Raw genomic sequence first — 72,089 nt, forward strand, 5'->3', positions numbered from 1 at the left:
CGAGGCATTGCCTGAGCAGCCGGTTGAGGTGGTGCAGAAGAAGAAGATGATATAGCACCCGGTTTACTTTGTTAGCTCCCTCTTGCTGGGGGGCTAGGTCGAGGTACTCCGGTGTGCAAAAATTACTCTTCGGCCTCCTTATGGCCTCGAGGAAGCTGCGTCATTACTTCCAAGCCCACGAGATCACTGTCGTCACTCGCCTCCCATTGCAACAGATACTGCATAACCCAGATGCAACCGGAAGGATTGTGGAATGGGCCTTGGAGTTGTCATGTTTTGGTTTGAAGTTTGAAACTACCTCGACAATCCAGAGCAGAGTCTTGGCGGAGTTCATTGCAGAATGGACCTCAACGCCCGACGAAGAAATCCAGGAGACCGCTCTCCTCGGCAAAGAAGCAGACCGCGACTGGATCATGTACTTTGATAGGGCTTTCTCGCTGCAAGGCGCCGGTGCCGGTGTGCTGCTTGTCGCACCCACTAGTGAGCACCTCAAGTATATGGTCCAGATGCACTTTCCCAGGGAGATGTCCACCAACAACACCGCGGAGTACGAGGGGCTGCTCGCCGATCTCAGGATCGCGGCAGACCTCAGGGTTAAGAAGCTCATCGTCAGGGGTGACTCGCAGCTTGTTGTCAGACAGGTCAACAAGGATCACCAGAGCCCATTGATGGAGGCTTACGTAGATGAGGTGAGGAAACTAGAGGAGCGCTTCGACGATATCCAAGCGGAGCACGTCCCCCGGACAGAGAACAACGTCGTCGATTACCTGTCGAAGCGCCCTGCATTCAAGCTACCTATGGAACCGGGAACCTTCTTGCTCCGGTTAACTCAACCATCCGTCGAACCATCAACAGGGCAGAACAAGCGGAGGAAGTCAGGTCCCGGGAAGTACTTTCCTACCGAGCCCCCTGGGGCTGCCGACAAGGGTGCTGCCGTGGATGCTGAGCCTGCCAAAGGGCAACTGGCTCCGGCAGGGCGTCAAGCCCTGGCCGTGGAGACAGCCGCGCCCATGGCTGAGGAAATGCCTTTGGTCCTTGCCGTCGAGCCTCAGGCTCCGGCATGGTTGCAGCATACTGTCCAATTCCTCCAAACCGGGGAACTTCCTGAGGAGCAGGAAGAAGTGGAAAAAGTAGCCCCCCGGTCCGCCCTGTACCAGTTCGTCGACGACGTCCTGTACAGCAGAAGGCCGAACGGCGTGAAATTGAAGTGCATCCCCCGAGAGGAAGGACTGGAGCTGTTGGCAGAGATACATGGAGGCATATGTGGCTCCCACATAGGGTCGAGGGCCCTCTGCCGGAAAGGCGTTCCGGCAAGGTTTCTTCTGGCCCACCGCCCTCCAGGATGCGACGACACTAGTAACCAGTGTGAAAGTGTGTCAGTTCCATTCAAAGAAGCTTCATCAACCAGCTCAAGCCCTTCAAACGATCCCTCTCTCCTGGCCATTCTCGGTCTGGGGGCTCGACATACTGGGCCCTTTCCCCCATGCTGTCGGGGGCTTTGAGTACTTGTACGTTGCAATCGACAAGTTCAGAAAGTGGCCAGAGGTAGAACCAGTGAGGAAGGTGACAGCACAGTCAGCCGTCAAGTTCTTCAAGGGACTAGTCTGCCATTTTATTTCAAAACAAATCCTTGTTCAAAACCACTTTTAACAAATCTCGAGGACGAGATTTTTCTTCAGAGGGGTAGTGTTGTGACACCCAAAATTTTGGCCTTGTTTTTATTTATTAAAATGTTGCCAGGAAATAAAACTTTTCCAATTGTCAGGAGTTACCTTTTGTGATTTTTGGATTTTTTTGCCTCTAGTGGTAAAACTCTCAAATGGTATTGTTGGACTTGATTTCTCTCTATAATAAAACAATTATCTATCAGTGGATTCAAATATTGCAAGATTTATTTTCTCAAAACTTTATCCCTTTCAAATGATCCCTTTTGCATTTGGGGCATGTTTTGCACTACAACCATTTGATATATGTTTCTAAAATTTCCACAAAAATTTGGGGATGTCATGTGATGGTTCCACATCACTTTTATGCAAAAATACCTTCTGGCCATTGGAGATTTTGAGCCTTTCACCAACTTTTCCAATCTGGTCCAGTAGGCACTTTTGCACTGCAACCCATTTAAATATTCTTCTAAAAATTCTTCCAAGTGTTTGGAGATGTCAGTGGATGCATACCATTCATCTTCAAGCAAAAACCCAGTGATGTTCCTTGGAAAATTTGAGTGGATCAACCTCTTTTGCATTCTGGTCCAATTTGATGATTTGTACTGCAACCATGTTTTTCTTTGCTCTAATAACCCTGAGCTTTCTCCTACTTGTAGCCCTCCCTACCAAACTCTTAAGTCCAGGAGATCGGGCTCATTGGAGGTTTTGAAGTGCATGCTTTAAACCCTTTTTCTTTCTGTCCAAAACTGGAGTTTTGCAAAACTTGCACTATCAACTTTCTGTTTTTGCCAAACTAATCTTACCACCATCTCCTGCATCTAAGGAGACACTGATCTGGAGATTTTGGCCACTCCAAGAGTTGCCTAAGTGCATCTGGCTTTCTGTGGAACACCTGGTGTGCACAGTCTGTTTTGGCATGAGTTCCTTGTTTGCACTGTGGACTTGCTCCTATGACCCAACAATCATGTCCACTGATCTCCTAGCCACCCCTACCCTTGTTCTGTTCTTTGGCAGCCCCAACCAAGCTCTCTAGAGCGCACTGGCATTCCGTCGAGCACCTGCCGTGCGTGCTCTGGGCGCGCCCAGAGCGCACGTTTTGCACGCGCGCGCACTACGCCGACACGCCGCACTGCCGCACTCGACGCGACCCGACCCTGGCCCCTCTGCATCGCTGAACCGCGCACTAGCCGCCCCCTGCTCCACGATCTCTCTGGCGCCCTGCTGCGCCGCTGGCCACGCCCTTGGCGGCACGCCGGCGTCGGCAGCGGATTCCGCCGCGGACGGCGCCGCCCAAACCACCAGCGCGGGCCAGCTGCCTCAGAGCACAGGCCGTGCTTATCCTCCCGCTCGTCGGCACGCGTTCGTCGCCGCCGCGATGCCCTGCAACTACAGCAACGGCTGTCGCCGGCGATCTTATCTTCTGCCGCCACGGAGCCAGCCCCGTGCGCCTATATAAAGGGTCCCCGAGCTCGTTCGAGGCCTCACGCGATATCAGACCCACCCCGTAGAGCTCCCCTAGCAGTGGATTGACCGGAGAGGGCCGTCCTCCCCAACTCCGGCCAGCTCGACCGCCGCTAAGCTCCGGTGCGATTCGTCGCAGCCGGCCACCCTTTCGCTAATCCAGCGCCACCAAGAAGCTCCCCGTAGTCTTGCGGAGCTGCCCAGCTGCTCAACTTCGATCGGAGACCACCGGAGCACAAATAGCACTTCACCACCGTAGCTTTCCTCCGCCGCGGAGCTCGCCGCCGGCGATTCCTTCCACCTCCGACGACCCTACAACCACCCAGAGGACCGCCTCGGTCTAGCCGTTCCATCCCCACCCTTGGATGCCCTTGAGGTGCAGCCGTTCATTGACGGCGATCGCCGGAGCCCCGCCACCGTTCTGGCGCAGAGAAAGGAGGGAGAGGGAGACCAGTCAAACCTGACTAGTGGGCCCTCTGGACCCACTGTCAGCGACCCGCACGTCCGCCCTCTCTCTGTTTAAGTGAAGGCGCAAAACCCCGCGTACGTTTCTCTGCTGCGAAAGCGTATTTCCCTCGAAGCGTTTTCCTTTTTCTGGTTTTATTTAAAAACAGAGTTGACCAAACTTTGACTGGCTACAACTTTTAAAATAAAACTCCAAATGAGTTGATTCTTTTTCCTACCTCTCTCAAATTTCATCTAGTTTATTTTAAGATTTATTTCAAAAATATTTGAGACAGGTTTTGGTACTGTGTTTTAAATATTTGTATTTGTGTATTTTGCAAAATAGGAATTTTGGAGGAAAAGGAAAGCTTCCAATAAGTGCATCCTTTGCATACTCTTGAAGGCAAGCATTTCTGAACTCTGGCATAATATTTTGTTGTGGTCTTTGGATGCGATCACAACACCTTTTGACTCAGAGTATGTGATAGCTTTATGTATCGATATGGTCTCGTGCATGAGTGCACTTTGGAGTTGTTTGTGGCCAGCAATGGATACACTAATGATTTGGATCATCCTCGTGAGCTTCTCTTGCACACCGGTAGGGAGCCAGGAAAGTCGTGGTCTTGGGTGGACATGAGCTTGTCCCTAACCCCTCGTCGAGACGAGTATGCCCGGCATAGCATGGTGAGGCTCGAGGAGTGGTGATTTGTTTCACTAGTGGTAATATTGTTGGTGGATTCTTGGACCACCTGAGTCGGTTGTAGACCGAGTCTTGATCGATAGCTTCTTTCTTTGTCGGTACCACCACTTGTCCCTGCAGGGGACAGGGTATGGTTCAGTAGGTTGTCAACCCCTTTCCAAAGCACACACCGTACAGAGAGGCCGGGATGAGGGTCCCATGGCCATGGATTAAAGCCAGTCATCCGGTCCGGGGGCATGGGTGTTTCGGTTGTAGCCGAAGGGGGTAGCTTCCCCAGTTTGCGCGCGGTATAAATTTTGTGATCCCATGCTACGTCGAGGTTGTAGCCTCCCCACTTAGAGTTTTGCTTGGCAGGTGTCGTGGGTGATTCCAGGCACTGGTGAGTTAAGCTGGTGTGTGCAGGTCAGGCGTGTTTTCAATCAAAAGACCGTAGACGGAATTAGTCCCGAGGGCCTAAGTAATCCCGTTACTCGTGGAAAATGGTACTACCTCTGCAGAGGATATACCCTGTTAGATAGTCATGTTCTTGAGTAGAGACCAGTCTGAGTTGAGTCTCATTAACGGTATTCGGATGGAGAACGATTTAACTAGAACTCTGTAACGGCATTCGGATGGAGATACGACTTGATTATATTATCGGTTTTCGGATGGAGAAACGACTGTACTTAATTTTGTTTAAGATTTTGGCAGATGGATTATGATCCTTATTATTTTGGACTGACCATTTATATTGCGTATATTATTGAGTATCCCTGGGACGGTTCAACCTCCTGGATATTCACTATGATTATTCCCTTGTAAGCCCTCTCTGTGGCGTCGCTCAGACGCCCGACTGCGGCATACTTGTCGTTCATTTATCTTTTATAAGCCCTTTATGTGGTGTCGCTCAGACGCCCGACTGCGGCATTATTATTCCGCATTTTCCGCTCGAGGAGTCTTTCAGACACTCGTTTGGCACCTGTATTATTATTCCGCATTTTCCGCTCGAGGAGTCTTTCGGACACTCGTTTGGCACCAGTATTACTATCCTGCAAATTTTCGCTCGAGGCGTCATTCAGACCCTCGCTTGGCACCCAGTATTTTACTTTGAATTATTTTAACCACACGTGTGTGTCATGGTTTTTCGTATCTTTTCGTGACAGTCGTGTGATCACATATTAATCTGGAGCATGTTGATATATATTATACCCGTGTTCTTGATGTTTGCGAGTACATTCCAACGTACTCACTGGCTTGTCCCTGGCTATTGTCTTGGCCAGATTCCCCGCTTGGAGACGAGCGCCGTGGTGACAACCTCGGAACCTACGCGTTGACGTTGCAGCCTCGCGAAGATAGGAGTTATCCTGGTCAGCTGTTCTTGTGGGAAATGGAGTCCCATAGACGCAGATGTACCCAATCGCTTCCGCCCTCAACCCCTAGCAAACCAAATGTTGTACTCCTAGGCCTAAATGGTCTTGTACTACATATTTTTGTACTTGCTTGGAATTCTTGTATCAAATTGGTGCCTCATCAGCTAGCAGTAATCCTGGGACTGATGAGCGCACAGGCCGTTTTTCTGGGAATTTATATCCCAAAAATCTGGTCGTGACAGACTTGGTATCAGAGCCAGGCTGACCATTGGCTAATCCTATCTTAGCCAGGTCAATAAACCTAGGTTAACCAAACCACCAGACCTTAGCTCAACCCCGGTCAAGCTTCCCGCGTAAGATAGCTCCACAGTGACGCGACGTCCTTTTCGGCGGACGGTGCCCAACCTATCAGCCTAGCCCGTCGATCACGCGCCAGTGACCGACACCCAACCCGTCCCTATCGCAAGCGTGCGGAGGAAGACTCCGTCCCCTTTCCTATAAAAAGAGCACGCTAGCCACGACACAACACAGCCTCTTTCCCCCAAATCGAGCCACGATGCCTGGCCCCATTGTTCACAATGAGACCACAGCGACCAACCTTGGAGGTTTTGTGACCATGCTCGCAAACCTCACCCGCCGTGTCTATGCGTTAGAAGAGCCTCCTGAGTATGTTGTGTAATAAGGACCCATGTACGGTGAAAGCCGTCAGTATTGGGCCACTGTGCACATCTACGGTAGGGGTCTGTCGCCAGAACGCCCCTACAGGTTCACTGGAAGGACAACTCCCTTCGAGCCACAAGCCATCCAACTGGCAGCCCGAGAAGCTATAGTTCAACTCCGGCACTTGTCGCCCAGAGTTAACTGTCGCTCGTTCTACTACTACCCCAGTCGTGACGGGTATGGTAGGCCGCCCCAAGTTGCCAACGGAGACCACGAGACGGATCCTGCGCTGTTGCATCTGGTGCGCTATGTAAGCGCACTAGAGCAACTGTTCGACCAGGTCACTCTTGATCTGATCGCAGCTCGTGGAGAGCTAGTTCGCCGAGCCCCGGCGAGAAGAGAAGCAGAGCCCGACACCGACAACCCAGTCGTGTTGTTCGGACACCCGATCGATCCCTTGAGGTCTGCGCCAGCCATCAACCAGAGCACTTTGGTGACCCCAGAAGCGCTTCGTCGCCTGTTGGAAACCCATTCCAACGGGATTTGGGCCAACAACCCCCGGGATGGTCATCACCATCTCCCCGACCCTGCAGCACCTCAGCCTCAACCAGCAAATCCCAACCGTGAGAACCATGGAGAAGCATCGGCGTCCGCAAGGCCAGCCCACTTAGACATTAACGAAGTAGACTAAGTCGCTCAGAGTTGTATCGAGCCTTAGTTTTCCCTACGCTTGTAATGTGTGGCCTTGTATCGCTTTGTTGCATGCTGCCTGTTTGAGCGCTCTTATTTTTGGAGTAGTAGCTATGCATGTGTACATTGGTGTACAGTTGCTTTTTCCAGGCGCAGCTACCCAGACCAACCCCGTCGGCTCCCACAGTAATGTGTCCCATTTATGAGACGTGTATATCTGTGGCTTTGACCCGAGTACAGGATCGTCAGCCAGTTACCTTTCACCCCGGTAGATATCCCAGCCCCGGTGCTATATAAAGGCCACTCCGTGACCTTGCCGAGCACCCCTCACCTTTGTGCGCAGCGCTCACAGCCATTCCTTGCCATGTCGACCCCCAGTATTTATCTGAGAACCCCAGACGCAACCCCGGGTAGCTTTGTCAAATTATTGTGGGACTTCACCTGCAGTACTATGAGCGCCACCCGTCCACCCCAGTACGAGTTGCTCAAATCGAGGATCACTCCGTCCACCTCGAAATATTGGGCAATGGTGCACATCCCTCCCGCCTACCCAAATCAAGATCCAACGGAAGTCTCCTTCGTGGGGAAATCCATGCCGACTCCGCATATGGCCATAGAAGCTGCTGCGTACGAGGCGCTCGCTCGTCTTCGATTCACAGCGCCCTACGCCAGTGAGCGAGGGTACTATTATTTTCCGAGTCGTGCAGCACCCGGAGAAGTTGCATCTTTTCCCGGTGGGCGCATTGAGAGAGATCCAGTACTGGCCAACCTTGCCCAGTACGTCATTGCCCAGGAGCGTTTAACTCAGCGAGTAATGGGTTATCTCCAGAGCCTCGCTGATTTAAATCCTCGGATCGCTATTGGCAGACCACTGAGGCCTGACCAAGAAGGGCGCATTCATCGTCTCGTCAACCCGCTTCCCCCGATAGAAGAGGAGTGTGCCCCGGTGCCAGAGGCGTTTTCTCAGGACCCTGTCGCTTTACCGTTTTCTTTGTAAACGCCTCCGATGTATTTTTTTTGTCCAGTACTTGTATTTATGTGTTGCAGTATGTTCGTAAAATTTTTTGTGCGACGGATCCGAATTTCTTTAGTCTCTGTTTTGGGAGCAGTTTTACTGCTGTTAGTTTGGTTCTAATTATTTTTCTCTCGCAACATGTTTTCGAGGAGATTTCTATTCCCCGAGTTATTGCTGCGTATATGCATTTTCTCGACACAGGTTTTTTATTCGCGCTACATCGTTGCAGCAAACTCTCAGCAGCCACCACTCGACCTCGAGCACTGTTACAAATCCCTGAGCACATTTTTGCGCCTATCTAACCACACTCGAGGACACCACAGTCTCCGTAAGAGGGATTTATGTGTGTCCATTCGAGCGCGAGCTGCCCCAGCACTCCGACAGCAGTCAGCCCCGATGCCGCGCCTAATCCACGTGATCGCCGCCACCGCGAAGAGCCAACACTCGTGCGGCAGCATCACGACGATCATCCAGGATCATCGCGCACAGGAGCACGGAGAACCCCAGCAGCACCGCCAGGCCTCCACACACCAGGACCACATACCAGTCCGGCATTGCCTCCGCCATTAGAGCCTCGGCTCGAGCTCCTGCCAGCAGCTATGGAGGAGAAGGATGGAGAAGTGGAAGCGAGGCCGGGTGTGAGGGAGAAGAGAGGAGCACCGCGAGGGTTTTATAGCCCGAGATCGGTGTACGGTGGGCGAGGTCCACCAGCGCCACCCGTCGTTCGGCCGCCGGTGTTCGGAGGCAAGTCCGCGAGCAGTGCCGACAGCGCCCTGGCCCGCGAGGTGAGTGCACGCTGCACCAGCAGCTAGCACGCCGCGCACTACCCCGGTACGGCCTCGAAGCCCTACGAGCTAGGCATCGCCGGTGGAGGAGGCGCGGGAGAACGTGAGAGAGAGAGCCAGAGGTAGGAGAAGAGGCCGACAGTGGGCCCTGGGCCCACCTGTCAGCCAGAGAGAGCACTGTGCTCTCGGGTGCGACCAGCGTATTTTAGTAATTTAGAATTTATTCTAAATTACTGTATCCGCGTAGAAATATCTCGTTTTCCCTAACCGTGGATTTTTTTCACGCTACGCCAATGTACCACACTGTGGTTTTACACCACTTATTGCCCTCTAACTGTAGCCGTTTGTTTTTATGCAATTGGAGGATTTCTTGGACAAAAACAATTTTATTTCAAAACAAATCCTTGTTCAAAACCACTTTTAACAAATCTCGAGGACGAGATTTTTCTTAAGGGGGGTAGTGTTGTGACACCCAAAATTTTGGCCTTGTTTTTATTTATTAAAATGTTGCCAGGAAATAAAACTTTTCCAATTGTCAGGAGTTACCTTTTGTGATTTTTGGATTTTTTTGCCTCTAGTGGTAAAACTCTCAAATGGTATTGTTGGACTTGATTTCTCTCTATAATAAAACAATTATCTATCAGTGGATTCAAATATTGCAAGATTTATTTTCTCAAAACTTTATCCCTTTCAAATGATCCCTTTTGCATTTGGGGCCTGTTTTGCACTACAACCATTTGATATATGTTTCTAAAATTTCCACAAAAATTTGGGGATGTCATGTGATGGTTCCACATCACTTTTATGCAAAAATACCTTCTGGCCATTGGAGATTTTGAGCCTTTCACAACCTTTTCCAATCTGGTCCAGTAGGCACTTTTGCACTGCAACCCATTTAAAAATTCTTCTAAAAATTCTTCCAAGTGTTTGGAGATGTCAGTGGATGCATACCATTCATATTCAAGCAAAAACCCAGTGATGTTCCTTGGAAAATTTGAGTGGATCAACCTCTTTTGCATTCTGGTCCAATTTGATGATTTGTACTGCAACCATGTTTTTCTTTGCTCTAATAACCCTGAGCTTTCTCCTACTTGTAGCCCTCCCTACCAAACTCTTAAGTCCAGGAGATCGGGCTCATTGGAGGTTTTGAAGTGCATGCTTTAAACCCTTTTTCTTTCTGTCCAAAACTGGAGTTTTGCAAAACTTGCACTATCAACTTTCTGTTTTTGCCAAACTAATCTTACCACCATCTCCTGCATCTAAGGAGACACTGATCTGGAGATTTTGGCCACTCCAAGAGTTGCCTAAGTGCATCTGGCTTTCTCTCGAACACCTGGTGTGCACAGTCTGTTTTGGCATGAGTTCCTTGTTTGCACTATGGACTTGCTCCTATGACCCAACAATCATGTCCACTGATCTCCTAGCCACCCCTACCCTTGTTCTGTTCTTTGCCAGCCCCAACCAAGCTCTCTAGAGCACACTGGTATTCCGTCGAGCACCTACCGTGCGTGCTCTGGGCGCGCCCAGAGCACACGTTTTGCACGCGCGCGCACTACGCCGACACGCCGCACTGCCGCACTCGACGCGACCCGACCCTGGCCCCTCTGCATCGCTGAACCGCGCACTAGCCGCCCCCTGCTCCACGATCTCTCTGGCGCCCTGCTGCGCCGCTGGCCACGCCCTTGGCGGCACGCCGGCGTCGGCAGCGGATTCCGCCGCGGACGGCGCCGCCCAAACCACCAGCGCGTGCCAGCTGCCTCAGAGCACAGGCCGTGCTTATCCTCCCGCTCGTCGGCACGCGTTCGTCACCGCCGCGATGCCCTGCAACTACAGCAACGGCTGTCGCCGGCGATCTTATCTTCTGCCGCCGTGGAGCCAGCCCCGTGCGCCTATATAAAGGGTCCCCGAGCTCGTTCGAGGCCTCACGCGACATCAGACCCACCCCGTAGAGCTCCCCTAGCAGTGGATTGACCGGAGAGGGCCGTCCTCCCCAACTCCGGCCAGCTCGACCGCCGCTAAGCTCCGGTGTGATTCGTCGCAGCCGGCCACCCTTTTGCCAATCCAGCGCCACCAAGAAGCTCCCCGTAGTCTTGCGGAGCTGCCCAGCTGCTCAACTTCGATCGGAGACCACCGGAGCACAAATAGCACTTCACCACCGTAGCTTTCCTCCGCCGCGGAGCTCGCCGCCGGCGATTCCTTCCACCTCCGACGACCCTACAACCACCCAGAGGACCGCCTCGGTCTAGCCGTTCCATCCCCGCCCTTGGATGCCCTTGAGGTGCAGCCGTTCATTGACGGCGATCGCCGGAGCCCCGCCACCGTTCTGGCGCAGAGAAAGGAGGGAGAGGGAGACCAGTCAAACCTGACTAGTGGGCCCTCTGGACCCACTGTCAGCGACCCGCACGTCCGCCCTCTCTCTGTTTAAGTGAAGGCGCAAAACCCCGCGTACGTTTCTCTGCTGCGAAAGCGTATTTCCCTCGAAGCGTTTTCCTTTTTCTGGTTTTATTTAAAAACAGAGTTGACCAAACTTTGACTGGCTACAACTTTTAAAATAAAACTCCAAATGAGTTGATTCTTTTTCCTACCTCTCTCAAATTTCATCTAGTTTATTTTAAGATTTATTTCAAAAATATTTGAGACAGGTTTTGGTACTGTGTTTTAAATATTTGTATTTGTGTATTTTGCAAAATAGGAATTTTGGAGGAAAAGGAAAGCTTCCAATAAGTGCATCCTTTGCATACTCTTGAAGGCAAGCATTTCTGAACTCTGGCATAATATTTTGTTGTGGTCTTTGGATGCGATCACAACACCTTTTGACTCAGAGTATGTGATAGCTTTATGTATCGATATGGTCTCGTGCATGAGTGCACTTTGGAGTTGTTTGTGGCCAGCAATGGATACACTAATGATTTGGATCATCCTCGTGAGCTTCTCTTGCACACCGGTAGGGAGCCAGGAAAGTCGTGGTCTTGGGTGGACATGAGCTTGTCCCTAACCCCTCGTCGAGACGAGTATGCCCGGCATAGCATGGTGAGGCTCGAGGAGTGGTGATTTGTTTCACTAGTGGTAATATTGTTGGTGGATTCTTGGACCACCTGAGTCGGTTGTAGACCGAGTCTTGATCGATAGCTTCTTTCTTTGTCGGTACCACCACTTGTCCCTGCAGGGGACAGGGTATGGTTCAGTAGGTTGTCAACCCCTTTCCAAAGCACACACCGTACAGAGAGGCCGGGATGAGGGTCCCATGGCCATGGATTAAAGCCAGTCATCCGGTCCGGGGGCATGGGTGTTTCAGTTGTAGCCGAAGGGGATAGCTTCCCCAGTTTGCGCGCGGTATAAATTTTGTGATCCCATGCTACGTCGAGGTTGTAGCCTCCCCACTTAGAGTTTTGCTTGGCAGGTGTCGTGGGTGATTCCAGGCACTGGTGAGTTAAGCTGGTGTGTGCAGGTCAGGCGTGTTTTCAATCAAAAGACCGTAGACGGAATTAGTCCCGAGGGCCTAAGTAATCCCGTTACTCGTGGAAAATGGTACTACCTCTGCAGAGGATATACCCTGTTAGATAGTCATGTTCTTGAGTAGAGACCAGTCTGAGTTGAGTCTCATTAACGGTATTCGGATGGAGAACGATTTAACTAGAACTCTGTAACGGCATTCGGATGGAGATACGACTTGATTATATTATCGGTTTTCGGATGGAGAAACGACTGTACTTAATTTTGTTTAAGATTTTGGCAGATGGATTATGATCCTTATTATTTTGGACTGACCATTTATATTGCGTATATTATTGAGTATCCCTGGGACGGTTCAACCTCCTGGATATTCACTATGATTATTCCCTTGTAAGCCCTCTCTGTGGCGTCGCTCAGACGCTCGACTGCGGCATATTTGTCGTTCATTTATCTTTTATAAGCCCTTTATGTGGTGTCGCTCAGACGCCCGACTGCAGCATTATTATTCCGCATTTTCCGCTCGAGGAGTCTTTCAGACACTCGTTTGGCACCTGTATTATTATTCCGCATTTTCCGCTCGAGGAGTCTTTCAGACACTCGTTCGGCACCAGTATTACTATCCTGCAAATTTCCGCTCGAGGCGTCATTCAGACCCTCGCTTGGCACCCAGTATTTTACTTTGAATTATTTTAACCACACGTGTGCGTCATGGTTTTTCGTATCTTTTCGTGACAGTCGTGTGATCACATATTAATCTGGAGCATGTTGATATATATTATACCCGTGTTCTTGATGTTTGCGAGTACATTCCAACGTACTCACTGGCTTGTCCCTGGCTATTGTCTTGGCCAGATTCCCCGCTTGGAGACGAGCGCCGTGGTGACAACCTCGGAACCTACGCGTTGACGTTGCAGCCTCGCGAAGATAGGAGTTATTCTGGTCAGCTGTTCTTGTGGGAAATGGAGTCCCATAGACGCAGATGTACCCAATCGCTTCCGCCCTCAACCCCTAGCAAACCAAATGTTGTACTCCTAGGCCTAAATGGTCTTGTACTACATATTTTTGTACTTGCTTGGAATTCTTGTATCAAATTGGTGCCTCATCAGCTAGCAGTAATCCTGGGACTGATGAGCGCACAGGCCGTTTTTCTGGGAATTTATATCCCAAAAATCCGGTCGTGACACTGCATAAGACCGAAAGGCGCTGGATTGATGAGTTGCCAGTGGTTCTTTGGTCGATCAGAACGATGCCAAATCGAGCCACCGGCCAGACACCCTTCTCCCTAGTATATGGGGCGGAGGAAGTTCTCCCCACGGAACTCATATACGGGTTACCTCGAGTGCTCGCTTATGATGAGCTTGAGCAAGAGCAGTCGCGGCAAGATGACGCGCCGCTCCTTGAGGAAGATCATCTTCGGGCGGCTGTGAGAGCAGCACGCTACCAGCAAGCCTTGCGCCGCTATCATAGCCGCAAGGTTCATGCCCGAAGCTTTGAGGGAGGCGACCTTGTTCTACGGCGCATTCAGTCGGCCAAGAATTCCAACAAGTTGACGCCAAAGTGGGAAGGCCCTTATCGGGTAATACGAGTCACCAGGCCCGACGCAGTCTGCCTAGAGACCGAAGATGTTGTCCCAGTGAGCAACTCCTGGAACATCGAGCATCTTCGCAAGTTTTACCCATAAGGCGCGGCTTGCCAGGCCTCCCAGCAAGCCACCTTTTGTACAAGCTTTGCCGCCAAGGCATGTAACCCTTTGTACAAAGCCAGGCACAGATCCTAAGCATAAATAAATGAAGTGCTGGCGCCCTAAGTTATAGCATGCATGCTAGGTCGAGTCACTTCCTTGGTTAGGGTTGATAGTGCTTAGCGGCGACTAACCCCTAGCCTAGAGGTCGAGTGTGCGTCTCTCTATTTCTTTTCTATCTTCCTTTCGTTCGCAGGGCACATGAGCACTTCTGCTGAGCTACTTGGAAGAAAGGGCACGGACCGGCATCCCAACCCTAGCAAACCAAAGTTGCCAGGGGCTGCAAGTACAAGGATCCAACCGCGGCGAGATGAGATCGTCGGGGGCTGAAGATCCAGGTAAGTCTTTTATCCTCTGTCATGCATTTCGTTATGAAACTGGGATATGGGAAACCTCGTTTTATTCCTAGGCCACTGTGCTCCCGTTTTCTATACCCGAGGATTATCTCCTGGGCCCGGATTTGGTTCTAGTCGCGGCGGCAAGGAAATAGAACGAGGAGCCTAAACCCGCTTCAACCCTGCCTCCGCCAAGGGCGCGAGAATGGTCGAGCGAAGCGGGGGGACGGCAAGGCCTTTTGCCGGGCGGAAAACGTTTATCTTAAATACTAACAAGGATTCGTTCCTTGTCGTGGGTTCCATCCACGAACGAAAACCCCCGGCAAACACCCCTTTTTCATTAAAAAAACACCCCGTACAGGTACAGTTCATATGAAATGAAAAACATGAACAAGGGGGATTACAAGTTTTAAATTTAACAAGGCCCGAAGGCTATAGATTAAAAAAAAGATGAGATGCCCGTAATCCCTTTCTTGTCCCTCTCCTCAGGAGGCAGGTCAAGGAGGTGAAAGGGCAAAAGGGGCGCCTAGGCGAGCTACGAGCAGCAGAAAACACCAAGAGAACACCTTGGTGGCCGCCCACGGATGGGCCGGTGATGACAGTGCTAGGAAAGGAGCTGGAAGACGAGGCGGCAGGACCAGCAATATGCGATGAAGGCGTTGGTGCCCGCGTACTCCGAGTTGACGGCCTTGCCGCCCGCCCTCTTCCTCTTCTGCAGCCTGCCGACGCCAGCCACCCAAGGAGATGGCCCCGAGAAGTTCAAGGGGCTGGCCCCTCCCCCGGCAAAACTCTTTCGGGGGAACGGCCGGGTGCAGATGCTGCTGCTACCGCACCCGCCCAGGCGCGGAGCGTCCGACGCCTAGTCGGACTCGTCCCCGTCATCTGCCCCGTTGTCCTCCTCATCACTTTCGCTCGTGGAAGAGCTTCCATTGTCGGAATCTCCGTCGGAGGAGCTCTCCATGTAGCACTTCAGGCGAGTCCCGAAGTCTCTGAAGACCTTGACGGAGAGCAGGCCGACCTCCATTTATTTTAAGTAGAGGATGAGCCCCACCGTCAGGCTGTGGATGCGAGCGAACGTCTTCCATCCACGACGGAGGTACATGACCCGAGGAGCCGGGAAGTTGACGTCGACCCGCGTGCCCCCATTCCCACAGCCCCTCATATGCAATCTGAGGGATTGGGGCGGGTCACGCTCCATCTCCCGGGCAAACGGGGCGGGAAGATGAAGACGGCGACGCGGAGGCCGGCGCAGCCTGATGAAGAACTCGCGGGGCTGGTCTCCAACATGGCCTTCCATCGGAAAAGGCATCATTGGCAGGGGCGAAGCCGGCGCGTCGCCCCGTCCTCCTCTTCCCCGAGCACCACGACCTCTGCCCCGGCCTCGCCCACGAACTCGCCCCCTCCCCCTTCCCCTCGCGGCCGGCTCCACCACCGCAGGCTCGGGAGGAGGAGGGATGCTCTGTCGAGCGGTGACCCTCGCCTCCACCGTCGAGGGACCGGGATTCCCTTTCTCCATGGCGAGTGAAAGGAAGAAGCAGAAGCAGGAGGAGATTGATGGCAGAAGAATCCGGGATGCCATCCCCCTTCCCCCTCCTTATAAAGGGGCGGGGTCAGAGCTCAGCCGCCCCGCTCGGCCAATCCAGCTACCAGAGGCACAGGGAATCGAGACCGACCCGCTGCCCCAATCAGCGACGGCCCGGTTTCCCGCCTCCACCGCTTGCCACCCCAAGCGCATGGAGGACGCGTGGCGAATGTGCAAAATCGAGGGGACGGGTGAAGCGACCTCTCCCCACCCCGTTATCGTGGGGTGTGGATGCCTTGAAGACCACGACCCGGCCCCGCGCAGTAAATGAGTCGCGCCTCCATGCCTCCCTCTTTTTATGGGGAAGGCGCGAGCCGCCTCTTTACTACGATGTGATGCATGCGTGCGGGACCTGCCCCACGCATGCCGCCCACGTCTCGCGCACCCCTCCACGCCACGCGCGGGTCGTGGGAAGCGCAGCGCATGAAAAGTTTTACCGCGGTAAAAACCGCCCCGCCTGCCCGCGCACCATTTTTGGGCCTGGCCCAAGAACGTGTCGTGCTTATGTGTGGCCCAGGCCCAGGGGGTCCTGTCGGTGTACAAAAGAAGGGGCGCACCTTTGTATCCCTTTACCTGTGCACGGGCAGTCCCACGGTCACACCAAGCAGAACAGGGGAGGTGAACCGAGGTGAAACCGAAGCCCAAGACAGCCAGAGCAACGCCAAGACCAAGACCACAGAGTAGAGGGGCGGAGCAGTTTTCCCCCAGCAAGACCCTTGCCGGGGACAGCCTCAGCAGCCCCGGCAAGACCCTTGCCGGGGCAGCACGCCCAAACACCAACAGAGCGAGCCAACCATGAGCCCACGTCCCCCAACACCATCAACCACGTTGGGCCAGGGCTCGGGAGGCACCCGTGTGGTCGCATGCAGATCTTTGTGAAGACAAGGAATATTCAAGATCAGATGGGGATTAGAAGACGACGATCCTCGGCAAGATCCTTGCCGAGGAAGGCCGCCAGACCACCGGCAAGATCCTTGCCGGGGACGACAGCGCGCCACGGCAAGACCCTTGCCGAGCCACCCGGCAAGGCCCTCGCCAAGGACGCCAGCAGGCCCACTGCCAGGCCCGCACCAACCAAGTCTCCGCCGCCGTTCGCATGCAGCTGCCAGCTCAACCAGCTGAGCAGGCACTTGCGTGGCAACATGCTTCTCCCGGGCCAACTCATCAAGCGCCCGCACGGCGGCATGCAGATCTTCGTAGTGGCTCCGCCACTGCGCCACCTCAGTTGCCTACTGCCTACATGGCGCCGCACGCATCGCTGGCCAGCGCACGTGTCGAAGCAAGGAAGAGCGGCGAGGGACGGGACGGGCCTCGCCCCCGTCCCTGATAAAGCCAGGGGACACCTCAGTGGCGCATTAAATGCGTCTTGTCTTGTAATACGAGCGATAAGCTCGCAATACTGTATGCCTTTCCACCTCCTGTATGCCACTGTGGCAGCCCCTTTCGACTATAAAAGGACGCCCATGGCATACTGGAAGAGGATTCGGCTCTTTGGGACCACGCACCCCACCATAGCTAGTTTGAGAGCTCAAGTACTCTCTGAAATACACCCACCAAATCAGGACTAGGGTTTTACGCATCCTCGCGGCCCGAACCTGGGTAAACGATCCTTGTGCTGATTACTAATCCTGCTCTTCTCGCAACCCTGCGCCCCGACGAGGCGGCAGGACCGGCAATACGCGATGAAGGCGTCGGCGCCCGCGTACTCCGAGTTGACGGGCTTGCCACCCGGCCTCTTCCTCTTCCGCAGCCTCCCGACGCCAGCCGCCCAAGGAGACGGCCCCGAGAACTTCAAGGAGCTGGCCCCTCCCCCGGCAAAACTCTGTCGGGGGAACGGCCAGGTGCAGATGCTGCTGCTGCCGCACCCGCCCAGGCAACGGGCGTCCGATGCCTAGTCGGATTCGTCCCCGTCATCTGCCCCGCCATCCTCCTCATCACTTTCGCTTGAGGAAGAGCTTCCATCGTCGGAATCTTCGTCGGAGGAGCTCTCCACGCAGCACTTCAGGCGGGTCCCGAAGTCTCTGAAGACCTTGACGGAGAGCAAGCAGTCCTCCATTAATTTGAAGTAGAGGACGAGCCCCACCGTCAGGGTGTGGATGCGAGCGAACGTCTTCCATCCATGACGGAGGTACATGACCCGAGGAGCCGGGAAGTCGACTTTGACCCGCGTGCCCCCATTCCCACAGCCCCTCATCTGCAATCTGAGGGATTGGGGCGGGTCACGCTCCATCTCCCGGGCAAACGGGGCGGGAAGATGAAGACGGCGACGCGGAGGCTGGCGCAGCCTGATGAAGAACTCAAGGGGCTGCGCTCCAACATGGCCTTCCATCGGAAAAGGCATCATTGGCAGGGGCGAAGCCGGCGCGCCGCCCCGTCCTCCTCTTCCCCGAGCACCACGACCTCTGCCCCGGCCTCGCCCCCTCCCCCTTTGTTGGAGTAAATAGCCACGGGTAGCCTAACCGACTGCCCCTGGTCTTCAGAAAATTATCAGGCCATTTGGGCCTTCAAGCGTTTCAAGCATTGGGCCGCCTTCCCTGGCCGGCTGCCTCTGAAGCCGACTCTCGGAAGGCGACCCAGCCTCAGCAACCTCCCCCCAGGATAACCACGGGGTGGCCGACTCCAGGAAGCCGGCCATAGAGGATGCCGACTTCCCAGAGCCGGCCACGAAGAACGCCGACTCCAAGAAGCCGGCCAAGACCGCAACCACCAAAACTACACCCACATAACGGTGACAAGACGGGGTGTGGCCACAGTGCGGCCCCCTACCCCCGAAGCCCGAGGCAGGCATGGCCACAGGATGCCATACGGGACGGCCATCTCCCCTCCGGCTCGGCACTGTAGCCATGCTGGCCTCAACGTCACCCACGACAGACGCCAGTACGGCCCACGGGTGGCGGGCCCCTTTAGCCAGAGAGAAAGGCGAAGGCGGCCCGGCCTCCCCTAGTCGGCCAAGGGCGTAGCCGGCCCCCAGAAGCCGGCTACCCCCTCCCTCTAACCATGCGCCACATTAAGGACACAAGACGAGGTAAGGCTACAGTGAGAGCCCTCGAGGCGGCGCACTGTAGCCACGCTTACCTCGACGAAGCCCTCGTCATCAGGGATGAGGCTACAGCAAGCAGCCGCCGACAAGACCCTAGGCGGTGGGGCCGGCCTGTCGACCAAGAGGCCGACAGCCGGCAGGACCCACTAGTCGGCGGGCCCCAATGGCCGGCGGAGAAGCCGGCGAGCGTAGACACTGACGGCTGGGACCAGCGCCCAGCCGGATTACAATTGTACCCCCGGGGGGTAGGCCTATATAAACCCCCCGGGGCACCCATGCAAAGGGTTGGCTTCTGAGCATTACACACACACCATAGAGAGAGAGCAGCAAGAGCTAGCCTTGTTCTTCTTCTCCCTTGAACCCTACAGCTCTAGGAGCATTTGTAGCTACTCTTTCTGATCTAGTGATCACCCGAAGACCCCGCAGAGCAGGACTAGGGGTGTTATCTCCTCGGAGAGCCCCGAACCTGGGTAAGATTCGCCGGCATGCATGTCTTCGCCTCATCCCATTTCCAGGCACCGGCGACGTCTTACTGGCACCCACTATGATAAGCCACCCGCTGGCATATGTCGCACCTACCACCCGACATTTGGCGCCCACCGTGGGGCCAGGTGCACCGTCGTCCGGAGACCTGTTCTGGACGGGAACCCTCTTCCTCCCCTGCGAGCGCAGCCAGCCTGCTGCACCCGATGGCGTTTGCCTCGACGCGCTGCAAGGCGTCGACGACGCCTGCGCGGCGAGCTGCCTCGCCGATCTTCTCGGCGAGACTCGCATCTCCGACGAGCCTGCGTCCGACGCAGGCACGGACTACCCTGAGAGCCGCCTCGTCAGCCTCCTCGACCAGCTTCACGTCTCTAGCGGGCTTGCTGCAGATGTGGAGTCGGTCGGCTCCACCGACCCGATGCTCGTCGACTCCGACACGGCATCGCTCGACGCATACCCCTCCGACGTGGTGGTCTTCGACGATCCTCTCCCTCGAGCTGACAGCGGCAGCAGCGCTGTCACCGAAGTGTTGGTCATCGGCCACGTCGACAACTCGGGCGAGGACGCCCACGACGCCCTGCAAGCGGCGATGCACGACCTCTCCGTACCCATCCCGGCCGACGCCGACACCGAGACCCTGGAGGCACGTCGCCTCGCCCTCATCGCGGGGGGCCAGAAGATAGCCTCCATGAGAATCCTCACCGAGGCCCACCAGCACGAAGTCGACCGCGCCGCCTTCGATACGCCGCCGCCTAGCGGCCCGAGCCGAGCCGGCTTCGTCCAAAAGCGCGGCGCGGCTATCGCCAGCATGCTGGGGGCAGATCGCCCCGTCTACGCCACCCCGCTCGAGAATCTACGGGCCGCTCAAGCGGCCGCAAAAGAGCTCAATGGGCTGGGAGCCGATGAGCTCCCCTACATGACAAGACGGATCCAGCAGCTGTTCGACGCGGCTGCAGAACGGCACGAAGCCGGCGCCCGTGCTGATAGTCATCCCCCGTGCCGAGAGCACGCCGCGACGTCCCGCTCGCCGACTGCGAGCGGCGCCCGCCAGAAGAAAGACAAGGAGCCGGCTGCTAGCCGCAGCCGGACTCATATCACCATCGAGCGCGACGCGGAAGGCCGCCCTCGAGCGGTCGAGTGCCACGGAAATCTGCCTCCTCCCCCGCCTCGAAGAGAAAGACGTCTCACCCCGCCGCCTATCATGCACCCGACTCTTGGCGACCGACTAGGCCACCGAGAAGGAGTCGGCGAGACGGACGCACGCCACCGGATCGACCGCCTTGCTCGATCCTTGGCGTTAGAAGAAGAAGACGATGTCGGCCCGCCATGCTTTGGCCCCCGCATCCGCGACGAGCCCTTCCCCAAAGGGTTCTCGCTCCCCAGAGACACGCCCAAGTACAACGGCTCAGTGAAGCCGGAAGATTGGCTCATCGACTACTCCACTGCTGTCAGCATAGCCAACGGCAATCGGCGCGTCGCTGTGAAGTACGTCCCCCTCATGCTGCAAGGCACAGCACGCACATGGCTCAATAGCCTCAAGCCCTACAGCATCAACAGCTGGCTGGACTTCACGGAAGTCTTCGTCCGCAACTTCACCAGCATGTACAAGCGGCCTCCCAAGCCTCGCCAGCTCTCCCTCTGCGTCCAAGGGCCCAACGAGTCGACCCACGACTACCTCACGCAGTGGGCCGAGCTCCGCAACTCCTGTGAGGGGGTGCAAGAGGTTCAGGCCATCGAGTACTTCACCGCCGGGTGCCGAGAGGGCACCCTCCTCAAGCACCGACTCCTCTGCGACGAGCCGGCTACCCTTGACGAATTGTTGATCATCACGGACAAGTATGCCACGGCCGACTCCTCGATGAAGACCGAGCTCCGAGTGGACACCTCTGGGAAGGTGATCGCTCCGGCTCCCAAGACGCCGGCTGGCGACTCCAATCGGCGCCCCTACCAGAACGATCACAAGCGCAAGGCCCCCATGCCGACTTCCACCAGTCGGCAGGTGGCCACAGTTGAAGATGAGCAGCCCGAAGAGCGGCCCGCTCCCAAGAAGAAGGGTGGCAGGCCGGCTTGGCAGCCGGCTTTCTCTTACGAGCAGACTCTCGACGCCCCCTGCAAGTTCCACAGCGGCGCGAAGCCGTCCAACCACACCACCCGAAAATGCCACTGGCTCACGCGAATCTCCAAGGGCGAAGGGTTGTTGCCGCCTCCGCCTCCCGGCCCGCCGCCTCCAGCCCCCCAGCAGCCGGCGGCTCGGCCGGCAGTCGGAGCCATCCAAGACGAGTTCCCTGAAGAGCACGCCGCTTACGTCGTCTTCACCAGCCAAGCCGATGACAAGCGTAGTCGGCGCCGTCAGCATCAAGAGGTCAACGCAGTCGCCTCTAGCACTCCCAAGTTCATGCACTGGTCAGAGAAGCCAATCAGCTGGAGCCAGGCCGACCACCCAGAGGTGATGCCATCCCCTGGCTCCTATGCACTGGTCTTGGATGTCACCCTCGCGACGGAGAGGCGAGCTGCCCGATTCTCCCGCGTCCTGATAGATGGCGGAAGCAGTATCAATATACTGTACCGCAATACCATGGAGAAGCTGAACATCAAGGTGAAGCAGCTTATGCCAAGCCGAACCGTGTTCCATGGTATCGTCTCCGGCTTGTCTTGCTCCCCAATCGGCAAGATTAAAATGGATGTTCTCTTCGGAGACAAAGACCATTTTCGCCGAGAAGCGATCTGGTTCGAGGTAGTGGAACTGGAGAGCCCCTATCATGCTTTGCTTGGCCGACCTGCTCTGTCCAAGTTTATGGCTTTGCCCCACTATGCCTACCTGAAGATGAAGATGCCGAGCTCGAAGGGGATCATCACGGTAGCCGGTGATTACAAGAAGTCCATCGAGTGTGCCATGGCCAGTAGCCAGCTGGCCGAGTCCCTCGTGGTGGCAGAAGAGAAGAAGATGCTGGAGCGGGTTGTGGCCATGGCCGGCAAGCAGCCGGCCCTGTCCCCCAACCCCAAAGATTGTGATGCGCAGGGCTCCTTCCAGCCTGCCAAAGAAACGAAGAAGATACCTCTGGACCCGGAGAATCCGAAGAGGTTCGCTGTCATTGGGACGAACTTGGACAGTAAATAGGAAGGCGTGCTCGTCGACTTCCTCCGTGAGAATCGAGACATTTTTACATGGTCCCCAAAGGACATGCCGGGTGTCCCGAAGGATTTCGCCGAGCACAAATTACATGTCCGAGCCGATGCGAAGCCGGTCAAGCAACCCCTCCGCCGACTGTCAGAAGAGAAGCGAAGAATCGTAGGAGAAGAGATAGCCCGGCTCCTCGCCGCTGGCTTTATTATGGAAGTGTTTTTTCCAGAGTGGCTTGCCAACCCAGTTCTGGTACTGAAGAAGAATAACAAGTGGCGTATGTGTATAGACCACACCAGCCTGAACAAGGCCTGCCCCAAGGATCCGTTTGCCTTGCCACGAATTGACCAAGTGATAGACTCCACAGCCGGATGCGAGCTGTTGAGTTTTTTGGATGCCTACTCAGGGTACCATCAGATCAAGTTGGACCCAGCTGACCGCCCGAAGACTGCCTTCATCACACCATTTGGATCTTTCTGCTACCTGACTATGACATTCGGCTTGAGGAACGCCGGTGCCACTTTTCAGCGTTGCATGCAGAAATGCCTCCTGAAACAACTCGGCAGAAATGCCCACGTCTATGTAGACGACATTGTGGTGAAGACATAGAAGCGCGGTACCCTACTGGAAGATCTCAAAGAAACATTCGCCAACTTGCGCCGATTCCAAATCAAGCTCAACCCCGAGAAGTGCGTGTTCGGAGTACCAGCCGGCCAGCTGCTAGGCTTCCTGGTCTCCAAACGCGGCATCGAGTGCAACCCTATAAACATCAAGGCCATCGAGAGGATGGAGATTCCCACCAAACTGCGAGATGTGCAGAAGTTCACCGGGTGCTTGGCCTCCCTGAATCGCTTTATCAGCCGACTAGGAGAGAAGGCTCTACCCCTGTACCGACTCATGAAGAAGTCCACTCACTTCGAGTGGAATGACCAAGCCGACCAAGCCTTCCATGAGTTGAAGAAAATGCTGACCACTCCGCCTGTCCTGGCAGCGCCGACTGAAAAGGAGCCCATGCTCCTCTACATCGCCGCGACTAGCCGAGTGGTCAGCACTGTTGTTGTGGTCCAGCGCCCGGAAGAAGGCCGAGCCCAGCTAGTCCAAAGGCCGGTGTACTACCTAAGCGAAGTGCTGTCCAGCTCAAAACAGAACTACTTGCACTACCAGAAGATGTGCTATGGGGTGTACTTCGCCGCCAAGAAACTGAAGCCCTACTTCCAAGAGCAACCCATCACGGCGTGTGCACCGCCCCGCTCGCCGAGATCATAGGCAGCCGGGATGCATCCGGCCGGGTGGCTAAATGGGCCATTGCACTGGCGCCCTACACGATCTTCTACCAACCCCGCACCGCCATCAAGTCCCAAGCATTGGCCGACTTCCTCGTCGACTGGGCCGAGACCCAGTACCTACCGCCGGCTCCCGACTCTACCCATTGGCGGATGCACTTTGACAGGTCCAAGATGCGCACCGGCTTGGGAGCCGGCATCGTCCTCACCTCTCCCAAAGGCGACAAGCTCAAGTACATGCTGCAGATCCACTTCGCCGCCTCCAACAACGTGGCCGAGTACGAGGCGCTTGTACATGGGCTCCGGCTAGCCAAAGAGCTTGGCATACGCCGGATCCTATGTTACGGCGACTCAGACTTGGTGGTCCAGCAGTCGTCTGGCGATTGGGACGCCAAGGACGCGAACATGGCGAGCTATCGATTCCTGGTCCAGCGGATCAGCGGGTACTTCGAAGGGTGCGAGTTCCTTCACGTGCCAAGGGCCGACAACGACCAAGCAGATGCCCTAGCACGGATCGGCTCCACCCAACAAGCCATACCGACTGGCGTCTCCCTCCAGCGCCTCCTCAAGCCGTCCATCAAGCCGTCTCTAGAGTCGGACTCAATCTTCATACCGCCTATGCCAGATGCAGCCGGATCCGACTGGAGGAACCCCGCAGGCGGCACGGTGACACCGACAACTGGCCCGGGGACTGCCGTAGTCGCACCCGGCCCGGGGACTTCAGAACCCGGCCTGGGGACTGCAGCAGTCGGCTCGGGGACTGCAGCAACGCAAGAAGCGGTGGCCGACTCCAACTCCACGCCACCCAACCCACCCACCCGAGTCATGGTGGCTACACTAACAGAAGAAGAAGTTACAGCTCCATCTTGGGCCCAGCCCATCCTCAGATTCCTAGTCAGCAGAGAGCTGCCGGCTGATGAGATCTCAGCAAGACTAGTGCAACGACGAGCCGGAGCATATGCAATAATGAACAGAGAGCTTGTGAAGCGCAGCGTCACTGGAGTCTTCCAGCGTTGTGTCGAGCCAGAAAAAGGAGTGCCAATCCTCAAGGATATCCACCAAGGCGAATGCGGCCACCACGCAGCCTCAAGATCACTTGTGGCCAAGGCTTTCCGCCATGGTTTCTTTTGGCCGACTGCCTTGGAAGATGCCAAAGAGATAGTCAAGAGCTGCAGAGGATGCCAAGTTTTCAGTTCCAAGCAACACCTGCCGGCTTCTGCACTCCAGACCATTCCCCTCACCTGGCCCTTTGCCGTCTGGGGACTGGACATGGTGGGCCCTTTCAAGACAGCCCGCGGCGGCCTGACACATCTACTTGTCGCCGTGGACAAGTTCACAAAGTGGATCGAAGCGAAGCCGATCAAGAAGCTGAACGGGCCGACTGCCGTGACATTCATCACTGACATCACTATTCGGTACGGCGTGCCGCACAGCATCATCACCGACAATGGCACGAACTTTGCCAAAGGAGCACTGGCACGTTTCTGCGCGACGCGGGGCATCCGACTGGACTTAGCGTCCGTTGCCCACCCGCAGTCAAACGGCCAGGTCGAGCGAGCAAATGGACTCATCCTCTCCGGCATCAAGCCCCGACTGGTTGTGCCACTGGAGCGCTCGGCCGGCTGCTGGCTTGATGAGCTGCCGGCTGTCCTCTGGAGTCTGCGCACTACACCAAACAAGTCAACCGGCTTCACTCCGTTCTTCCTTGTATATGGTGCCGAGGCTGTGATCCCAACCGACATCGAGTTCGACTCGCCTTGGGTCACCATGTACACGGAGGCGGAGGCCAAGGAAGCAAGAATAGACGGCGTCGACCTACTAGAAGAAGGCCGGCTGTTAGCACTCAGCCGGTCCGCCATCTACCAGCAAGGGCTGCGCCGCTACCACAACCGCAAGGTCAAGCCAAGATTCTTCCAAGAGGGCGACCTTGTGCTCCGGCTGATCCAGCGAACAGCCATCCAGCACAAGCTCTCGGCCCCTTGGGAAGGCCCCTTCGTCATCAGCAAGGCACTAGGCAACGACTCCTACTACTTGATCGACGCGCAAAAACCAAGAGCACGCAAGAGAGATGACTCCGGCAAGGAGTCGGAGCGACCATGGAACGCGAACCTCCTGAGAAGATTTTACAGTTGAAAGCAGTATGTATCATGCTACCCTTTTGTATTAAGTACAAACCAACAGGCCCCCCGAACAGTACTCGGGGACTGCCCTTATTTATCTATGAATGACGAGTGTCATATCCACGAATGTATCATTCCATTTGATTTCTTGTCTGGCAACGGGTTCGACTAGTCGGCCCGGGGACTGGCCGCCTTGAGCTATATTAAAAGTTCTACCTGAAGTCAGACAAGTAGTGCGCCGGCTCCCGAGTCTTCTCTTATTGAAAGTCGCAGCTCGAAGAACCGACTGTCCGACTAGCAAGAGATAAGGCAGAAAGGATGCCCACACGAAAAACGGCGAAGGACCAACAAACTTATATAGCAAAAAGACGGCCTCCAACCACGCTTGCCAGCTGTCAGAACAGCCGGCTGGCCGGCTTCCTAAACACTTAGCTCTAATCCAACAAAGCTAGAGTACTTGCCCTCCCAATTGGCCAAGCACTTCTCCAGCAACAGATTGCAGCGCAACTGTCTGTCTGGGGAGGCGGCAACCAAGGGAGGGCGGCAAAGGAAACAGCAGAAGGATGAAAAGCAAAGAACAAGGAAAAGCCAAATGCATGCATAAGTTATATATACATATAAAGCCCCCAACAGGCCGGCAATCGACATAGTTCGAATACACCCCCAGTGGGTGGAATTGTGCAGACTTAACAGAATATTGTTCCAAAAGTGACAAGACAGGAAAACAAAAGATAGCAGACTAAGGCGCGGTGCGGGAGCTAGGCTGGTCGGTGGAGATGGCGTCGCCGGCTGAAGGAGTGGCCGGCTGGCGGGTCTCGGCTTGGTCACCACCAGTGGCACGCGGCGCACCCGCGCGTGACGTGGTGCTGGAGGCGCGGTCAGGCTGGGGCTGGTCGGCCGCTCCACCAGCCGGCTCGGCGTCTTCACCCTCCTCCTCCTCCTCTTCGCCCTCGTCGCTGGAGTCGATCTCCTCCGCCGAGTCTTCACCGTCTGCCGGGTTCAGCCCGAACCACTCCTCCGGCTGGGCGACACCATTGTCATCTACCTCAGGGGCGAAGACGCTGGTGTCGGTGTAGTCGGCGATCGCCGAAGCCCGCCGGATGATAGCCAGCCGCGCCGGCTCCAGCTCCGTGTCGGCTTGCTTCCGCCAGGTAGCCAGCTGGTCCAGACTCAGGCCGGGGTACCAGGCCTTGACGAACTCCAGCGCCCGCCTGGCGCCGGACCGAGCTGCCGAGGCCTTCCAGGCTTCAAAGCGACCGACCGCCACCTCCAGCCAGTCGGCAGTCCGACTGGGGGTGCGGGGAACCACTTCGCCGGGCCAGAGGGCGGCCAATACTTGCGCCCCAGCACGCTGAAGCCGGCGAAGCAGTCGGTGAGCCGGCTAGAGACGGGCCTGGATCGCCAAGAGCTGCTCCTCCAGCGAACGGCCAGCGCTTCGTGCAATCTCGACGCCAGCCTGCCTTCGCGCTTGGCGGCGGGCCTCGATGATCTAGTTGGCGGCAGTAGAATAGCCAAGGAAGTACTCTACGCAAGAAAGAAAGAGAATGAAGAGAAAACACCAAGTCAGAAAACGAGCCAAAAGCGGCAGACGGCAAGAAAGGACGAAGAACTAGGCGGCTTACCGTCAACCAGATCTTCGATCTGACCACAACCATTGATCAAAGTCTGCCTTGCTTCAGCCCAGCCAGCCGCTTTTGTCTCGTACTCGGCCTGGAGGGCGGCTTCGCGGTCCTGCACCGCCTTCAGAGCCGCCTTGTGGCCCTCCTCCTGGTCGGCCAACCTCTTGGCCAGGCGCTCGCGTTCCTGCACCAAGGCGGCAAGCTCGGCCTCCTTGGCACGAAGGGCACTCGGAGACTCTCCCAGCTGTGCCCTCAGACCGGCGTTGGCCGCTGCAGGGACGGCAGAAAAAGAAGAAACAATAAGAGGAAGTCGTCAAGGAAGATCCGACCCGACTGCTCAGCAGTCGGCCCGAATCTCAGGGACTACACCCAGTGGGTGCGCTGACGCGCCCCCACGTGAGATAAAGAACAAAGCACATACCCCGGCTCTCAGTTAGGTCGGCGGTCTTCTAGGTCAGCTCCCGAGCCTGGGAGTTGAAGGCGGCCGCGCGAAGATTGTGGTAGTCCTGCAAGACAGGCAGAAGATCGAAGTAAGAGCAAGAACAGCAAAGCTAAATCCACTAAGAAGTTCCAAGCTGCCTGCTCAGCAGCCGACTCGGAACTCGGGGACTACACCCAGTGGGTGCGCTGACGCGCCCCCACGGAAGAAACCAAGATCAAGAAGAAGCAAGATAAGAAGACTAACCCGGATGGCCACCCGCGTCGCAAGGAATTCGTCGGTGTACTGCCTCAGCGCCGTAGCCTGGGCCTGGAGCCGGGTCCGGACGTCCTGAGCGGCCACGTTAATCACGGCCGTCCCTCCGACCGGCGTCCACCCCGAGGTGGCGCTGGCCACCTCCACATCCTGGGCCGACGAGCTGGAGCCCGCGGCCGGCTGCAGCTCTGACGCAGCCTTCTATGGCTCTGACGCAGCCTTCCCCGCACGCCGGCTCGGCGGCATCCGGACCGCCAGCTCAGTCCTCGCGGCCGGCTCGCCCCCCGCCGACTGCGCAGGCGGCAGATCAGGCCGGCCGCCTTGAGCCGTCCCAGTCGGCGGGGTCGGCACCGGCGCCCTCTCCAGGATGGCGACGTCGTCATCCTTCTCCAGCCCTGGCTGGTCGCTGCCGGCTTCTTTTCGCGGGGGCTCCGGGGCCCCAGGCGCTGCGACGCGCAGTAGGGTGACCAACAAGGCCCCCTCCGCCGTCGCCGCAGCTGCAGCCTCCGCTTGGGCCTTGGCTGCGGCGTCGGCGCACGCCTTCGCCGCCTCCTCCTCCTGCGCTGCCTGGGCGGCCGCTGCCTTCCATGCCTCCGCCTCCCGCGCGTTCCGTTCCGTCGCTGCCTGAAGGTCGGCACGGGGGTCCACGCGGCGAGTGGTGCTCCCAGACCCCCTCGGCGACTCAACGACGGAGGCGGCAGCCGCCCGCTCGAGCGAAAATGGAGCTCTGGTTGTTTGGAGAAAAAGACAAGGATTCAGGAACCACCAGAGAAAAGAAAGAAAAAAGAGTACATGAAGGAGTTTGAACTTACGCCGACACCGTCTGCGGTTGCTTCACCGTCTTGCAGAAGCGAGCCGCCTTCGCGGCCGCCTCCTCCCGCCTGGTCGCCACCGCCCCGCCCCTGGGCTTCTTCATCCGACTGCCGAACAAACCCTGTGCGGCGCGACGCTTTTGCCCGCTGCCCCGAGCAGGCGGTGCAGCGGAGGAACCCGCGCCGCGGCCAGATGCCGGCTGACGGCGCGGGACGACTTCGGCCTCGTCGTCGTCCGGCCAGTCGTCGAAGGTGACTCCATGCCCGGAGCCGCCTGCTTCGCCGTCGGCTTGGCCACCACCCGGCTTGGTGTTGTCGTCCATAGCGGCCGCCCCCAAGTCGGGGACCTCCAGATCGTGTTGCGTCCGGTCAGGGAGGAATCGGCGCTCCGCGTCCGACCCGCCGGCAGGCCGAACAAGAGGGATCTGTCGAGAACAAGCCGACTGTCAAAATCGGCCAAAAGGAACTCGGCGACAAAACTGAGAAAAGAGAAAGAGACAAGGAGAACATACCGTGGGCGGCGGATTGGCTCGGCTATATGGCTCCTTGCCGAACTGCCACTCTTCAGAGAGTTTGCAGTTCGCGAGGTAGTTCACCATATAGGCCACCTCGTCGTGCGGCATGTCCTTGGTACACATCCGGCTCGGATCAAGCTGGCCGCTCATCTGACAGATCAGATGAGGGCGGCTCTGGAGCGGGAGTACCCGGCGCGTGACGAAGGCGGCCAGCAGGTCGGGCCCCGACAAGCCCTCCGACTGGGTCATCGCTCGCACTCGGGCGACGGCTGCGGATCCAGCCGGCGTCAGCGTCACGGCCCGGTAGGACCACTGGGGCCGCCTGCCCGCCGGTGGGCCGGCTACGTAAGCCGGCAGGTTGACGTAGTCGCCCTGCGGGGCGACGTTCCTGACGTAGAAGTACGACTTTTGCCATAACTTCACCGACTGGATCAGCGTGATGACGGGGAAGGGGTTGTCGGCAGCCACCCTCCGCATTGCGATGAAGGCGCCAGTCTGAGCCGGCACGCCTTGCATGCGCGTGCCTAGCTTGGACTGGAAGAACTCCCCCCAGAGCTCGAGGGTAGGGAGGACGCCGAGGTAGCCTTCGCACAGGGTGACGAATGCAGATAGCAGCACCAACGCGTTCGGGGTGAGGTGGTGCGGCTGGAGCTGGTAGAACTCGAGCCAAGAGAGGAAGAAGGCGCTCATGGGCAGGCCGATGCCGCAAAGAAATGCGAGCGGAAGACCACCCGCTCGCCCTCCCGCGGCTCTGGCGAAAGCTCCTTTGCCGGCACGAGACGGACCTCCACCTTGTCCGCGTCGGGTAGCCGCCGCGTCTTGCGGAGGAATTCGACGTGATCCTCGTGGACGTTGGAGCCGTCCCAATCCCCGCCGTACTGCTCCATGGCGGGAGGCATGGTGAAAACGAACGCGGCGGCGGAGGAATGAGTGGTGGAAGAGCGCGGCGGCGAGGCGCTGTTGCAAGAAAGGGCAGGAGGAAGAAGATGGTGGAAAGAGGAGGAGCGTGCGAGAGCCTGCCGCTCTCCCCCTCCCCCTACTTATAGCTTCGCAGGGTGAAGCCGGGGAGGCCGGACGTGGGGTGAGACGTGGGATTAACTGCACCCACTCCCCCCACGCCTCGCGGTTATTACGCCCTAAAGGCGTGCCGAAACTGCCGCAGGGAGACGTGCGGGCGGTTTCGGGCTGCAGAGAATCCACGCCTGGGCCCAGGCGTGGGCGTGGCGGGCCCCCGCCCTGCGGCGACGTCCCGTCGCGCGTGTGGGCTGGCAGGCTTTTTAGCCTAGAGAGGCCACGTGGTTCGCAGGCGGCAAGTGGCCGGCCCGCGGCACGGTGCACGCGCGGGCGAGCTCCCGCCCTCCGACTCCGAAATTTTTGGCCAAGACGACGCGCCTAACCAAAGCCGGCTCCCAGCTGCCGGCTTGTCAAGATAGGAAGCTGACCGAGCTTCTCGACTCCTACCCAATCTCGAATCCCAATCAGCTTCGGGGACTACTGTCGAAGTAAATAGCCACGGGTAGCCTAACCGACTGCCCCTGGCTCTTCAGAAAATTATCAGGCCATTTGGGCCTTCAAGCGTTTCAAGCATTGGGCCGCCTTCCCTGGCCGGCTGCCTCTGAAGCCGACTCTCGGAAGGCGACCCAACCTCAGCAACCTCCCCCCAGGATAACCACGGGGTGGCCGACTCCAGGAAGCCGGCCATAGAGGATGCCGACTTCCCAGAGCCGGCCACGAAGAACGCCGACTCCAAGAAGCCGGCCAAGACCGCAACCACCAAAACTACACCCACATAACGATGACAAGACGGGGTGTGGCCACAGCGCGGCCCCCTACCCCCGAAGCCCGAGGCAGGCATGGCCACAGGATGCCGTACGGGACGGCCATCTCCCGTCCGGCTCGGCACTGTAGCCATGCTGGCCTCAACGTCACCCACGACAGACGCCAGTACGGCCCACGGGCGGCGGGCCCCTTTAGCCAGAGAGAAAGGCGAAGGCGGCCCGGCCTCCCCCAGTCGGCCAAGGGCGTAGCCGGCCCCCAGAAGCCGGCTACCCCCTCCCTCGAACCATGCGCCACATTAAGGAGACAAGACGAGGTAAGGCTACAGTGAGAGCCCTCGAGGCGGCGCACTCTAGCCACGCTTACCTCGACGAAACCCTCGTCATCAGGGATGAGGCTACAATAAGCAGCCGCCGAGAAGACCCTAGGCGGTGGGGCCGGCCTGTCGACCAAGAGGCCGACAGCCGGCGGGACCCACTAGTCGGTGGGCCCCAACGGCCGGCGGAGAAGCCGGCGAGCGTAGACACTGACGGCTGGGACCAGCGCCCAGCCGGATTACAATTGTACCCCCGGGGGGTAGGCCTATATAAACCCCCCGGGGCACCCATGAAAAGGGTTGGCTTCTGAGCATTACACACATACCATAGAGAGATAGCAGCAAGAGCTAGCCTTGTTCTTCTTCTCCCTTGAACCCTACAGCTCTAGGAGCATTTGTAGCTACTCTTTCTGATCTAGTGATCATGCGGAGACCCCGCAGAGCAGGACTAGGGGTGTTATCTCCTCGGAGAGCCCCGAACCTGGGTAAGATTCGCCGGCGTGCATGTCTTCGCCTCATCCCGTTTCCAGGCACCGGCGACGTCTTACTGGCACCCACTATGATAAGCTACCCGCTGGCATATGTCGCACCTACCACCCAACACCCTTCCCCTCACGGCCGGCTCCACCACCGCGGGCTCGGGAGGAGGAGGGATGAGCTGTCGAGCGGCGACCCTCATCGCCACCGTCGAGGGACCGGGATTCCCTTTCTCCATGGCGAGTGAAAGGAAGAAGCAGAAGCAGGAGGAGATAGATGGCAGAAGAATGCGGGATGCCATCCCCCCTTCCCCCTCCTTATATAGAGGCGGGGTCGGGGCTCGGCCGCCCCGCTCGGCCAATCCAGCTACCAGAGGCGCAGGGAATCGAGACCGACCCGCTGCCCCAATCAGCGACGGCCCGGTTTCCCGCCTCCGCTGCTTGCCACCCCAAGCGCATGGAGGACGCGTGGCGAACGTGCAGAATCGAGGGGACGGGTGAAGCGACCTCTCCCCACCCCGTGATCGTGGGGTGTGGACGCCTTGCAAGACCACGACCCGGCCCTGCGCAGTAAATGAGCCGCGCCTCCACGCCTCCCTCTTTTTATGGGGAAGCGTGAGCCGCCTCTTTACTACGATGTGATGCATGCGTGCGGGAACTGCCCCACGCGTGCCGCCCATGTCACGCGCACCCCTCCACGCCGCGCCAAGCCGCGCGCGGGTCGTGGGAAGTGCAGCGCGCAAAATTTTTTACCGCGGTAAAAACCGCCCCGCCTGCCCGCGCACCGTTTTTGGGCCTGGCCCAACAACGTGTCGCGCTTATGTGTGGCCCAGGCCCGAGGGCTCCTGTCGGTGTACAAAAGAAGGGGCGCACCTTTGTACCCCTTTACCTATGCACGGGCAGTCGGAGCCGCGCCCACGGTCACACCAAGCAGAACAGGGGAGGTGAACCGAGGTGAAACCGAAGCCCAAGACAGCCAGAGCAACGCCAAGACCAAGACCATAAAGAGCAGAGGGGCGGAGCAGTTTTCCCCCAGCAAGACCCTTGTCGGGGACAGCCTCAGCAGCCCCGGCAAGACCCTTGCCGGGGCAGCACGCCCAAACACCAACAGAGCGAGCCACCCTTGAGCCCACGTCCCCCAACACCATCAACCACGTTGGGCCAGGGCTCGGGAGGCACCCCTGTGGTTTCATGCGGATCTTTGTGAAGACAAGGAATATTTAATATCAGATGAGGATTAGAAGACGACGATCCTCGGCAAGATCCTTGCCAAGGAAGGCCACCAGACCCCCGGCAAGATCCTTGCCGGGGATGACAGCGCGCCACGGCAAGACCCTTGCCGGGCCACCTGGCAAGGCCCTCGCCAAGGACGCCAGCAGGGCCACTACCAGGCCCGCACCAACCAAGTCCCCGCCGCCGTTCGCATGCGGCTGCCAGCTCAACCAGCTGAGCAGGCACCTGCGTGGCAACATGCAGCTCCCGGGCCAACTCATCAAGCACCCGCGTGGCGGCATGCAGATCTTCGTAGAGGCTCGACCACCGCGCCACCTCAGCTGCCTGCCTGCCTACATGGCGCCGCACGCATCGCTGGCCAGGGCGCGTGTTGAAGCGAGGAAGAGCGGTGACGGACGGGACGGGCCTTGCCCCCGTCCCCGATAAAGCTAGGGGACACCTCAGCGGCGCATTAAATGCGTCTTGTCCTGTAATACGAGCGATAAGCTCGCAATACTATATGCCTTTCCACCTCCTGTATGCCACTGTGGCAGCCCCTTTCGACTATAAAAGGAGGCCCATGGCATACTGGAAGAGGATTCAGCTCTTTGGGACCACGCACCCCACCATAGCTAGTTTGAGAGCTCAAGAACTCTCTGAAATACACCCACCAAAGCAGGACTAGGGTTTTACGCATCCTCGCGGCCCGAACCTGGGTAAACGATCCTTGTGCTGATTACTAATCCTGCTCTTCTCGCAACCCTGCGCCCCGGCAACCGTAGTAGGGATTCTTGTGATCCCATAGGTGTCATTCCACACCGACACTCCAGCATGGACGTAGCACACCGTTCAGTTCCTCCAAACAGGGGAACTCCCTGAGGAACAGTAAGAAGCGGAGAAAGTAGCCCGTCGGTCTGCCATGTACCAGTTTGTGGATGACGTCCTGTACAGGAAAAGACCGAACGGTGTGAAATTGAAGTGCATTCCCTGGGAGGACGGACTGGAGCTATTGGCAGAGATACATGGGGGCATATGTGGCTCTCACATAGGATTAAGAGCCCTTGCCGGCAAGGCATTCCGGCAAGGTTTCTTTTGGCCCACTGCTCTCCAGGATGCAACTGCACTAGTAACCAAGTGTGAAGCGTGTCAGTTCCATTCGAAGAAACTCCATCAACCAGCTCAAGCTCTTTAGACAATCCCTCTTTCGGCCATTTTCGGTCTGGGGGCTCGACATACTGAGCCCCTTTCCTCGTGCTGTCGGGGGCTTTGAGTACTTGTACATTGCAATCGACAAGTTCACAAAGTGGCCAGAAGTGGAAGCGGTGAGAAAGGTGACAGCACAATCGGCCGTCAAGTTCCTCAAAGGACTAGTTTGTCATTTTTGTGTGCCAAACAGAGTCATCACCGACAACGGCATGCAGTTCACAAGCCGCGCCTTCATGCAACACGTCCAAGACCTTGGCAACAAGATATGTTTTTATTCTGTTGCACATCCACGGAGCCATGGCCAGGAGGAAAGGGAAAATGCTGAAGTGTTGCGGTGCCTCGGGACGAGGACTTTTGACAGGTTGCACAAGTGCGGAAGGCGATGGATCGATGAGTTGCCGGCGGTTCTTTGGTCAATCAGAACAATGCCAAATCGAGCCACCGGCCAGACACCCTTCTCCCTCGTGTATGGGGCAGAAGCAGTTCTCCCCATGGAACTCACATACGGGTCACCTCGAGTGCTCGCTTATGATGAGCGTGAGCAAGAGCAGTTGTGGCAAGATGACGCTACGCTCCTTTAGGTAGATCGTCTTCAGGCTGCTGTGCGAGCGGCGCGCTTCCAGCAAGCCTTGCGCTGCTACCATACCTACAAGGTTCATGCCCGAAGCTTTGAGGAAGGTGACCTTGTTCTTCGGCGCGTTCAGTCGGCCAGGAATTCCAACAGTTGACGCCAAAGTGAGAAGGCCCTTATCGGGTAATATGGGTCATCAGGCCCGGTGCAGTCTGCCTGGAGACCGAAGATGGTATCCCAGTGAACAACTCCTGGAACATCGAACATCTTCGTAAGTTTTACCCGTAAGGCGCGGTTGCCGGCCCCCCCGGCAGACCACCTTTTGTACAAGCCTTGCCGGTGAAGCATGTGACCCTTTGTACAAAGCCAGGCGCAGACTGAGGGAGTCCTGGACTAAGGGGTTCTCGGGCGTCCGGCCTGTTAGCCATGGGTCGGACTGATGGGCTGTGAAGATGCGAAGACCGAAGACTGCACTTGTGTCCGGATGGGACTCTCCTTGGCGTGGAAGGCAAGCTTGGCAACCAAATATGTAGATTCCTTTCCTTGTAACCAACCTTGTGTAACCCTAGATCCTCCTGGTGTCTATATAAACCAGAGGACTTAGCCCGGAGGGAGGATAGACTCATTACCATAGTCATACAGGCTAGACTTCTAGGGTTTAGCCATTACGATCTCGTGGTAGATCAACTCTTGTAATACTCATATTCATCAAGATCAATCCAGAAGAAGTAGGGTATTACCTCCATAGAGAGGGCCCGAACCTGGGTAAACATCGTGTCCCCTATCTATTGTTACCATCGACCTTAGATGCACAGTTCGGGACCCCCTACCCAAGATCCGCCGGTTTTGACACCAACATTGGTGCTTTCATTGAGAGTTCCACTGTGCCGTCCCCGGAAGGTTTGATGGCCCCTTCAATCGTCAATGACAATGCTGTCCAAGGAGAAACCTTCCTCCCCGGACAGATCTTCATATTCGGCGGCTTCGCACTGCGGGCCAACTCGCTTGGCCGTCTGGAGCAGATCGACAGCTACGCCCCTGGCCATCAAGTCAGATTCGAGAGCTTGAACTACGTCGCGGAGATCCGTGGAGACTTGATCTTCGCTGGATTCGAGACTACGGCGATCGCTCCTGGTCACCCCGATGAACATGACCTAAATCTGTCATCGGACCGCATCCAGGAGATTGCTCCTGTAACTGCTCTGGCCGTAGATCCAGAGCATATTGTGCCATCCAAGGACAGAAGGCTCAACCCCATCGCGGAGGCCACAGATTCCATGGTGTTGGAGCCGAACATAGACCTAAAGTCACACGACGTCTTTGTCACTGGAACTCCGGACTCGTCTCTGGTCATAAATTCCAAGCCATGTGCATCCGCGGACGCTGAACTTGATCGCTTATCGATCTTTGAGTTTAGCGCCGTAGACATCTTCCAACACTCGCCCTTTGGCGATGTGCTAAAATCATCAAAAACTCTATCCCTGGCGGGGGACTCACAACCGAATTATGTCTGGTTTGAACTGGAGGCTCATGATGGGGGAGAATTCAGCTTCCCACCCGCCACCCACTTCATAGCCACTGTTGAAGACTTAACCGACGTGCTTGATTATAGCTCCGACGACATCAACGGTATGGACGACGATGCCGACGAGGAGCAGGGCCAAAACCCGCCGCTTACCGAACGCTGGACGGCCACTTCTTCATATGACGTGTACATGGTGGATACACCTAAAGAAACTAACAACTACGACACGGAGGATCCAGTTAAGAACAAACCTCCTGAGACACAGCCCCAGCACCGGCGTCAGCGATGCCGGTCTAAGTCATGTCGTACAAAAGACAACAACACCGGAACCGGAGAAAATAATACTCCGAACGGAGCCGAAGACAATGAAGACCCTGTCGGGGCAATCGCCGAACAGGATGGACGGGAGGACGGGCACGTTAGCCCCCATGAACAGGCCATACACGAAGACTCGGAGGATAGTAATTATCTTCCGCTCTCCAAGGAGGAGGAGAGCCTCGTCAACGAAGAATTCATCGTGCCTAAAGAACCTCTCGAGCAGGAGCGCTTTAAACGCCGGCTAATAGCCACTGCAAGGAGTCTGAAAAAGAAGCAGCTGCAGCTTCAAGCTGACCAAGATCTGCTCAATGATAGATGGACCGAAGTCCTGACTGCCGAAGAATACGGCCTCAACGGCCCAGCCAAAAATTACCCGAAGCGCAAATTATTACCTCAGTTCAATAACGAGGCGCGGGAGCCCGTACCATCATCGCACAACGCGGCCGACCGACCTTCACGCGGTCAGGATAAAGCGGCAACTCAAGCCGAACACCAGACCGCCCCACCTCGCCATAAAGGCAGGAATAAAACAGCTCGGGGTTGTATATATGACCTCCGATGGGACTTGGACAGTAGAGCAGGACACACAAGATCGATCTATGGATCACGAGGACGTGCCTCGACACACGACGACAGCTGCATATTTGGACGTGACAAACCTAGCCACGTCTAGGAAAAAAACTGCAAACACATTCCGTCGGAGGTACATCGTAGTGTGGCCCAATATAGAGGCGTCCCACACCCTCTTTGCTTCACAGACGAAGTAATGGAGCATGAATTCCCAGACGGGTTTAAACCCATGAATATCGAATCATACGACGAAACAACGGATCCCGCGGTATGGATTGAGGACTTCCTCCTCCATATACACATGGCCCACGGAGATGACCTTCGTGCCATCAAATACCTACCACTAAAACTCAAAGGACCAGCTCGGTACTGGTTAAACAGTCTGCCAGAAAATTCTATTGGCGGCTGGGAAGATTTGGAAGACGCCTTTCGCGACAACTTCCAAGGAACATATGTTCAGCTACCGGATGCCGATGACTTAAGTCACATTGTCCAGCAGCCCGGAGAGTCAGCCAGGAAGCTCTGGACTAGGTTCTTAGTAAAAAAGAACCAAATCATCGACTCTCCGGACGCGGAAGCCCTTGCGGCCTTCAAACACAGCATCCGGGATGAGTGGCTTGCCCGCCACCTCGGCCAAGAAAGACCTACATCCATGACAACCCTTACCGCTCTAATGACCCGCTTTTGCGCGGGAGAAGACAGCTGGCTCGCTCGTAGAAGCAACAGCGCGTGCGACCCGGGAACTTCCGAAATCCGAGACGGCAATGGCAAGCCACGACGCAACAAACACAAAAGTCGCAATGATAATGAAAGATCACGCGACACAGCGATCAACGCCGGATTCAGCAGTCCCAAATCCGGTCAACGGAAAAAGCCATTCAAGGCAAACAGGGACGGGCCATCCAATCTAGATAGGATATTGGATCGACCCTGCCAGATTCACGGCCACCCCGATAAACCAGCTAATCATACCAACAGAAGTTGTTGGGTCTTCAAGCAGGCCGGCAAGCTCAACGCTGAACAAAGGGGGAGGAGGTCGCCCGGCGATAGGGACGACGAAAAGGTCCACCAACTATATACCGGGGGTCAGAAGCAATTTCCCGAAGCAAAAACAGTAAACATGGTATGCGTGACACACACCCCTAGAGGTGAGTGCACGAAACATTCCCTCCTTACAGGAGATCATACTACGGCTACCTCAGCCGAACTACACAGCGACCTTATCACGCCGCATACCACGTCGGCCATCACGCCACCGGTCTCCATTCAACAGAACCGATCAATGTCCATATTGGACTAGCAATTCGGCTTCCGTCGTTCGCCCAATATGCCTTCGAAGTGGGTACTGCGCATACATAATTATGCACTTGAAATACCCTGGGCACCGGCGGAAGCACAACACGGGTGTGCCTGCACCCACCCCCTACTTTTCTAACTGCCCTTTTTTCCTTTTTATTATCCCCTCCACAGGTAGCTCAAGGGCCGGTCACCCCGAGGACTCTACTAGAGTTCAGGTTCGTACAATCATCCAAGGGTTATTCCTGTTAAGGAATCCCCTAACCGAGGACAGGTGGCGCAGACGTGCGACAGGAGGTCCTAAATAACCTTTTGTAGACCGAGCTCTCTATTCCGAGCCTGTAAAGTGCCTTTTTCCTCAGCCTTCGACCCCTGGCACGTCAGATAGCCAGGGTTGCGGCTTTGTTATTTATATAATAATTGGCATATCACTCAGCTCCCAGTACACGTAATCAGTGTCCAGTATTGACTTTTTATTAATCGACCCGAATTTTTGCTCCTGTGGTTGTTTCACACACACACCTCGGCATAACTCGCCAGGGGCTCGGTATGGGAACAAATGAGTTGCCGGCAAGTCTGAACAGCTTTATAGCGTACTTCGGCGTCGCGAGTTTGGCCTTATATGCATCAGCTCCGAATCATGTCTTGGGTCAATAGTTGGGTTGCCCGGCTCCTATGCTTGCTACCCTATGTTCCGCTCTATTGGCTAGGGTAGTAAAGGGAGAACTACTATGATTGTGCTTCCGGTTCATCTGGTCAAGCACCTCAGTAGAGAAAGCAGAAAACTGACTGTCATGATGCGGCAAGAGCTGGTCAACCACTCGATGACTTATCGGAATATTTAGTGATTCTCTCCGTGTTATACGAAGGATCTTTTTCAGATCATCTGTACAGTGCATCGTACTAAAAATAAGCCACGTACATACCAGGGGCTATATCGTAGACCCACCATAAAACTCCTATGGCTAAGTGAAAGTGTTAACGCCCTATAGTCTGATTGCCTTGTTCGCCGCATTGTCACCTCCTTCATGGACCAAGACGTTGGGTCAAGAGTGATCAAATGCTTTTCCGAACACCCATGTACTTCCTACGAGGGGGCTGAAGCTGACGACTGGAAAACTTTCAGATTATATAAAAACGGCAGCACAGGAGGAACAAAAGGCTTTTGAGCAAAACTTAAAAATAGATTAAATATAAAATTGTCTTTTATAATTCCCTTACACCTCACTCGAATACTATGTCTTTCGAGCATTGACCCTCTATCAAGCAGGCAGCCTCTAAGACGTCTTCAAAATAATGCTCCGGTGCGTGATGGTCCTTGCCCATGGGCGGACTCTTCGCTGCAACATCAATGGCCTTCATCTTTCCCCAGTATGTCTTGACACGGGCAAAGGCCATCTGTGCACCCTCAATGCACGCCGACCGCCTCACAGCGTCGATACGTGGCACCGCATCAACAAGCCACTGCACCAAGCCGAAGTAGCTATTTAGAACAGGCTCAGTCAGCCACAGCCAGATTATGACGTTCTTCATGGCAGCGCCGGATATCCTATGAAGCTCGGCCCATTGGGACATTTGTTCATTCAGCAAAAGAGGGCGCTTTGACGCACCAAATTGTGACAAAAAAAAGCTTCTCCGTTGCATACCCCTCTTGCGCTCGGTAAAACTGCGCCGCATCGGAAGAACTCTTCGGCAAGTCTAAAAACTCATCCGGAGAACTCCACACTTGGTTAAGCTGAGCATAGTTCGGATCGCCAAACTTAGTCTGCAGCAAAAAGGGCTTACCGGCCGCAATCTCGGCAGCTTGCCGGATCTCCTCATGGGCTGCTCTGGATTCAGACCGCGCTTCTCTCACCTCTCGTAAGGCCTGGTCAAGTTCAGCCGTTTTGGCTTCATTCTCCTTCTCAAGGAATTCACAGCGGCTAGTAGCATTTTTCAGTTCGAGCGCCATCGTGGATATTTTCTCCTCGTCTTGGTGCCGAGCGGCTTGTTCGGCCTTTAATTTAGCTGATGCATTTTCGGCAGCCGCGTTACTAAACCGACCCTGCTCCTTGGCCAGGGCCAGCTCCGCCCGAAGAATCTCAACGACGGCGGCACCATCTGCATCCATGCATATCCCAGTATGCAACTTTCAGCGTCATGCTTATATTAAAAATATGTATGTGTACAGGCTGCTCCGAATACATACCTTGCGACTCATCCAGACGCATATTGATTAACGCAATGTCATCCGCTGCCACATCAAGCTTCCGCTGCAGTTCGGCTACCTCCGTAGTCCGGACAATCGCCGGGGGGAAACGGCATGTATTCCAATTACATCAGGTTGTTACCTGAGCATATCTTTTTGATCGTCCGATCCCCTCCCTTGGGAAGGCAATCCGAGTCTCAGGGGCTACTGTCTATACACAGTTGCATTTTGCGCTTAAGGTACAGTTGGAAAAAACTATATCACAAACCTCAAAGCCTCTTAGCAGGCTCGTAAAGGCTTCATTCAATCCGCTCTTCGCGGGCAGAATCTTCTCAACCACCGTACCCATCAAGGTACGCTATTCCTCCGAGACAGATGCTTTTCACGGCATATCCCTCAACATATCTGGGGTCGCCGGGTCTCCGGAAGCCATTGTTGGCTGAAAACCGGATAGTCCACGGCCTTCATTGTTGGCCCCCGAATCCTGGACGACGGAGGTCCATCTTCGGGTACTGCCTCTTTCATCCCCCGCACCGCTTGTTGATCAAGAAAAACCCTCTGAGATGACACTTCGGAGTCGTCCGCCTTATTGGGCAAGGAGGTCGGGGAAGGCGTCTCGCTTTCCATCATCTCCGGGAGGAGATCCCCCGAAGAAGAGGATTGCCCAGGAAAACTCTGTGCCGAACTATAAAAATACACAGGCATGTTACATGTCTCTTCAGTAACAGGAAAGAAACGGGATGCGATCAAGGCACCCCGAATTCACTTACGATTTGGTCAAGGGCTTGCCCTCATGACGGAGCTGTTCAACGGCGTCACCTTCCAATCCCGAGCCGCCCGACGGTGGCATCTTGCCCCTCTTGGCAGGCCGCCCCTCCCAACCTTCGGAGGCGGCCCTTTTCTTCCTGAATGGAGAAGGGATACTTGCTTCTCCTTCGCCTTCGTCCTCGGGCGAGGAAATGTAGACTTCTCCGGACTCAGTATCTAATTTACCTCCAGAATGAAGGCCATCCCGGGTCTTCTCACTCTCCGCCTTGCCCTCCCCTACTGGTCCCTGGTACGGCGCCAGTGCCAGCATCCTTGTTAACAAGGGATCCGCTGAGTCTTCGGGAAGAGGGGCCGGACACCGGATCCGTTCCGCTTTCTTTATCCAGCCCTGGAAAAAGAGGTGTGCTTAGTGTCTTACCAAAGGATATCTGATTATGAGGTGTTCGGCGGACGAGTACTTACCGTGGTATCTGGATGGTTACACTCTAGGCCGGTATCTTTTGTGGTCTCCGGCCATTGTCTTCGTTTCCCGAAAAATAATTTCCACATTCCTTCATGCGTAGTGCCGAAGAAGTGCTGAAGAGTTCGTGGCCCTTCGGGGTTAAATTCCCACATGTGGAGAGGCCGTCGCTGGCAAGGCAGGGTCCAGCGGACTAGCATTACCTGAATAACATTGACAAGTTTGATATCCCTCTCAATGAGGCTTCGGATGCGACTCTGCAGAGTCCCCACTTCGTCAGCTGATCCCTAGTCCAACCCCTTATTAATCCATGATGCAAGCTGAATTGGGGGGCTGGATCGGAACGTAGGCGCAGCTACCCACTTGGAACCACGGGGCTCGATGATATAGAACCACTCCTGCTGCCATAAGTCGGAAGATTCCTTGAAGGATCCTTTTAGCCAAATCGCGCTGGTAAGCTTGCTCACTGAGGCACCACTGCACTCCGCCTGCTCCCCCTCTATCACTTGCAGTTTCACATTGAAGGTCTTGAGCCACAAGCCAAAGTGTGGAGGAGTACGGAGGAAGGCTTCGCACTTGACGATAAACACCGAGATGAGAAGAACAGAGTTCGGGGCGAGGTCGTGAAAATCAAGTCCATAATAGAACATGAGCCCCCAGACGAAGGGATTGAGGGCGAACCATAACCCTCGGAGGAAGTGGGAAACGAACACGACCCTCTCGCCGGATCTAGGGGTAGGGATAACCTGCCCTTCCGCGGGAAGCCGATGGAGGATTTCTGCGGTCAGATATCTTCCCGCCCGAAGCTTCGCGATATCCTCCTCCGTGACAGAAGAAGCCACCCACCGGCCTTGACGGTAGGATCCGGACATGACTGAGGCTTGCAGAGATTGAAACCTGGGTGTTGGAACTCGAGGTAGTAAGGGTCGAGGAAGAAGCAAGTGTGGAGAAGAAAGACGGGTCTGTACCCCTTTATAAAGGCTGTGAATATTGAACGCCTCCTCCTAGGCCTTAAAACTTGCCTATTCCCGAGGAGTTGTACCCTAAAGACGGTTGGGTTACCCACGTCCGTGTTGATAAAGAATCCCTTAATAAGGGGACACGATCTTTGCTTGGATAAGACGTGCCAATGATGACCGCGTCTCGGAACGTGGGGCAGGAGGCGGGAAAAACGATTCGAAATAATGACCGGACTGACGTGATGTCATGTTGTAAAAAGTTGCCAGAAGATTGGACTTATAAATTATTATGCTCTCTGTGGAAGTATAAGCTACTTGTGTTGCAGAGCCGAACTCGATCATCTGAAGACCATTGTGAAGCAACCGGAAAGAAGGGAACCCGCCTTGCAATGCCGAATACAAATCTGCGCGTCGGACTCCTCGTCATTGAAGCCAGGTTCAGGGGCTACTAAGGGAGTCCTGGACTAACGGGACCTCGGGCATCCGGTCTGTTAGCCATGGGCCGGACCGATGGGCTGTGAAGATGCGAAGACTGAAGACTGCACCCGTGTCTGGATGGGACTCTCCTTGGTGTGGAAGCCAAGCTTGGCGACCAAATATGTAGATTCCTTTCCTTGTAACCAACCTTGTGTAATCCTAGATCCTCCTGGTGTCTATATAAACCAGAGGACTTAGTCCGGAGGGAGGATAGACTCATTACCATAGTCATACAGGCTAGACTTCTAGGGTTTAGCCATTACGATCTCGTGGTAGATCAACTCTTGTAATACTCATATTCATCAAGATCAATCAAGCAGGAAGTAGGGTATTACCTCCATAGAGAGGTCCCGAACCTGGGTAAACATCGTGTCCCCTGTCTCCTGTTACCATCGATCTTAGACGCACAGTTCGGGACCCCCTACCCGAGATCCGCCGGTTTTGACACCGACACAAACCCTGAGTAATAGATGAATAAACGAAGCGTTGGCGCCCTTATAATTGACATGCATGTTAGATTGAGCTTTTCTTTGGTAGGGTTGATAGTGCTTAGCGGCAACTAACCCCTAGCATAGAGGTCGAGTGTGTCTTTTTGCCCCTTCCAGTCATTTTTGGTTCGCAGGCCACACGGGTGCTTCACCGGAACCCTTTGGAGGAAAGGAAACGAACGGACACCTCGACCCCGGCAAGCCAAGGCTGCCGGGGCTAGCAGATCCAGATAAGCCTTTTTCCCCGCTACGTACTTCCATATGAAACTTGAGTGTATGAAACTTCGCTCAATCCCATGCCACCGTGCTCCCTCCTTCCTATACCCAACACCCCTTTTGGGTTGGGATTTGGTCGTAGTTGCGGTGGAAGGAGGACGAACGAAGGGCCTAATCCTACTTTGCCCCTACCTCCTCCAAGGGCGTGAGCGTAGCTGTGGTATGAAGCGGGAGGACGGCAAGGCATGTTGTCGGGTGGCGTTGTTTACTCGAGAAGATGACAAGGACTCGTTCCTTGGTGTGAGCCTCGCTCACGCACAAAAGAACCCGGCAAACACCCTTTTTCTCATTAATACGTTAATCAACAAGTACAATTCATACGGAATGTAAGCATAAGCTAGGGGTTACAGAGTTTAAATTCGACAAGTGCCTGCGGGCTTAAAATCCAAAAAAATGATAAGATGCCCGTAATCCCTTTCTTGTCCCTCTCCTCAGGAAGCGGATCAAGATAGCGGGAGGGAAAAAGGAGTGCCTAGGCAAGGTACACGCGGCAGAAGACACCAAGAGAACACCCCGGCAACCGTCCAGAAGAAGGCTGGTGATGACGGTGCCGGGGGAGAAGCCGGAAGATGAGACAGCAGGCCAGCAATACGCGACGAAGAGAACACCCCGACAATCATACTCCAACTTGACAGCCCGCCACCCGCCTTCTTCCTCTTCTCCGGCCTTCCAGCGCCGTCTGCCAGAAGCGGCAGCCCCGAGAAGTTCAAGGAGCTGGCTTGAGAAGCCACCGCCAAGAACCACCCCCCAGCAAATCGCTCTGCCGGGGAGAAGACCAGGTGCAGATGATGGTGTTGCCGGCATCGCCCGGGGACAGCATGTACGACGTCTAGTCGGACCCGTCCCTGTCGTCCTCCCCACCGGTCTCCTCCTCATCACTATCGCTCGAGAAGGAGCCCTCGTCGTCGGTCAAGCTCTCCGCGCAACACCCTAGCCGGATTCCCGAGCGCCCAAAAACCTTGACGGAGAGCAGGTCGGCCTCCACTAGTTTGAAGCAGAGGACGTGCCCCTCCATCAGGCAGTGGGCGCGTGTGAAGGTTTTCCAGCCACGATGAAGAAGCATCACATGAGGGACAGGGAACTTTACGTTCGCCCACATGTCGCCATTGCAACATCCCTTCATGTGAAGCCTCAACCTCGACGGCTGGTCGACCTCCAACACCCTCGCGAATGCCTCGGGAAGGCGAAGACGGCTACGCGGTGGCTCGCGCAGCTGCAAGATAAACTCCAACGCCGTGTCCCCGACATGGCCGCTTGGCGAAGCAGGAGGAGACGCGGCGCCGCAAGTGCTCCCCTTCCGCGCCCTCTTCTGCCTCGACCACCTCGCCGACCGTGACCCCGTCCAGCGCCTTCGTCTTGGGCATCTGGCTCTTCCTTAACCGTCGCAGCTCTCTGGCGAGAGGAAGATCTCGTCGCCTCTGCACGAGGATGACCGCGGCCACGCCCTCTCGGCATGGTGGTGGATGAAGAACAAGGAGAAGAGAAGATGCGAAAGGATGCCCCTCCTCCTCCTTTCGGTTCCCCTTTTATAGCCAAGCAGGAAGGGCTGGGGGCTGGCTCTATACCTTCCCTGAAGGGCCCTTTCGAGTCCGGCTCATTAAAGCCATTGGCAAAAAGCGGGGTCATCGACCGCCTTCCCCGCGACAATAAAAGGCACATGGGTATCTGCCATGGCACGCCTTTCCATATCCACGCGTCCGCCACTTACCCCGCGCCATGCATGCGGCGTACGTGGAGAAAAAGGCAGGCGTAGTGGGAAGCGTGGAACGGCGATTACCATCCCGTGTATAAAGGCTATTCACAGGCCACTGCAAGCGCAGCAGACGAGAAGATTATAGGAGTTATCCCCTGCCACGCGTGCCTGCGCACTGTTTGGGCCTGGCCCAACGACACTTCAAGCTTGTGTGTGGCCCAGGTCCAGGGGCTCCTATCGGTGTACTAAAGTTTGGGCTCTTTAGAACCCATACTTGTGCACGGGCAGTCGTTGCCACACCCGCGGCATGGCATGAAGGGGGCGATCAAAAACGAGATACAAGGCGAAGAGAAGCAGCCGAACCAGAGACCAGAAGACAGAGGACGAGCTGGACCCCCGGCAAGATTCTTGCTGGGACGGCTTGTGAGACCCCGGCAAGATCCTTGTCGGGACGATCTGCAGATCACTCACAAAGACACCCTTGAGGTTGAGAGCTCTGACACCATCGACAACGTTAAGGCCAAGGCCCAGGGGCACGCGCGTAGTGGCGTGCAGATCTTTGTGAAGGCAAGAAGACGCAGTACCCGGCAAGGTCCTTGCCGGGGACGTCCGCGAGGCCCTTGCAAGATCCTTGTCGGGGACATCGGTAAGACCGCGGCAAGACTCCGCCACCCCGTCATCACTCCAGCCAGTGGTTGGCCTGCCAGCCTGGCAAGCACTTGCGTGGTGGCATGCAGGTCTTCGTGAAGACCCTGCCACCTCTCCAGCGCAGCAGCCGGCCAGCCAACTTAGTACTGCATGCCTCATCAACATGGATGCGTGTCAAGGCAGGGCGGGGCGGCGACGGATGGGACGGGCTCTATTCCCGTCCCCGATAAAGCTAGAGGGCACGTAAGCAGCGCATTTATGGCATTTGTCCTAAGACGCCAGCGATAAACATAGATACTGTAGCAACTTTACACCTCCTGTGTGCCACTATGGCAGCCCCTTGGACATATAAAAGGAGGCCCACGGCGTACTGGAGGGGGATTGGAACTTTTGAACCACACGGCCCAGCTTGCATGTGAGCAGCTAGTCGAAGCTCAAGAACACAGAATACACAATCAAGCAGGACTAGGTTCTTAGACTTCTTAGCGGCCCGAACCTGGGTAAAAATCTGTTGCGTTAATCGTTAGATCCGCTCTTTGCTCTAACTGTCCTCCCTGCCGAATCGTAGAACGGATCCACGTGATCCCATAGGTGTCATTTCACCGACAGCCTGGGGGGCAGGCGCGCCCTGGTGGGTTGTGCCCACCCAGGTGCACCCCTCAGGTGACTCTTGGCTCCAGAAATTCTCTTTTATTGTATAAAAAATCCTCACAAAGTTTCGTTCCATTTCGAGAACTTTTATTTCTGCACAAAAATAACACCATGGTAGTTCTGCTGAAAACAGCGTTAGTCCGGGATTAGTTTCATTCAGATCTTGCAAATTAGAGTCCAAAACAAGAGGAAAAGCATTAGGAAAGGTAGATACGTTGGAGACGTATCAACTCCCCCAAGCTTAAGCCTTTGCTTGCCCTCAAGCAATTCAGTTGATAAACTGAAAGTGAAAAAGAAAAACTTTTATGAACTCTTTTGCTCTTGTTTGCATAAATAAGCTTAAACAACACCCAGGTTTTCAGCCACTATTATAACTAAACATGCCGACAATAACTCTTAAAGATTATATTAACTCATATCAATGACATAATCAGCTAGCGAGCAATAATAAGACATCTCGAATAGGAACACGTTATCAAAACAACCATGATATAATATGACAACAGTGGTATCTCGCTAGCCCTTTCTGAGACCGCAAAACATAAATGCAGAGCACCTCCAAAGTTCAACCAGCGACTAAACATTGTAATTCATGGTAGAAAAGATCCAGTCATGATGCACCCAGCTTTAGCTATACACAATGCATAAGCATGACAGCAGTGCTCTCAGGTTCTGGCGCTTATTTTAGAAGGTGATGACACAACATAAAAGTAAATAGATAGTCCCTTCGCAGAGGGAAGCACTGATTTGTAGAGGTGTCAGAGCTCAAAATTTTAAAACAGTGGTAAATGATAATTTGAGACATGCACCTTTATTGTTTACTTCACGGCCATCAGTTATCAATATCTTCCATGCTAAGCATGCTAGTGGCGGTTCCCCAGCGAAAAGTAAAGGTTTACTCCCCCTCCACCAACAATCACACTCCACGTCTTGTCCGAAACAACGGGTGCCGTCCATACCAACAACAGTCCCGGGGGAGTTTTGTTTAATTATTTGCATTTTTTAGTTCGGGACTGGGAATCCCTATTACCGCCCTTTTCTCGTGCGATGGTGAGTGAATAAACACTCAACCTGAGAATAACCCGCTTAGCATGGAAGATACCGACCATATCCTGTCGTTCCATGAACAATCCAAGCACACAAAAAGGATATTTATTTGATGTTTTTAGAGGTGGCACATGCAAATTTACTTAGGACGACAGCGTAATACCGCATATAGGTAGGTATGGTGGACTCATCTGGAATAACTTGGGTTCAAGGTTTTTGATGTACAAGTAGAATTCCCACTTAGTACAAGCGAAGGCTAGCAATTAGGTTGAGAAGCGGCCAGCTAGAGATCAACAACGGTCATGAACATGCATTATGCATAAGTAACATTGGACACTTGCATGAGTAGGATATGAACACCATGAACATAAATATTATCGAGGCTATGTTGGTTTTGATTCAACTACATGTATGAACATGTGCCAAGTCAAGCCACTCGCACATTCAAAGGAGGATACTATATCATCATACTACATCACAATCATTTTAACGCAATGTTGATATCCAAGATAAATCATTATCCACTCCTAGCTACTTATGCATGGCATGAGAAACTATAATCTCTAATTGTCATTGCAAACATGTTTTATCATAATGGGCTGAATCATGGATACCAGGTTAAACATATTTACAAAAATAGAACAAGTCGAGTTCATACCCGTTTCCCTCTACCACGGCCAGTTCATCGAATATCGTCATTATTGCCTTTCAATTGCACGACCGAATGATATGAAAATAATAATAGTGCAAGAGTGTCGTGGACTAAGCTGGAATCTGCAAACATTTTATTCGACAAGAGAAGACAAGGTAAAATGGGCTTTTTGTTAGGTAAATAATTATGCATATGAGAGCCACTCAACATTTTCATCGTGGTCTTCTCCTCGGTACGACTCGAATAAAAAAAATGAAAAGAAGTTCAGAGAAACACACTGAAATATTTTTGGAGTTTTTGGTTTTCTTGAACAAGCAAATAAAAGGGAAAAGCAAAAACGAGAAAAACTATTTACATGGGAAAGCTCCCAACAAGCAAAAGAAGAACAAGGAAATCTTTTTGGGTTTTTTTAGTACTACAACTAAGCATGCAATGAAAGTAAACTAACTAAAACTAATTTTTGGTTTTTCTAAGGTTTTTCAAACACAAGAAGAAAGCGAGAAAATAAATTTAACATGGATAATACAATGAAAAAGTGTGGACACTGACAACTGGAATGAAATGTGTGAACTTGAATGTAATGTCGATGAGAAACACGTACTCCCCCAAGCTTAGGCTTTTGGCCTAACTTGGTAATCGATCAGAAACCTGGATAGTAGTCTGGGTGCTGAGGAGCGGGCATCCACGGATCCCACTGCTGAGGCTCCTCCTCTGCTGCAGCCTGGTTGTTCTGGTAGGCGATGATATCCGCAGGCATAATCCTATATCCGCCCCTCGCAATAGGATCAAACAAAGCAAGAGCAGGCAATGAAATAATATCACGAGTGTTCACACTGAAAACCAGGTTATACGGAATAGGAATGTTAGGATAATCTCGTGCAATAAAATGGTGGTGTTCCATGGCTGCGCGATCTAGGTAAACCTTGGTCAAAGGGTAATCATGAAGGCGTATCTCAACATTAAAGCGGCCAAATGAGTAGCGAAAATACCACCATGTATTTAACCCTTGAAATTATTAATGTGGAGGCGACGCGCCACAATAGCTCCCAAGCTATAAGTGTTGTCACCCTCAAGTGCACGACATAAAACAGCAAGGTCTGGGGCACTGAGTGCACCCACCTTCTCTCTAGCAAGCAAGCATTTTGCAATAAAAAGAGTGAAATAATGAACAGCAGGAAAATGCAAGCCAACGGCAGTGATACCCGACACCCCTCTCTCATCTCCTACTGTCAAGGTATGATAAAAGGCCTCAAACTCTGCCGGCCTAGGCTCTACCAAACCACCATCAGAAGGAAGCAAGCATATTTCACAGAACTCAGTAAGCGGTATCTGACGAAACTCAGCGTATAAATTAAACTGCACCTCAGGAGGATTATTCCTAGGAAGGAAATTAAAACTTTGAACAAACTTGTTTGTGAGGATATGATACTGTTCACATTCAGCTGCTATGAAGTCGGTGAGGCCGGCATTAGCAGCATATTGTGTAAACTCTTGAAGAATTCCAGCCTCTTCCATGAACGGGATATGCGGCCATTCGCACGGCCGTACTTCCACCAACCTCCGGGGATGGAGATCACTGTCATACAACTACCCAATAACTCCTTTGGAGTTCTTCTTGGAAGCAAACTTCCTAAAGATGTTCATCCTTTTCCTATGAACAAAAATTCTGAAATTTTTAGTCCACAAATTTTTCTCGTCAAAACTTCACAAAATTGGTAGCAACTACTCATAGGGATACATAAAGGCCATTGCAAGCATTCAAACTACTTAGAACTCTAAGAACTCAACATGCAAGCTCATTCACAGCAGCACCAAGAGTAGCTAATTATTCAAAATATAAACCACTAAAACAAAAACTAATTGGACAAACAATGGAGTCACATACCAAGCAACAATCCAATGAAAAATTTCGGAAATGGAGCTTCGAGCAAAGAGATCGAAATCCGCGGGTTTGAGAGCAAGAACACGGGAGAGAGAGCAATGGTGAATTTTTCTGGAGGTAGGTGATGATGTGGTGTGAAGAGATAGGTGACCGGGCCCACATGGGGACCACAACCCACCAGGGCGCGCCTGGGGGTCCTGGCAGGCCCAGGTGGGTTGTGCCCACTGTTGGGGATCGTAGCAGAAATTTAAAATTTTCTACGCATCACCAAGATCAATCTATGGAGTTTACTAGCAACGAGAGAGATGAGTGCATCTACATACCCTTGTAGATCGCGAGCGGAAGCGTTCAAGAGAACGGGGTTGATGGAGTCGTACTCGTCGTGATCCAAATCACCGATGATCCTAGCGCCGAACGGACGGCACCTCCGCGTTCAACACACGTACAGTTGGGAGAGACGTCTCCTCCTTCTTGATCCAGCAAGGGGGAAGGAGAGGTTGATGGAGATCCAGCAGCACGACGGCGTGGTGGTGGAAGCAGCGGGGATCTCGGCAGGGCTTCGCCAAGCTCAGCGAGAGGGAGAGGTGTTACGGGGGGACAGGGAGGCGCCAGGGGCTTGGGTGCGCAGCCCTCCCTCCCCCCTTTATATAGGGGCTCTGGGGGGCGCCGGCCCCTGGAGATCCCATCTCAAGGGGGGGCGGCGGCCAAGGGGGGGACTTGCCCCCCAAGTCAGGTGGGGCGCCCCCCACCCCCAGGGTTTCCAACCCTAGGCGTAGGTGGAGGCCCATGGGGGGCGCACCATCCCACCAGGGGCTGGTTCCCTTCCCACTTCAGCCCATGGGGCCCTCCGGGATAGGTGGCCCCACCCGGTGGACCCTCGGGACCCTTCCGGTGGTCCCGGTACAATACCAGTGACCCCCGAAACTTTCCCAGTGGCCGAAACTGGACTTCCTATATACAAATCTTTACCTCCGGACCATTCCAGAACTCCTCGTGATGTCCAGGATCTCATCCGGGACTTCGAACAACTTTCGGGTTACCGCATACTAATATCTCTACAACCCTAGCGTCACCGAACCTTAAGTGTGTAGACCCTACGGGTTCGGGAGACACGCAGACATGACCGAGACGACTCTCCGGTCAATAACCAACAGCGGGATCTGGATACCCATGTTGGCTCCCACATGCTCCTCGATGATCTCATCGGATGAACCACGATGTCGAGGATTCAAGTAATCCCGTATACAATTCCCTTTGTCAATCGGTACGTTACTTGCCCGAGATTCGATCGTCGGTATCCCAATACCTCGTTCAATCTCGTTACCGGCAAGTCACTTTACTCGTTCCGTAATGCATGATCCCGTGACTAACTACTTAGTCACATTGAGCTCATTATGATGATGCAATACCGAGTGGGCCCAGTGATACCTCTCCGTCATACGGAGTGACAAATCCCAGTCTCGATCCGAGCCAACCCAACAGACACTTTCGGAGATACCTGTAGTGCACCTTTATAGCCACCTAGTTACGTTGTGACGTTTGGCACACCCAAAGCATTCCTACGGTATCCGGGAGTTGCATGATCTCATGGTCTAAGGAAATGATACTTGACATTAGAAAAGCCTCAGCAAACGAACTACACGATCTAGTGCTATGCTTAGGATTGGGTCTTGTCCATCACATCATTCTCCTAATGATGTGATCCTGTTATCAATGACATCCAATGTCCATGGTCAGGAAACCGTAACCATCTATTGATCAACGAGCTAGTCAACTAGAGGCTCACTAGGGACATGTTATGGTCTATGTGTTCACACATGTATTACGATTTCCGGATAACACAATTATAGCATGAACAATAGACAATTATCATGAACAAGGAAATATAATAATAACCATTTTATTATTGCCTCTAGGGCATATTTCCAACAGCCTCCCACTTGCACTAGAGTCAATAATCTAGTTACATTGTGATGAGTTGTACACCGATAGAGTTCTGGTGTTGATCATGTTTTGCCCGTGGAAGAGGTTTAGTCAACGGATCTGCGACATTCAAATCCATATGTACTTTACAAATATCTATATCTCCATTTTGAACATTTTCACGAATGGAGTTGAAGCGACGCTTGATGTGCCTGATCTTCTTCTGAAACCTGGGCTCCTTGTCAAGGGAAATAGCTCCAGTGTTGTCACAAAAGAGAGTCATCGGCCCCGATGCATTGGGAATAACTCCTAGATCGGCAATGAACTCCTTCATCCAGATTGCTTCATGTGCTGCCTCCAAGGCTGCCATGTACTTCGCTTCACATGTAGATCCCGCCACGACGCTTTGCTTGCAACTGCACCAGCTGACTGCCCTACCATTCAAAATATACACGTATCCGGTTTGTGACTTAGAGTCATCCAGATCTGTGTCGAAGCTAGCATCGACGTAACCCTTTACGACGAGCTCTTCGTCACCTCCATAAACGAGAAACATATCCTTAGTCCTTTTTAGGTACTTCAGGATGTTCTTGACCGCTGACCAGTGTTCCATGCCGGGATTACTTTGGTACCTTCCTACCAAACTCACGGCAAGGTTTATATCAGGTCTGGCACACAGCATGGCATACATAATAGACCCTATGGCCGAGGCATAGGGGACGACACTCATCTTTTCTCTATCTTCTGCCGTGGTCGGGCATTGAGCCGTGCTCAATCTCACACCTTGCAATACAGGCAAGAACCCCTTCTTGGACTGATCCATATTGAACTTCTTCAATATCTTGTCAAGGTATGTGCTTTGTGAAAGACCTATGAGGCATCTTGATCTATCTCTATAGATCTTGATGCCTAATATGTAAGCAGCTTCTCCAAGGTCCTTCATTGAAAAACACTTATTTAAGTAGGCCTTTATACTTTCCAAGAATTCTATATCATTTCCCATCAATAGTATGGCATCCACATATAATATGAGAAATGCTACAGAGCTCCCACTCACTTTCTTGTAAACACAGGCTTCTCCATAAGTCTGTGTAAACCCAAACACTTTGGTCATCTCATCAAAGCGAATGTTCCAACTCCGAGATGCCTGCACCAGCCCATAGATTGAGTGCTGGAGCTTGCATACTTTGTCAGCATTCTTAGGATCGACAAAACTGTAACGCCCCGAGACCGACGCTCCGATTGCCTTCCTTGTTTGGCGAGTCAGCTGTGTTTTATTTGTGTGTTGCATTCATCACCGCATCATTTGCATCGCATCGGCACTTCGTTGCCGTCATGTTTTAAAAATTTGCATTCGTTCGTAGTTGCCGCGTTCCCCCCTTGTCTTCGTTGACCATTCCGAGACCAACCGTGTTTTCAGTTCCCTCTGGTCAAACCAACTAACCTCTCTCGTCAACCACCGAACCCCTCCTTGCGCAATGCATAGACCCCTCTCGCACGTCCGGAACTTCCATGAACCCGACCCGGGTTGTTGTCACCGTTGGATTCGGATCATCCCCAAACATCTACAAAACATCACCATTTTCTTTGTTGGACTCTCCACAGCCTTTTTCTCGACCGTTTAATTTTGATCGGAGGGTCCGTTTTGCCTTAAGCTAGTCCACCTAGCTATTTAAACAGCCTAACCCTAGTTTTTAGGAGGCTTGTCCCATCCATCCTTTCTCTGCCGCCGCCACTCCCTCCATCCTCCTCTTCCTCGGGATCTCCCCCGCTCCAGATCAGCAGCCACCACCTTCCCCTCCTCGAAGTTGCGACCGATCCAACCAGGAGCAGCGCTCGATCCCCCTCCTGCTCTGCCTAGCGCACACGATCCAAGGAGAGGAAATTCTCCTCGCGCTCCCGAAGGGGAGTTTCTTCTGGAGCCCCTCCTGTACGCTCCCTCTGCTCGGCCCCGTCGTCGTTCCTCCGCCGCCGACAAGCTCCGGAGCGCCGACATCCGCAGCCGCAGTCCTCGCGTCTCCATCCAGCAGCCATCGTCGTCGCCTTGCTCAGTTCATCGCCCGCAATGGCGCAGCCGCCCCGCTCCCCTTCTCCACCGGAGCTCCCTCCGCCATCGAGCATCACCAGCAGATGAGACCCGCGCCGGTGCTGCCTCTTCTCGCTCGCCGGTCAAGGATCCGGTCGTCCCCCGCCTTCCCTGCTGTCCCTCGCCGACGCCAAGCCATGGCCGCGCCCCAAGCTTCTGCTGCAGCCGCCGCAAGAGATGCAGCGCCATCCCCGCCTCCTCTGACTTGCGCTCGTCCGCGTCGACGCCGGCAGGTGCAGGTCCTGCCTCAAGCGTCCTCTGCTGCTGCCTCCTCATTGTCGTCGGGATCTTCCCCGCGCCGCCGCTTCGTCGGAGAGACCACGCCGAGGCCCTCCTCTTCTTCTGATCTGGCGCCGTCCCAGGAGCTCGCCGCCAGATCCGGTCGCCCTCTACTTCCCTGCCTCGCGCCCCTGCTTCCATCTCCATCGCCGCCGGCTGCATCGAGCAGCAACGAGCAGGTCGCTCGTCCCGCGCCCGCTCGCGTTGACCGCGCCTGGGCCAGCGGCCTCCAAGACCCAGCTCCTGCCAGATCCGGCCTGCCCGGCCTCCTCCCCACCAGCTGGGCCGAAGCCCATGGTGAGCAGCGCCCAGCCCCTCTCCTGTGCATGTTGGGCCAGCAAGTTTCGGCCCGTAGTGTTTTTTTTGCTGCGGTGATTTTCGCATTTATCCAGGAGATTACAGATTTACAGAAAAACCCCAAAACTTCATGCATTTAATAACCCCACAACCGTGCATCGGATTAAAACAAACTAAATATGTAAAATGCTTAGAATTTTGTGTAGTTTAATAATATGCCACTTTCACCCATGTTAAAAAATGTTTAAATTGCTGTTTGCATTAATTTGCATAAATGCCATGTTGAAATGATTTATTTCATAACTAATTAACCGTAACTCCAATTTAAATGTTCTTTATATGTAAATGGGGTAGGAAAATGCCTAATTTAACTTGGTGCACTTTCTTTTGCTGTTTAACATCATTAAAATATGGTTTTAGGCAGAACAGTACCAAATCTAAATTATGGACATGAGGATTTTCCGGAAATTGTTGTTTGTTGTTCCGGCCTCATTTAAATTGCCTAAAATGTGTAGTTTACTTATGTCCCACCTCTTGCCATGTTAATCAACATTTAATATTGTTGGGTACATAAATGAGAGAGAACTAAATAATTGATGTGGTGTTTCATCAATATGCAACTCGTTGCATATTGAGCTCCACTTAATTTGTAGTGTTGTTTGTGCATTTTGCCATGCCATGCCTCATTAAACCGGACATGCATCATACTTGATTGTGCATCATGCCATGCTTATGTGGTGGTTGTTTACTATGTTGTTTGTTTATTTCTGGGTTGCTTCTCTCATTAGCTTCGGTTTCGTTCCGGAGTTGTGAGGATTCGTTCGTCTACGTCCGCTTGTCTTCTTCATGGACTCGTTCTTCTTCCTAGCGGGATCTCAGGCAAGATGACCATACCCTCGAAATCACTTCTATCTTTGCTTGCTAGTTGTCCGTTCTATTGCCATGCTGTGCTACCTACCACTTGCTATATCATGCCTCCCTTATTGCCATGTCAGCCTCTAACCTTTTCACCCTTCCTAGCAAACCGTTGATTGGCTATGTTACCGCTTTTGCTCAGCCCCTTCTTATAGCGTTGCTAGTTGCAGGTGAAGATTAAGTTTGTTCCTTGTTGGACCATGGATTTTATGAACTCTGTTGGGATATCACAATATCTCTTATTTACTTAATGCATCTCTATATCTTGGTAAAGGGTGGAAGGCTCGGCCTTATGCCTGGTGTTTTGTTCCACTCTTGCCGCCCTAGTTTTCGTCATACCGGTGTTATGTTCCTTGATTTTTGCGTTCCTTACGCGGTTGGGTGATTTATGGGACCCCCTTGACAGTTCGCTTTGAATAAAACTCCTCCAGCAAGGCCCAACCTTGGTTTTACCATTTGCCTACCTAAGCCTTTTTCCCTTGGGTTCTGCAGACTCAAGGGTCATCTTTATTTACCCCCCCCAGGCCAGTTCTCCTTCGAGTGCTGGTCCAAACCGAGCGATGTCCGGCGCCCCCTGGGCAACCAGGGTCTATGCCAACCCGACGTCTTGCTCATCCGGTGTGCCCTGAGAACAGGATATGTGCAGCTCCTATCGAGATTTGTCGGCACATCCGGGCGGCTTTGCTGGTCTTGTTTTCCCATTGTCGAAATGTCTTGTAAACTGGGATTCCGAGACTGATCGGGTCTTCCTGGGAGAAGGTTTATCCTTCGTTGACCGTGAGAGCTTATGATGGGCTAAGTTGGGACACCCCTGCAGGGTATTATCTTTCGAAAGCCGTGCCCGCGGTTATGTGGCAGATGGGAATTTGTTAATATCCGGTTGTAGAGTACTTGACACTTGACCTTAATTAAAACGCATCAACCGCGTGTGTAGCCGTGATGGTCTCTTCTCGGCGGAGTCCGGGAAGTGAACACGGTTTCGGGTTATGTTTGACGTAAGTAGGAGTTCAGGATCACTTCTTGATCATTGCTAGATCACGACCGTTCCGTTGCTTCTCTTCTCGCTCTCATTTGCGTATGTTAGCCACCATATATGCTTAGTGCTTGCTGCAGCTCCACCTCATTACACCATCCTTTCCTTTAAGCTTAAATAGTCTTGATCTCGCGGGTGTGAGATTGCTGAGTCCTCGTGACTCACAGATACTTCCAAAACAGTTGCAGGTGCCGATGATGCCAGTGCAGGTGACGCAACCGAGCTCAAGTGGGAGCTTGATGAATATCTAGTTCGTTGTGTTGTTTCGTTTCCTGTTGATCCGTAGTGGAGCCCAGTTGGGACGATCAGGGATCTAGCAGTTGGGTTGTCTTCTTTTATTTTGGTTCCGTAGTCGGACCTATGTGTGTATCTTGAATGATGTATGATTTTATTATGTATTGTGTGAAGTGGCGATTGTAAGCCAACTCTTTATCCCATTCTTCTTCATTACATGGGATTGTGTGAAGATGACCCTTCTTGCGACTAAACCACAATGCGGTTATGCCTCTAAGTCGTGCCTCGACACGTGGGAGATATAGCCGCATCATGGGTGTTACAAGTTGGTATCAGAGCCATCCCTGACTTAGGAGCCCCCTGCTTGATTGAATCGCTGACGTTGTTGAGTCTAGAACAAAAAATGTTTTGAGTCTTAGGATTATATATATCGGAGAGTAGGATTCTTTTTACTCCTCAGTCCCTTCGTCGCTCTGGTGAGGTCTCCTGACGTAGAAGTTTTGACTTTTCTCTCCTCAAATTTCACTAAATTTTTTTTAGGATCACGCGGGTATCTTGGAATCGTTCCGATGGTTTTGTGATGAGAACATTGTTCTTGGTGCCTCCTGACATTTAGGGGTTGTGGCAGTGTCCCGGGGAGTTGAGCTCTGAGGTCTTGTCGTCACAATTTTATCGTTGCAGTTCTGGAATACCTGAGTTTCGCTGACATCGAAATCTCTTTTATGCGGTTGTTGGTGAGATCACCTCGACGCCACCCAGTACTGGGGTGGGAGTTCGGGAGTATTGCCATAACTAGTATAACGGATGCTTTTCGAAGGTTGAGGTAAACGATTTCCGGAGTTTTCTTGGTTATGTGTTGACGGATGGATACAGCTGGATCTAGGTATTGTTAGTTTGGGTGATATATTTTGTGTCCCCTGTATCCCCAACACCTGATTGCATAACCAGAAAGTTTCGGGAGTTTATAAGTGGGAATTCAAGTAGCTCTTAGGATATCTTTCCGACAGACGCATGATATGAGATTGGGGTTCGACGTCTAGTGGTCCGCCTGTACACGGTTGGTTTTACAGTGGTCTCGTAGTGTCTTAAAGAGTCCTTGGCTATGCCGACTCAGGGACGCTTCGTATGTCATGTGCACTGCCTTGTACATGATGGTGTTGTACGATCGAGCCCGTGTGGGCCCCACCACAAAAACTTCGGACGGAATCTCTATCATATGTTTGTTCCGGCTTATTCCGCAAGCCAAATCCTTTGTTTTTGTTTTGTGGTATTCGAGTTGCTTCAATGCCAAGTGTGGATCCATACCTTTCCTTAACGGTGTTCTCATATTTCTATGTGGTTGCTAATCCTTCCGATCATCGAGGTTGTCATATTAATTCTTTTCAGCCGGTGTGCTTCTCTTCAAGTGGATCCCATCATTCTCCCCATTCGGAAGATCAATAATAAGTTTTCTCAACGTTGTTTGTTTCATCTGCCCCAAATTGCCTTTGTTTTCCTGCCCTCCCACCCTCTTTTTTCAAGGACTCAGATTTCTTAACCAAGTATCCATTTTATTCATGTGAAGTCCCTTCATTCTTTTCAATCAATGTTCTTACCCGGTGGTTCTCATGAAAATGGTCTTCAAATTTATCATTCTTCACTCTTTTTCTTCTACGGTGGACTAAATTTGAGCCTTCAATGTTGGTCACTTTCCTTTCCTTGTTTCAAATGTTTTCTCATGCCGGTGTACCTCTTAATCATCCACTTCTCGCCATTCATTTGTTCTGGAGTGCCGAAGATATCTCAGAAGATTTGTGTCTCCATTATCAATCTGTTCAAGCTATTTCGAGGTTGTTATCACATTCAAGCCATTTAATTCAACCCGTGCAATCTCCTTTTCAAGTAATCATTTCAACGGTGTTTCTTTTGAGTGGGCCCTAACCCACAGGTCTTATCCCAGGATCTTACCTGACTCTTCTAATTTTCCCGGAGCTATTTCCAAATTCATTTCAAAGTTTGACGTAAGAATGAGTCATCATCAGTCAAATGTCTTTCTCCAAGATATTCCAAATTCTTATCATCGTTGGTTCAACCTTTCTAATTTTCATCCCGGAGTATCTCAACAATTCATGGTGGTGTTTCTCGTCGTCTTTCTCAACATTTGAAGACCGAAGAAGGATTTCTCCTAAATCTTGGTCCGTTCTCTTGAAGATTCATGGTTCTAGCTTGATGCCATCCTCTCATAATTGTTTTTGATTGTGAGAATTCTTTTCACCCATCCGGAGCATTTCAGGAGTCTTTTCAGTTTGATTCTCCGAAGGCCATCATTTCAGAAGATTTATTCGTTTTCAACATTCAGCTCTTATTCTCCAAATCTTACCGGTGCATCGTCCAAGTATCCTCTAATCAGTTCACGATCTCTTCGTTCTCATGTATCTAAATCCCCTCAAGTATTTTCATTCATTTTTCCAATTCTTCCCTGTGAATTGCACCTTTGCTTCTTTCTTTTCCAATTCTTACGGTGATTCGTTCTCTTTTCTTCATTCATTTTAAATTCTTACGGTGGTTCGTTCAAGATTCCTTTTCCTATGTCCGCATATTAATTTATTCGTTGTTTCAATCCTACCGGTGGTTCGATGAAGACCTTCCCAAGTTTGCGCAATATCTATCTTAATCCTTTCTACGACAATAAGTAGTATGCAAAAATCCATTGCTTGTCATCAATCTAAATTGGTGAAGGATACGCGTAATGTAATTCTTATTCTTGTTTCCTCCAAGTGATTAATTCCTTCTTCCGGAGTTCGTTCATGTTATCAAATTTTCGGCTCCAAGTTGTTCATCTTTTCTTTCTGGAGCTCCAAGTTATTTCAATTATATCATTTCAAAGCTCCATCTAAATCATTGCAAGGTTTCTCCCGGAGTTCTTTTCAATTTTCCCTTTCGTTTGATCATTCTTTTATTACCGGAGTTCTTCATGGAGGCTCTACATCGTGGTTCGTTAAAGAGTTAATTTATTTTTAAGTGTTCATCAAGATTTTGTTGGAGGAGCTCAAGCATTCTTCATCTTGAATTCCGAAGTGCAATTCTTTCTCTCTGATCTTTTGAGGTGGTGTTATGTCCTTCTTGACAATTTCCATCCATGTTCCATGTTTCACATGTTGTCAAGAATGAGATATTTTAAATCCACCAATCTCTTTGTTGGATTTGTCTTGTGTCATGTTTCACCTAAAGCCTTCCCTAAGGAATGTTCCTATTATGGTGCTTATCAATGATCCAAGTTTTCTCCTATCCTCTCGGCGAGAGAAGTTTTCATCTCCTTGTTGATATCAATCCAATCATTTGTTTCCGTTAGTGGCGGGTTGTCACCTCATAATTTTGAGAAGTTTTCCATAAGCCCACTACAAGATTATTCTTTTTGTTGTTGGTTTTTCCCAACAACTCCGTTATAACCTTCTTGGAAGGATGCTTTCCAAGCTCATTTGTGGCGGAAGTTGTCATTTTCTTCTCCATTCTTATTTCAAGGATCTATCTTCTATTATTTATTTCTTCCGGAGGCATCGTGATGTTCCTCTCTTCACTCATCTTCTCGGTTTGTGAGGACCGTGTTCTTTTCGTGCTTATCCATTTCCAACCGAAGTGTCGTGCCCTCTTTTCAAGTTCTTCCCATTCTGTCAAGTTTTGCCTCCCTTCTCAACCGGAGTGCTGTCTAAAATATTTCTTACCCCTTGTGCCACTCTTTCATTAGTTCCAGAGGCTATGTATTGTTAATTTCTTCGAGTATCCTCTCATCTTGTCAAGATCATGTTCAATTCCTTCCATTTACAGTCGGAGTGCTGCCCAAATTATATCATTCTTATTCCTTATTTATCTTGTTTTAACCGGAGTGTTGTGTCATCTCCTCAATTTCTTTGCATCTTATCTAGTTTTTTTTCCTTCTCTTTTTCAACCGGTGTGCTGTCATAATTATGTCATTCTTGTTCCTTGTTTCTCTTTTCTACCGGTGTGCTTTCATATTAATTTGGATCCGTTAAGCTCTTGTTTCATGTCCTTCAACCTACAAGGTTCTTGTATTGTTCCTTGTTCCTCTTTCCTAACGGATTGTTTTCAACTTTGTTCCTCTTCGTTGTATTATTTTCTCGAAATTGTTCAACTTCCAAGGTTCTTTGGTTTCACTCGTTTGTCAATAAGCAATTTGTTTTACCTCTTCCCCTTCCGTTTCTCTCCGGCGCCATCCTAGATCTCGGGATGAGATCCTCTTGTAGTGGTGGAGTGTTGTAACGCCCCGAGACCGACGCTCCGATTGCCTTCCTTGTTTGGCGAGTCAGCTGTGTTTTATTTGTGTGTTGCATTCATCATCGCATCATTTGCATTGCATCGGCACTTCGTTGCCGTCATGTTTTAAACATTTGCATTCGTTCGTAGTTGCCGCATTCCCCCCTTGTCTTCGTTGACCGTTACGAGACCAACCGTGTTTTCGGTTCCCTCTGGTCAAACCAACTAACCTCTCTCGTCAACCACCGAACCCCTCCTTGCGCAGTGCATAGACCCCTCTCGCGCGTCCGGAACTTCCCCGAACCCGAACCGGGTTGTTGTCACCGTTGGATTCGGATCATCCCCAAACATCTACAAAACATCACCATTTTCTTTGTTGGACTCTCCACAGCCTTTTTCTCGACCGTTTAATTTTGATCGGAGGGTCCGTTTTGCCTTAAGCTAGTCCACCTAGCTATTTAAACAGCCTAACCCTAGTTTTTAGGAGGCTTGTCCCATCCATCCTTTCTCTGCCGCTGCCACTCCCTCCATCCTCCTCTTCCTCGGGATCTCCCCCGCTCCAGATCAGCAGCCACCACCTTCCCCTCCTCGAAGTTGCGACCGATCCAACCAGGAGCAGCGCTCGATCCCCCTCCTGCTCTGCCTAGCGCACACGATCCAAGGAGAGGAAATTCTCCTCGCGCTCCCGAAGGGGAGTTTCTTTTGGAGCCCCTCCTGTACGCTCCCTCTGCTCGGCCCCGTCGTCGTTCCTCCGCCACCGACAAGCTCCGGAGCGCCGACATCCGCAGCCGCAGTCCTCGCGTCTCCATCCAGCAGCCATCGTCGTCACCTTCCTCAGTTCGTCACCCGCAATGGCGCAGCCGCCCCGCTCCCCTTCTCCACCGGAGCTCCCTCCGCCATCGAGCATCACCAACAGATGAGACCCGCGCCGGTGCTGCCTCTTCTCGCTCGCCGGTCAAGGATCCGGTCGTCCCCCGCCTTCCCAGCCGTCCCTCGCCGACGCCAAGCCATGGCCGCGCCCCAAGCTTCTGCTGTAGCCGCCCCAAGAGACACAGCGCCATCCCCGCCTCCTCTGACTTGCGCTCGTCCGCGTCGACGCCGGCAGGTGCCGGTCCTGCCTGAAGCGTCCTCTGCTGCTGCCTCCTCATCATTGTCGGGATCTTCCCCGCGCTGCCGCTTCGTCGGAGAGACCACGTCGAGGCCCTCCTCTTCTTCTGATCTGGCGCCGTCCCAGGAGCTCGCCGCCAGATCCGGTCGCCCTCTACTTCTCCGCCTCGCGCCCCTGCTTCCATCTCAGTCGCCGAGTGCTGCATCGAGCAGCAACGAGCAGGTCGCTCGTCCCGCGCCCGCTCGCGTTGACCGCGCCTCTAGCGCCTGGGCCAGCGGCCTCCAAGACCCAGCTCCTGCCAGATCCGGCCTGCCCGGCCTCCTCCCCACCAGCTGGGCCGAAGCCCATGGTGAGCAGCACCCAGCCCCTCTCCTGTGCATGTTGGGCCAGCAAGTTTCGGCCCGTAGTCTTTTTTTTCTGTTGCGGTGATTTTCGCATTTATCCAGGAGATTACAAATTTACAGAAAAACCCCAAAACTTCATGCATTTAATAACCCCACAACCGTGCATCGGATTAAAACAAACTAAATATGTAAAATGCTTAGAATTTTGTGTAGTTTAATAATATGCCACTTTCACCCATGTTAAAAAATGTTTAAATTGTTGTTTGCATTAATTTGCATAAATGCCATGTTGAAATGATTTATTTCATAACTAATTAACCGTAACTCCAATTTAAATGTTCTTTATATGTAAATGGGGTAAGAAAATGCCTAGTTTAACTTGGTGCACTTTATTTTGCTGTTTAACATCATTAAAATATGGTTTTAGGCAGAACAGTACCAAATCTAAATTATGGACATGAGGATTTTCCGGAAATTGTTGTTTGTTGTTCCGGCCTCATTTAAATTGCCTAAAATGTGTAGTTTACTTATGTCTCACCTCTTGCCATGTTAATAAACATTTAATATTGTTGGGTACCTAAATGAGAGAGAACTAAATAATTGATGTGGTGTTTCGTCAATATGCAACTCGTTGCATATTGAGCTCCACTTAATTTGTACTGTTGTTTATGCATTTTGCCATGCCATGCCTCATTAAACCGGACATGCATCATACCTGATTGTGCATCATGCCATGCTTATGTGGTGGTTGTTTACTATGTTGTTTGTTTATTTCCGGGTTGCTTCTCTCCTTAGCTTCGGTTTCGTTCCGGAGTTGTGAGGATTCGTTCGTCTATGTCCGCTTGTCTTCTTCATGGACTCGTTCTTCTTCCTAGCGGGATCTCAGGCAAGATGACCATACCCTCGAAATCACTTCTATCTTTCCTTTCTAGTTGTCCGTTCTATTGCCATGTCGCGCTACCTACCACTTGCTATATCATGCCTCCCTTATTGCCATGTCAGCCTCTAACCTTTTCACCCTTCCTAGCAAACCGTTGCTTGGCTATGTTACCGCTTTTGCTCAGCCCCTTCTTATAGTGTTGCTAGTTGCAGGTGAAGATTAAGTTTGTTCCTTGTTGGACCATGGATTTTATGAACTCTGTTGGGATATCACAATATCTCTTATTTAATTAATGCATCTCTATATCTTGGTAAAGGGTGGAAGGCTCGGCCTTATGCCTGGTGTTTTGTTCCACTCTTGCCGCCCTAGTTTCCGTCATACCGGTGTTATGTTCCTTGATTTTTGCGTTCCTTACGCGGTTGGGTGATTTATGGGACCCCCTTGACAGTTTGCTTTGAATAAAACTCCTCCAGCAAGGCCCAACCTTGGTTTTACCATTCGCCTACCTAAGCCTTTTTCCCTTGGGTTCTGCAGACTCAAGGGTCATCTTTATTTACCCCCTGGGCCAGTTCTCCTTCAAGTGCTGGTCCAAACCGAGCGATGTCCGGCGCCCCCTGGGCAACCAGGGTCTATGCCAACCCGACGTCTTGCTCATCCGGTGTGCCCTGAGAACGAGATATGTGCAGCTCCTATCGGGATTTGTCGGCACATCCGGGCGGCTTTGCTGGTCTTGTTTTACCATTGTCGAAATGTCTTGTAAACCGGGATTCCGAGACTGATCTGGTCTTCCTGGGAGAAGGTTTATCCTTCGTTGACCGTGAGAGCTTATGATGGGCTAAGTTGGGACACCCCTGCAGGGTATTATCCTTCGAAAGCCGTGCCCGCGGTTATGTGGCAGATGGGAATTTGTTAATATCCGGTTGTAGAGTACTTGACACTTGACCTTAATTAAAACGCATCAACCGCGTTTGTAGCCGTGATGGTCTCTTCTCGGCGGAGTCCGGGAAGTGAACACGGTTTCGGGTTATGTTTGACGTAAGTAAGAGTTCAGGATCACTTCTTGATCATTGCTAGATCACGACCGTTCCGTTGCTTCTCTTCTCGCTCTCATTTGCGTATGTTAGCCACCATATATGCTTAGTGCTTGCTGCAGCTCCACCTCATTACACCATCCTTTCCTTTAAGCTTAAATAGTCTTGATCTCGCGGGTGTGAGATTGCTGAGTCCTCGTGACTCACAGATACTTCCAAAACAGTTGCAGGTGTCGATGATGCCAGTGCAGGTGACGCAACCGAGCTCAAGTGGGAGCTCGATGAATATCTAGTTCGTTGTGTTGTTTCGTTTCCTGTTTATCAGTAGTGGAGCCCAGTTGGGACGATCAGGGATCTAGCAGTTGGGTTGTCGTCTTTTATTTTGGTTCCGTAGTCGGACCTATGTGTGTATCTTGAATGATGTATGATTTTATTATGTATTGTGTGAAGTGGCGATTGTAAGCCAACTCTTTATCCCATTCTTGTTCATTACATGGGATTGTGTGAAGATGACCCTTCTTGCGACTAAACCACAATGCGGTTATGCCTCTAAGTCGTGCCTCGACACGTGGGAGATATAGCCGCATCGTGGGTGTTACAAAAACCTTCCGGCTGCATCAGATACAATTCTTCCTTAAGGAAGCCGTTAAGGAATGCCGTTTTGACGTCCATTTGCCATATCTCATAATCGTAGAATGCGGCAATTGCTAACATGATTCGGACGGACTTCAGCTTCGCTACGGGTGAGAAGGTCTCATCGTAGTCAACACCTTGAACTTGTCGATAACCCTTAGCGACAAGTCGAGCTTTATAGATGGTAACATTTCCATCCGCGTCCGTCTTCTTCTTAAGGATCCATTTATTTTCTATCGCTTGCCGATCATCGGGCAAGTCTGTCAAAGTCCACACTTTGTTTTCATACATGGATCCTATCTCGGATTGCATGGCTTCAAGCCATTTGTTGGAATCTGGACCCCCATTGCTTCTTCATAGTTCGAAGGTTCACCGTTGTCCAACAACATGATTTCCAGGACAGGGTTGCCGTACCACTCTGGTGCGGAACGTGTCCTTGTGGACCTACGAAGTTCAGTGGTAACTTGATCATGATCGTCATCATTAACTTCCTCTCTAGTCGGTGCAGGCACCACAGAAACATTTTCTTGTGCTGCGCTACTTTCCGGTTCGAGAGGGGTCATCTCATCAAGTTCCACTTTCCTCCCACTTACTTCTTTCGAGAGAAACTCTTTCTCCAGAAAGGACCCGTTCTTGGCAATGAAGATCTTGCCTTTGGATCTGAGGTAGAAGGTATACCCAATGGTTTCCTTAGGGTATCCTATGAAGACGCATTTTTCCGACTTGGGTTCGAGCTTTTCAGGTTGAAGTTTCTTGACATAAGCATCGCATCCCCAAACTTTAAGAAACGACGGCTTAGGTTTCTTTCCAAACCATAATTCATACGGCGTCGTATCAACGGATTTCAACGGAGCCCTATTTAAAGTGAATGCGGCAGTCTCTAAAGCATAACCCCATAATGATAGCGGTAGATCGGTAAGAGACATCATAGATCGCACCATATCCAATAGAGTGCGATTACGACGTTCGGACACACCATTACGCTGAGGTGTTCCAGGCGGCGTGAGTTGTGAAACAATTCCACATTTCCTTAAGTGTGTGCCAAATTCGTGACTCAAATATTCCCCTCCACGATCTGATCGTAAGAACTCTATTTTCCTGTCACGTTGATTCTCAACCTCACTCTGAAATTCCCTGAACTTTTCAAAGGTCTCAGACTTGTGTTTCATTAAGTAGACATACCCATATCTACTCAAGTCATCAGTGAGGGTGAGAACATAACGATAGCCACCGCGAGCCTCAACGCTCATTGGACCGCACACATCAGTATGTATGATTTCCAATAAGTTGGTTGCTCGCTCCATTGTTCCGGAGAACGGAGTCTTGGTCATTTTGCCCATGAGGCATGGTTCGCACGTGTCAAATGATTCATAATCAAGAGACTCCAAAAGTCCATCTGCATGGAGTTTCTTCATGCGTTTGACACCAATGTGACCAAGGCGGCAGTGCCACAAGTATGTGGGACTATCATTATCAACCTTACATTTCTTGGCATTCACACTATGAATATGTGTAACGTCACGTTCGAGATTCATTAAGAATAAACCATTGACCAGCGAGGCATGACCATAAAACATATCTCTCATATAAATAGAACAACCATTATTCTCGGATTTAAATGAGTAGCCATCTCGCATTAAACGAGATCCAGATACAATGTTCATGCTCAAAGCTGGCACTAAATAACAATTATTGAGGTTTAAAACTAATCCCGTAGGTAAATGTAGAGGTAGCGTGCCGACGGCGATCACATCGACCTTGGAACCATTCCCGACGCGCATCGTCACCTCGTCCTTCGCCAGTCTCCGCTTATTTCGCAGCTCCTGCTTTGAGTTACAAATATGAGCAACCGCACCGGTATCAAATACCCAGGAGCTACTACGAGCGCTGGTTAGGTACACATCAATAACATGTATATCACATATACCTTTGGTATTGCCGGCCTTCTTATCCGCTAAGTACTTGGGGCAGTTCCGCTTCCAGTGACCGTTTCCCTTGCAATAAAAGCACTCAGTCTCAGGCTTAGGTCCATTCTTTGTCTTCTTCCCGGCAGCTTGCTTACCGGGCGCGGCAACTCCCTTGCCATCTTTCTTGAAGTTCTTCTTACCCTTGCCTTTCTTGAACTTAGTGGTTTTATTCACCATCAACACTTGATGTTCCTTTTTGATCTCCACCTCCGCTGATTTCAGCATTGAATATACCTCAGGAATGGTCTTTTCCATCCCCTGCATATTGAAGTTCATCACAAAGCTCTTGTAGCTAGGTGGGAGCGACTGAAGGATTCTGTCAACGACCGCGTCATCCGGGAGATTAACTCCCAGCTGGGACAAGCGGTTGTGCAACCCAGACATTTTGAGTATGTGTTCGCTGACGGAACTATTCTCCTCCATCTTACAACTGTAGAACTTGTCGGAGACTTCATATCTCTTGACCCGGGCATGAGCTTGGAAAACCATTTTCAGCTCTTGGAACATCTCATATGCTCTGTGCTGCTCAAAACGCTTTAGGAGCCCCGGTTCCAAGCTGTAAAGCATGCCGCACTGAACCAGGGAGTAATCATCACTACGCGACTGCCAGGCGTTCAGAACGTCTTGAGTTGCTGGGAAAACAGGTGCATCACCTAGCGGTGCTTCAAGGACATATGCTTTCTTGGCAGCTATGAGGATAATCCTCAGGTTATGGACCCAGTCCGTGTAGTTGCTACCATCGTCTTTCAGCTTGGTTTTCTCTAGGAACGCGTTGAAGTTGAGGGCAACATTAGCATGGGCCATTTGATCTACAAGACATATTGTAAAGATTTTTAGACTAAGTTCATGATAATAAAGTTCATCTAATCAAATTATTAACGAACTCCCACTCAGACAGACATCCCTCTAGTCATCCAAGTGTTACATGATCCGAGTCAACTAGGCCGTGTCCGATCATCACGTGAGACGGACTAGTCATCATCGGTGAACATCTTCATGTTGATCGTATCTGCTATACGAATCATGTTCGACCTTTCGGTCTCTTGTGTTCCGAGGCCATGTCTGTACATGCTAGGCTCGTCAAGTCAACCTAAGTGTATTGCGTGTGTAAATCTGGCTTACACCCGTTGTATGCGAACGTTAGAACCTATCACACCCGATCATCACGTGGTGCTTCGGAATAACAAACCTTCGCAATGGTGCACAGTTAGGGGGAACACTTTCTTGAAATTTTAGCGAGGGATCATCTTATTTATGCTACCGTCGTTCTAAGCAAATAAGATGTAAAACATGATAAACATCACATGCAATCAAATAGTGACATGATATGGCCAATATCATTTTGCTCCTTTTGATCTCCATCTTCAGGGCACCATGTTCATCATCGTCACCGGCATGACACCATGATCTCCATCATCATGATTTCCATCATCGTGTCTTCATGAAGTTGTCTCGCCAATTATTACTTCTACTACTATGGCTAACGGTTAGCAATAAAGTAAAGTAATTACATGGCGTTTCAGCTGACACGCAGGTCATAAATAAATTAAGACAACTCCTAGGCTCCTGCCGGTTGTCATACTCATCGACATGCAAGTCGTGATTCCTATTACAAGAACATGATCAATTTCATACATCACATATATCATTCATCATATCCTTCTAGCCATATCACATCACATGACACTTGCTGCAAAAACAAGTTAGACTTCCTCTAATTGTTGTTGCAAACTTTTATGTGGCTGCTATAGGTTTCTAGCAAGAATGATTCTTACCTACGCCAAAACCACAACGTGATATGACAATTTCTATTTACCCTTCATAAGGACCCTTTTCATCGAATCCGATCCGACTAAAGTGGGAGAGACAGACACCCGCTAGCCACCTTATGCAACTAGTGCATGTCAGTCGGTGGAACCTGTCTCACGTAAGCGTACGTGTAAGGTCGGTCCGGGCCGCTTCATCCCACGATGCCGCCGAATCAAGATAAGACTAGTAACGGCAAGTAAATTGACAAAATCAATGCCCACAACAACTTGTGTTCTACTCGTGCATAGAAACTACGCATAGACCTAGCTCCTGATGCCACTGTTGGGGATCGTAGCAGAAATTTAAAATTTTCTACGCATCACCAAGATCAATCTATGGAGTTTACTAGCAACAAGAGAGATGAGTGCATCTACATACCCTTGTAGATCGCGAGCGGAAGCGTTCAAGAGAACGGGGTTGATGCAGTCGTACTCATCGTGATCCAAATCACCGATGATCCTAGCGCCGAACGGATGGCACCTCCGCATTCAACACACGTACGGTTGGGAGAGATGTCTCCTCCTTCTTGATCCAGCAAGGGGGAAGGAGAGGTTGATGGAGATCCAGCAGCACGACGGCATGGTGGTGGAAGCAGTGGGGATCTCGGCAGGGCTTCGCCAAGCTCAGCGAGAGGGAGAGGTGTTACGGGGGGAGAGGGAGGCGCCAGGGGCTTGGGTGCGCAGCCCTCCCTCCCCCCTTTATATAGGGGCCCTGGGGGGCGCCGGCCCCTGGAGATCCCATCTCAAGGGGGGGTGGCGTCCAAGGGGGGGACTTGCCCCCCAAGTTAGGTGGGGCGCCCCCCACCCCCAGGGTTTCCAACCCTAGGCGCAGGGGGAGGCCCATGGGGGGCGCACCAGACCACCAGGGGCTGGTTCCCTTCCCACTTCAGCCCATGGGGCCCTCCGGGATAGGTGGCCCCACCCGGTGGACCCCCGGGACCCTTCCGGTGGTCCCGGTACAATACCGGTGACCCCCAAAACTTTCCTGGTGGCTGAAACTGGACTTCCTATATACAAATCTTTACCTCCGGACCATTCCGGAACTCCTCGTGATGTCCGGGATCTCATCCGGGACTCCGAACAACTTTCGGGTTACCGCATACTAATATCTCTACAACCCTAGAGTCACCAAACCTTAAGTGTGTAGACCCTACGGGTTCAGGAGACACGCAGACATGACCGAGACGACTCTCCGGTCAATAACCAACAGCGGGATCTGGATACCCATGTTGGCTCCCACATGCTCCTCGATGATCTCATTGGATGAACCACGATGTCGAGGATTCAAGTAATCTCATATACAATTCCCTTTTTCAATCGGTACGTTACTTGCCCGAGATTCGATCGTTGGTATCCCAATACCTCGTTCAATCTCGTTACAGGCAAGTCACTTTACTCGTTCCGTAATGCATGATCCCGTGACTAACTACTTAGTCACATTGAGCTCATTATGATGATGCAATACCGAGTGGGCCCAGTGATACCTCTCCGTTATACGGAGTGACAAATCCCAGTCTCGATCCGAGCCAACCCAACAGACACTTTCGGAGATACCTGTAGTGCACCTTTATAGCCACCCAGTTACGTTGTGACGTTTGGCACACCCAAAGCATTCCTACGATATCCGGGAGTTGCACGATCTCATGGTCTAAGGAAATGATACTTGACATTAGAAAAGCCTCAGCAAACGAACTACACGATCTAGTGCTATGCTTAGGATTGGATCTTGTCCATCACATCATTCTCCTAATGATGTGATCCCGTTATCAATGACATCCAATGTCCATGGTCAGGAAATTGTAACCATCTATTGATCAACGAGCTAGTCCACTAGAGGCTCACTAGGGACATGTTATGGTCTATTGTTCACACATGTATTACGATTTCCGAATAACACAATTATAGCATGAACAATAGACAATTATCATGAATAAGGAAATATAATAATAACCATTTTATTATTGCCTCTAGGGCATATTTCCAACACCCACCTGGTGCACCTCCCTATGATATTATTTGCACCAAAAAATTTAAATATTCAGAAAAAAAATCATATTAAACTTTCAGAGCATTCTGAGAACTTTTATTTTTGGGTCATTTTTTATTGCACGGGAAATTCAGAAAACAGACAGAACATGGCATTTTATTTTATTTAACTAATAAAAACAGAAAACAAAAAGGTAGGGACGGTAGGTAGTGCTTACTAAATTCATCAACTTCATACCTCTCAAACATGATCCATTAATAAGGTTGATCAGGTCTTATTAATAACCACT

Source organism: Triticum aestivum, chromosome 1D (assembly GCF_018294505.1).
Source record: "Triticum aestivum cultivar Chinese Spring chromosome 1D, IWGSC CS RefSeq v2.1, whole genome shotgun sequence".
Taxonomy (NCBI): Eukaryota; Viridiplantae; Streptophyta; class Magnoliopsida; order Poales; family Poaceae; genus Triticum; species Triticum aestivum.